The following is a 66,763-nucleotide window of genomic DNA, read 5'->3' as shown; positions in this document are numbered from 1 at the left end:
GAGTTGTACAAACGGTTCAAAAGATATCAAAGTTACATGGGCTCCACAGTTACGTATTTATTATATCCACAACGTTCATCCATATTTCAAGATCATTCCGGAGCATTATCCAGGCAAAAAAAATCATATCCAAAGAGCAACTGGACCACACCACAAAGAGCAGGAGAAAATTTCGGCATTTCCATGCATATCATGGTCATTTCCATGCATATCACGGTCATTCTCACATATTTCGTGTTGATTCACGGTCATTTCGGCACATTTCATAATCATGTCCCTTCACTTCACAGTCATTTCTGCGTATTTCGCGGTCTAATCGTTTCACCTCACGGTCATTTCCATGCATATCACGGTCATTCTTACATATTCCGTATTGATTCACGGTTATGCCCCTTCACTCCACAGTCATTTCGGCGCATTTCACGGTCCAATCGCCTTCACTTCATGGTCATTTCCATGCATATCACGGTCATTCCCGCATATTCCGTGTTGATTCACGATCCTTTCGGCGCATTTCACGATCATGCCCCTTCACTTCACGGTCATTTTCGCGAATTTCGTGGTCCAATCGCTTCGCCTCACGGTCATTTTCATGCATATCATGGTCATTTCTACATATTCTGTGTTGATTCACGGTCATTTCGGTGCATTTCACGGTATGCCCCTTCACTTCACGGTCATTTCGGCGCATTTCACAGTCCAATCGTCTTCACTTCACGATCATTTTCGCGCATTTCGCGGTCCAATCGCTTCACTTTACGGTCATTCCCATGCATATCACAATTATTCCCGCATATTCTGTGTTGATTCACGGTCCTTTCGACGCATTTCACGGTCATGCCCCTTCACTTCACAGTCATTTCGACGCATTTCACATTCCAATCGCCTTTACTTCACAGTCATTTCCATGCATTTCGCGGTCATGCCCCTTCACTTCACAGAATTCTAGTCTCAGCTAAGCAGTTCCTTTTCCAAAAACCATGTTTTGTTCAGTCATCTTGATATGTCGACAGTTGCCGCAGTTCGATATATCGAAATTAGTCCAAAATTATCCAGAGACAAAATGATGTTTTAAAACAATTTTTCGATTATACAATCGACTTAGGAAATTTCGAAATCAATCGAAAGACACTCGATTATAAAAACAGATTTCACTGAATTTTTTTAAGGAAAAAAGAAAAGTACGCTTCGATGTTATCGAAGTCCAATCGATGACATCGAGCTTAAGTTGTCGATAACATCGAACTCTAGTCGATGATATTTAACTAAGTCATCGTTACAACGGTTCGATACATTGCATATCCATTGATATCATGTATCGATATATCGAGTATAGTTCGATTTATCAAAAATTGTCAGAATATATCCAGAGACAAAATGCGTTTCTAAAAGGAATTATCGATAATATTGATAAGAGTTCGATATATCGACTAAATTACAATATATCGAAAATGTTCCTCAATTGTCCAGAAACACACTGCTCTTCTGAAACGAATTATCGATAATATCGACACTCCGTCAATTTATCGAATCTTTGATATATCGATTAAACTTCGATTTGTACGTCCATATGTATCGAATAGTTTACGATATATCGAATAACACCAAAATCTGTCCAGAAATGAATGCTCATCGAAAATGATTTTTCGATATTATCGATTAATATTTGATATATCGAAGAACTTGTCAATATATATATCGAAGTAGACTCGATTGTAAAAGATTTGAAAATCCATAAAACCTTTGTCCGACCGTTGCCCTCTTTCGATATATTGAGATACCACCCACATGTCTGCACAATTCCGCATTATTCACGCAATTTTTTGCACAAACGTCTATCTGTAAGTGCTATAGTTTATATCCCTGCCTGTTGTCAAATTTGTGGTGCTAAAATCACTATTATATATAACTTGCATAAGTGAAGCTCTCTCAAGGATCAACATTCATGAACAAGCTAAGCTCATAACAAGCAAAGCTCACAAGTACAAGGATCAATCTTGAATGCAAGCTGCTCACAAGACAAGACTCAAGCTGCAAGACTTCATGAAGAGTTCAAGGCAGTTTGTAAAGAACTCAAGACACTTTCAAGATTGAGCTACATCAAGATTTCAAGATTGAGCTACATCAAGACTTCAAGGCTCATACTTCAAGGTCACTAGTTCCTAATGTTTCAATGTCCTTACTTCATGATTGAGGTTTGACTGACCATAGGTTGACCTTAGAAGTAGGTCATTTTGGATACATAAGTCGAATGTTTATTTTACATAAGTTTGGTCTGTTCTTCGACTAGTCCTAGGCCTTCTTCGACTAGTCCTAGAGTTGCTTTGACCAGTCTAAGAAATTCATCGATCAGTCGTGAGTTTGTTACAAAAATCGGATAAATTCATTAGGCTTCGACTAGTCCAGAATCTGTTCGACCAGTCTATTTGTTTTCGATCGCATCTTCGACTAGCCGAAAATCTTCAACTCAAAATCCGATGTTTTTGAGTTCTTGACGATCGAAGGAGACCTACGACGATCGAATGAGACCTTCGACCGATCGTAAAGCGTCCAAAGCTTATCGCGCTGATTTTTCAAATATCATTATTGCTTCGACTGTCGAAGAGCTCCCTAGACGATCGAAGACGCGATCTGTTCACCTATAAATAGTGCACGAATCTCAGAAGAAATCATCGAATTAATTAATCCATTCAAGCCAATCTTCGTCGAACTTCTGAGAGATAATTTTGTGCTCCATCTAAGCTAAGTGTGCTTATTTAATATTCTCTTTCCTTAGCTTTATTTAATTAATTTTGTTTCTGCTATTCCAATCTAATTTGATAAGAGGAATTGTTATTCCCTTTCTTTGGAATCAAAATCAATTAAGGCAAGCCCTATTTGGTTTAATTTAAAAACTATTAGAATTAGAACCATTGTAATTGAGTACTGGACATTGAACTTGGACATTCAATCATCTACTCTGATTTGGTTCTACCGGGCTACTACATCGAAGGAGATAATCAGGTATTTTACATTTAATTATAAATTCCTTTCTGTTTTAGTTTCTTTCAAGATTTGCCAGAAAAATCTTGTTGTATTGGTTATCTGAGGAGAGCCAGGAAAACTCAGAAGTGGGGTTTTTTTAATTGTGTAAGCCCACAGACAAAGACACAATTGTAAAGGTTTTGGGTGAACCTAGGAAAACCTATTTTGTTAGTAAATGCTAATATCTCCTGTGTGAGGATATTAGGAGTGGAGTAGCATTTGTGTGGCTATTGTTTAACAGTTGGTGAACACACAGGCAAACCACTATAATCCCTTGTGTTGTGGTTGAATGATTTATTCTTCTGATCTTTAATTATTCTTTTGTGGGATGTATGTATGGTGGTGAATGTTGTAATTATTTAATTCAAGCTTTGTGAGAATGTTGTAATAGTTTAGAATTTATTTTCTGTTATTCCTTTATCAGCTTGATATTCAATTTCCTTTAAAAGTTGTTCCAGCAAGGTTGCCCTGCCATTTTTATGGTGTATGGCTGTCCCTAGAACAATATATTTGTGATTACAATTTATTTTAATTCAGTTTGTATTTATTTATGTATTCCTCTTCGGTTTGAGATTTGATACAAAGATCTTTGTAGAAATAAGGTTGTCCTACCATAAACTCTGGTTTTTGGTGTAAGGTCGTCCTTAGAACAACATTTGTATCAACCTCTCAAGATCTGAATTTTGAGGTTATTTTACTTTCTTGCATTGTGATTTATTTTGGCTATCATATTCTTTTTAATTCCGCTGTTATAAGTTTTATTTGGCATTGTCCTATTCACCCCCCCCCCCCTCTAGGACATATGACATATAGCCAGGCCTTTTCACTATCCCAGGAGCACCAACAGGTCTAATCTTACCCCATTCATGTTGGGGATTCTCTATGCCGTCAGTCAAAAAGTAAAACTGTGTCTGCCTAGTGGTTTCACTCTAGTTTCGGCACCACCCAAGGTGGTTTGTCAATGAATATGGGATTGACTTTTCTCTGTAGCAATTTTATAGTCTTTATTTGTAGTTCATTTATACAACGATCTATAATTTTCGCCATGCTCTTGAATTCCAGATCTGATGGATGGAAATTGTTTGGGACGACCATGAATCAACATGGAATTGTTTGGGACGACCAGGAAATGCATGAGAATGATCATGGTTTGAAGCGAATTGACCGCGAAATGCATGCAATTGACCGTGAAGTGAAGGGAATTGACCGCGAAATGCCTCGAAACGACCGTAAATCAACACGGAATTGTTTGGGATGACGGGGAAATGCATGGAAATGATCATGGTTTGAAGCGATTTGACCGTGAAATGCATGCAAATGACCGTGAAGTGAAGGGAATTGACTGCGAAATGCCTCGAAACGACCGTGAATCAACACGGAATTGTTTGGGACGACCGTGAAATGCATGGGAATGATCATGGTTTGAAGTAATTTGACTACGAAATGCATGCAAATGACCGTGGAGTGAAGGGAATTGACCGCGAAATGCCTCAAAACGACCGTGAATCAACACGGAATTGTTGGGATGACCGCGAAATGCATGGGAATGATCATGGTTTGAAGCGATTTAACCGTGAAATGCATGCAAATGACCGTGAAGTGAAGGGAATTGACCGCGAAATGCCTCGAAACGACCGTGAATCAACACGGAATTGTTTGGGATGACCGTGAAATGCATGTGAATGATCATGGTTTGAAGCGATTTGACCGTGAATGCATGCAAATGTCCGTGCAACTTAAGAGACTAAAAGAAGCACACTATGAACACAACTTGGATAACATGGAGTGTGTACCGACATGGGTGTGTACTAACAAGATAACCTAAAAAATCAAAACAAAAAATAAAAATAAAAAACACATTAGAAAAAAAAATGAAAAAATTACACTTTGATATATCGAATAGAACACGATATATCGAAACTCTTCGATATAATCGAAACCTAATCGATTAATGGTAGAGTAAGTTATCGATTATATCGAAATCTAGTCGATATAATAGTAGTAAGTCATCCTTACAACCGACCGATATATCGACTATTATTCGATTGATCGAAAATAGTCACACACTGTCCAGCGACAAAATGCTTTTTAAATTGTATTATTGATATAATCGAGTAGATGTCGATATATCGGGGTATCGATATATCGATTAGATTTCGATATATCGGAAATTTTCAGAAATTGTCCAGCATCGAACTGCTTTTTTAGTGCAATTATCGATTATCTCTCCGATATTTCGATATATCGAAGTAAGTATATATCGAGTAAATATCGATATATCGAAAATGTACCACAATGGTCCAACAACTAGAATCTTATTGACTGGGGAAGGATTTCAAGTGGAGGAGGTGGGGCACCATTCGCTGATCGAGAAGCTCGATTTAAATGAAGAAGGGGAAGGAGATGGTGATGGAATCGAGGGTATGTTGTTGTATGGGTCAATTGAGAATGACTGTCTATCATCATCTGGTAAAGAATCTCTATTGATCGAAGTGCTCAAAGAAGGATATGATAATGGACTGGAGGATGTGATATTGCATCAGTCAATAGAGAAATCATCAGGTGAAGGATTTGAAGTGGAAGTGGACCACCATCCACCGATCGAAAGGATTAATCTGCATGAACAAGGGGTATGAGATGATGACAAACGCGAGGATATATCATTTGATGAGTCAATAGAGAGGGCCAGTTTCATCATCTGGTGGAGGATCTGAAGTGAAAGAGGTGGGCCACCATCTTAAAATTGAGGATATTTATTTGCATGAAGGGGGAGAAGGAGATGGTAGGGATTTAGAGGGTGTGTTATTCCATGGGTCGATAGAGAACGAACTACTATCATCATCTCAAAAAGTATTTGAAGCGGAGGGAAGCCACCATCCACTAATCAAGGGTCTTGATTTACACGAAGGGGCAGAAGGAAATGGTAATGCACTGGAGGGTATGTTACTCCATGGATTCATAGATAAAGGGCCGCCATCATCTTTTGGTGAAGGATTCCAAGTGGCGGAGGTTTCCTACCATCTGCCTACCAAGGAACCCGGTTTACATACAGATGGGGGTACAAGAGATGTCAATGGGCGAGAGAGTGCATCATTCAATACATCAAATGGGAAATGATCCCAACCGTTGCCTAGTACAGGAAGTGAAGTTTCGGTAGATGTTGATACTATGTACGAGGAACTTCTGCAACCACAAAGGGTGTGGTAGCACAGCCAAGGAAATGTTCCCAATCTGACCAACAAAGGCATTGGATGACAAGAGGTAGTCGATCATAGACAATTTCGATTTCTTTCAAGTGTGGGAAGGTTGGACACTCGAAGTGCACGGAACTGTCGGAATTGACCGTGAAATGCATGGAATTGTCCATGAAGTGAAGGGAGTTGACCGTGAAATGCATGGAATTGTCCGTGAAGTGGAAGGAATTGACGGTGAAATGCATGGAAATGACCGTGAAGTGAAGGGAATTGACGGTGAAATGCATGGAAATGACCGTGAAGTGAAGTGGAATCGTCGGAATTGACCATACATTGCATGGAAATGAGCGTGAAATGAAGGGAATTGACCGTGAAATGCATGGAATTGTCTGTGAAGTGAAGGGAATTGACCGTGAAATGCATGGAAATGACCGTGAAGTGAAGCGGAATCGCCAGAAATGACCATGAATGCAAGAAAATGACCGTAAAGTGAAGGGAATTGACTGTGAAATGCATCGAATTGTCCGTGAAGTGAAGGGAATTGACTGTGAAATGCATGGAAATGACCGTGAAGTGAAGAGGAATCGCCTTCATTGATCGTTCCATGCATGAAAATGACCGTGAAGTGAAGGGAATTGATTGTGAAATGCATCGAATTGACCGTGAAATGCATGCAAATGATCGTGAAGTGAAGGGAATTGACCGTGAAGTGAAGGGAATTGACCGTGAAATGCCTTGAAATGACCGTGAATCAACACGGAATAGTTTGGGATGACCGTGAAATGCATGGTAATGATCATGAATTGAAGCGAATTGACCGTGAAATGCATGCAAATGATCGTGAAGTGAAGGGAATTGACCGTGAAATGCCTCGAAATGACCTGAATCAACACGAAATAGTTTGGGATGATCGTGAAATGCATGGGAATGATCATGAATTGAAGTGACTTGACCGTGAAATGCATGCAAATGATCGTGAAGTGAAGGGAATTGACCGTGAAATGCCTCGAAATGACCGTGAATCAACACGGAATAGTTTGGGATGACCGTGAAATGCATGGGAATGATCATGAATTGAAGCGAATTGACCGTGAAATGCATGCAAATGACCATGAAGTGAAGGGAATTGACCGTGAAATGCCTCGAAATGACCGTGAATCAACACGGAATAGTTTGGGATGACCGTGAAATGCATGGGAATGATCATGAATTGAAGCGAATTGACTGTGAAATGCATGCAAATGATCGTGAAGTGAAGGGGCATGACCGTGAAATGCCTCGAAATGACCGTGAATCAACACGGAATAGTTTGGGATGACTGTGAAATGCATGGGAATGATCATGAATTGAAGCGAATTGACCGTGAAATGCATGCAAATGACCGTGAAGTGAAGGGAATTGACCGTGAAATGCATGGAAATGACCGTGAATCAAAACGGAATCGTTGGGATTGACCATGAAATGCATGGAATTGATCGTGAAGTAAATGAAATGAATGAAATTGACCGCGAACTGATTGAAACTGACCATGGAGTGAATGAAATGGATTTTCGACCATAAATCTAATGGAATCTTGAAAAATAACTAGGTTAGTTGGCTAAAGTAGCTTCTTCTATCCCAAAATCATATAGGGTGCGTCAAGTAACTAATTTTGGTTTAGGAGATATTCTTATTAAATGAATAAAGAAATAAATGAAAATTAGAGGGAAATTTTTTTTTATATGCTTATATATACATATTTATATAAATATGTATTAGAGAAAATTGTAGGTAGAATAAATTTATCCAAGTAAAAAAATAAATAAAAAAAAATAAAAAAAATTTCATAAACTGGCACAGACTACAGTTATGGCTACGGTTATAATCCGTAGCTATTGGTCATTTCGCCTTCGATACATATCGAATACTCTTCGATATGTATCGAAAATTGCAGGATTTTTGAGGCAAACTCGCTGGACAGTTCTGGACCTTTTTCGATTAATCGAAAGACCTTCGATACATATAAAAGGACATATCGAAGCGGCAAGAGCTACAGTATGGCTACGGTTATAATCCGTAGCTATAGAAAACACCGTAGTCATAAGTTCCTGGCCTATTTATTTATTATTATTTTATTTTTTACTTTTGTAATCCCCACCGCTTTTTGTGGGTCCTATGATGAGGTATGTGTTATATCCAAACCGTCCATATATTGGACGAACTCGTATTAAGGCTTGAGACAAAAAATAAGACAGATCTAGCTATCAAGTGGACCACACTAAAGGTTGTGGAGGATTGAACGTCTAAACGTCTACCATTGAAAACCTTTTAGGGGTCACAGAAGTTTTGGATCATTATGAAATTTTTTTTCCCTCTTCATCCAGGCTTTTGTGACCTTATGAATAGATTGGATGGAAAATAAATGTTATGGTGGGCCCTACAAAATTTTTAACGGCTCTTTGTGGTATGGTCCAGCTGATCTTTGGATATGATTTTTTTTTTTTTTTGGATAATGCTCCGAAATGATCTCGAAATATGGATGAACGTTGTGGATATAATAAATACGTAACTGTGGGGCCCATGTAACTTTGATATGTTTTGAACCGTTCATACAACTTGGAGTTCGAGGAGTGTCAGCGCTCGTCTTCGAGCACCACCGATCCGCTTAACGGAACAAGCAGGGGCATTTTCGACCTTTGGCAAGCCATCCGTACAGCTGGGGCATATTCTCGCAAGGGAAAATGAGGTGGGCTTAGTCTCCTAAATGGGCCATAAATGGGGCGTACAGTCGTAAATTTCTCAACCAAAAATAAAGCAGATCGGAAGCTCTAGTGCACCACACCAAAGTAAAAGGTGAAGATTGAACGTCCATCATTAAAAATTTCTTATGGGCCACAAAAGCTTTGTATCAAGGCTGATATTTTTTTTTTTCCCTTCATCCATGTCATTATCCCCATTGTTTCCTATGGTGGGCCAAAAAGGTTTCAACCGTGGGTGTCATTATCCCCATTGTTTCCTATGGTGTGGTGCACTTGAGCTTCAGGTCTCTTTCATTTTTTTTGTTCGTACCTTAAAATGATGGGGGAAACGGATGGATGGCATGGATATAAAACATATATATCACGTTGGGCCCCACAGCGCCCAACACATCAACACACGAATGGTGGGGGTGGCGTTGGCAACACCACCAATCGGCGTCCATCTTTCTGTGGATGGACTAGTCACAGTGTCCCAGCGTTTTAGGATCAATCGGACCATGGGCCCCACTTGCAAAAAGCTCAAAATTCAACGTGCAGCCAACAACTAGACAGTTGAAAAGCAAATTCAACGACGGTCTACCCTCATCTAAAATAAGTCAGATTTTATCACCAGGATCAATCTGGGAGGCCGGGGAAATACCAACTTCGGTGAGGTCGTGACCGTGGGGCCCACCCTGATGTGTATGTGGCATATCCATGCCGTCTATACGTTTTTCCAGATCATTCTATGACATTAACCAAAAAATTGAAATAGATCCAAATCTCAAGTAGACCACATCACAGGAAACAGTGCTTATTAAACTCCCACTGTTAAAAACTTCCTAGGGCCCAACGTTACGTTTATCTTCCATCCAACCTCTGGATAAGATCACACAAACTTGGATGAGGGGAAAAATCAAATATCAGCTTGGTCAAGAAATTTGTGCTCATACGAAGTTTTTAAGGGTGGGCATTCACTCACCACTGTTTCCTGCGGTGTGGTCCATCTGAGATTTTAATGTATTTCATTTTTAACATTTTGCACTAAAATCATCTAGAAAACGGATGGACGGTGTGGATATGCAACACACATCAAGGTAGGCCCTACGGTCTCAGCCCCACCGGATCCGCCTTCCTCGATGGCACAGATTCGGCGACCCACGCGCGGAATCGGAGGCGGCTAAAAGGCGGGCTGCTGCCAATTCGAATGCGCAACTCACGTGTCCTACCGTATTCTGCACAAAAACAGTTTCTGGTTTGGCTGGGAATATGTTGTGCGTTTGCTGCAGTTTACTAACTCGGCAACTCATCGGCCGTCCACATGACATACGTGTGCGCCAATCCAGACTGCCTGAACCATGGGCCCGACAATCACGCTGATGGATGATTTTTAACCATCCGATTTTATCTCCCGAGTCTTTATTGCCGGACATTTTGTCACCCATTCAATGGCCACAAGTTGAATGGTCAGGATCCAGCGTTAAGTGCAGCTCCTAAGATAGGCTCCGTTCAGAGAGGGCCCCACAACTTGGACTGCCTGGATTGATGGAGATGTACCACGTGTAGGTACCCACTCATGTCTTAGTGGTAGGCTATGTAAGTTTCAACGCCGAGGTGGGCGTGTGTAAGAAAAAAAGTGGGCAATGGTTCACTGATCCATACCGTTCAATTGTTGACAACAGCTTTTATCAATTTTTCACGTAATACTTAATGAGTAAAACTATCTTTTCTACACGTGCAGGAGACTATTGAACTGAGTTGGTGTCCTAAAAAAGGTTAGGTACGAACAGAACTTTGATAGTAACTAGATTCGTGCCGTGAAAAAAAAAAAACATTTCACGCTCCCCCAATACAATCACTGATCTTCAAGTCCCGCACGTGGCACACGTGACACATGATCGTTGTTTAACATAAATCATGCGAGACAATATATTAATGTTTCCAAGATAACTTGTCTAAATATAACTTAGATGGCTGCCAAACGGTCCATCAACTATACAATCTAACTATATCAAGATCCGTTAAAGGGTCTATGTTACTCAAAACTCGAGGCATGCTTGTTCAGGATTGAAGGATGTTGTGTATGGTACACGCACGGAGGATGTAGTATTATGCACAATGGGTGTGGTACATGATAATTAATTCCGAACCACTGATCACTTTCATCCTATTGTCGCATGGATTAACCGCACCCTTAAATTTTACTAGATAGAAAGAGCATAACTCCCTCTTTTTTAAAATTTAATGGAGATCACTCAACTATCTCTAGGCAATAGCTCTAAGGACCATCATATCAAGCATATTTTTAAGGAACGTTTCCATACACAATGGAACACGACGAACTAATGATCCCAACCATGAAACATTTGAACCGAAAACAGTAATAAATTGTGGATTGGAGAGTAGGGCTATCAATAATTAAATGGGCTCACAAATACTTGATGAACCTAAGCCGATTTTAATGGTTTAAGTCTATAGACACCCTAACCTAGACCAATAGGCTATCAAGCCCAATACCAACCCATGGACCAAGCCCATTCAAAATCTAAAGCCCCAACACCCTAGCACTGAAAGAACTAGAGCCACAACACACTTGGGGGACCTTAACTGCCAAAACAGTGGACTCCCTGCGGCTTGGGCAACACCCTAGCAAGAGAGGTGCAGAGTGCGTGTGGATCTTCTGGGTTAAAGGGCAAGCATGTGGAAAAATGAAAAGACCCTGATGCCCCTCCCTCGAGCCAAAACTACAACCTATGCCATCTAATCTTATCGTTGATCTTGTCATGTGACAGTCTCAAATTCGGGCCATTTAAACTTTGGTCTTGTCAAGAATTATGTAACACCATGGGTTTTCAAGGGCCGTGTGGAACTCGGCCACCAAATTCTCGAGTGTCGCTTGTATCCTAATTATGGTAATTTGTATATAAATCAGTTTAAATGAGCAATATAAGAATCAGATGGAACATAAATCGCAACCACAACTAATTTACTGAAAGAAATGTAGCTAAGAAACACAAGTCTACAAGAACATCAAACGGGTTGCACAAGGCGTCGCCCAAAAAAATTTATAAAATAAATATCCAAAAGAAATAGTGTGCTAGATCTACAGCTCAATAACCTAAAATCAACCCACATAGTCTACGGTGATCCGCCCATAAGCTGGAAGTAGGAAGCTCCTCTTCCTCATCCGTGCTCACACCGCTTGGCTCGTCGAGCTCCGCCTCACCTGCATCTAGTAAAGGGTCTGGTTGGTGTTTTAAAACACCATCCCAAAGTGAGAGTGAGTAGCTAACTCAGTGGGTGTCATTAGCCATAAGTTACATCAATAACAATTTTATGATGAATTTAATGAAAAGCATAAATTCATAAATCACTAACTAGTCTTTGTTAATGCTTGTACATGAGTTATGTATAATGCATGACCTCACCCACAACACTCCCTCGAGCGACTTCGTCTCACGGTCGCACATGACCAACACTTCCTCATTGCAACATCAACTGCCGAGTCGCCAAATCCTAGCTAATGCGATACATGAATAATGTTAGCCGAGTATGTAGTTAATTTCGTTCATCCAACAGGTTGGAGAAATTGATACACCCCGACGATATCAATACCCTCATCCATTTGTGAGGGCCGGACCCCTCAACACGCGAGGCCAGGACCCCACGATCCTTGATCCCATCGGGCTCCCCACCCCCGATTGCAAGCACGTGGGGAGTGCTGGAAAGCGAGATCGCTCGCAGTCACTACGGGGAGGCTCGTCGCCCCAGCGTAGGCCGACAGCTCGGATACAGTGTCTCATTCCACCATGCCTGGCTCATGAGACTATGGATCAGTTTCCAACTTTTGTCAGTAGGCATCAATGGATGAGGGGTGTTTCAGGTTCCAAACAGGTGTGAGCAAACATTTTTAACAAACATAGTTGGTCAGGACCGCCCAAGTTCAGGCAAACACGCAACACATGACATCGGGTACAAGTAACCCACATAGTCCTCCTACCGTCACCCTTTCGTGTCCGCCCAAATCAGTCGGACTAGTCATAAGATGGTCCAACCAACGGAACCATCTTCACAAATCTCAGTTCCCTGACCAACCCAGAAAGTGGGTTGTATTCAATAACACGTCTGGCAATTAAGAGATCATCTTCTAGTACAGGTAGAATCATGTGTACAATATATCAAGCATAAAATTTCAGGATATTAAGATAAATGCAACTGCTCTTAATAGCATAAGTCAAACGTGTGTGCGTGTGGTGCTGGATTACCTAAGAGACTAAGGACAACACACCACTCATAATACAAAAATACAACAAAAAATAATACAATCATACATGTTATAGGAAAAATCATGCAAGAATCAAATACGAGATGATCATACAACACCAATTTCATGCTCAAACATGTTGAAAACTAAACAAATAACAATTTATCGTTATATGGATGTTGGTGGACCTAATATATAGGTTTCTAGCTAGGTTTTTTCCCAAATCACTCATGCACATCACTTTAGCGTTCCAAAACCATTAAATTTATCCCAAAATTGGTACTTGACCACCTAGGATAATGGTTCATACCTTGTGACGTTTTGCCCCACTCAGGGCGCTCATTGGGTTAGAAAATTGGGAAAAATAGTTCCTATACCAATTTAGAAGCAATTATGTAAGATTCATGCAATTCATTTTAAAAAAAACTTAGGTTGGGAAGTAAGATTTGTTTCTTACCTTCCAATCATAAATAAGGCGGATTCGGATGAAGAAAATGATCGATGCTGGGGCTTTGATTTGAGGAAACCGATGAAGGGAAGCACTAAAGCCTCCCCCACTCCTACTCTCTCTTCCTCTCTTCTTATTTCTCTTCCTCTTTCTCTCTTTCTCTCCTTTGCAAATGCAATTTCGTATGGGGAGAGGGGGTGCCCAAATGAAGCCCTTATATAGTATCAGGTATGGTGTAAATGGCCCCAAGGGTTAGGTTTTTACTACACTAGCCCTATAGACAGTCTTTCTAACCTCTAAGGCCCATTATGGGGCGTACATATCGGTATACACCATAGGATAGTTAACTCTAATGATGATCTACGTATGGACATGATCGGCCCGCCATTTGGATGCACCAATCGACATATATGATTAAGAGTTTGTTCAATGGTCACCAATGGTCGATCGGGGCCGCGGCTATACGGATATGAGAAGGGAAATATCCTTACTCCACATGTGAAGTTTGGTCGTAAACTGACGGTCTGAAATCCTCAACTTTGCATAAGAGTGGACGACCCAATTCACTTAAGTTTCAGCTTCTTCCTTTAGGGTATTTGCACTTCTCATTCACTCGTCTTTTGGCTCAAGTTGAGCGGTTCTGAACACTACCCAAGTTCGACTCCCGTAATGGACGTCGAGCCCAGTAAGACGGACATTATTCTATAATTTTAGAACTAGTGACCCACTAACGAGCGGTCTAGAGCTTGTTCGGAAAATCGGGGCATTTGTTGAATGAATTAAGTATTGAGATTTCTCGTAGACAATGATTAAGGTTTGGATTAACTATATTCATAGTGTGGCCTATTCATAACTAGTGAAAGCGGAGATTTGGTCATGAACCATCGTTTTTGGGCTAAAAGAGTAATTGGGTTGATTTGGTCTATTAGTCAAGATCCGGGCTTTATCTTACTCGTGTTCGGTTAGATCTTTAATTTAGTTATGATTGTCTTGATTAGTTAGCGATAGGTCGGTTAGATTTGGGCCCTATGTAAGTAAATCATGCGGCTAAACTTGATGTTCAAATGATCGGGCGGATTCATTGGCTTCCTACGGTTGATTGATCGAACTTGTGCGGTTCTTTACTGGTACCACCCGTGTATAAACTATCATTGAGTGTTAATGGTCCGTAAGTGATAATATAAGTTAATTACATAAAAAAATTAAGGATTTTTGAAAATCCAAAACAGTGAAAATCCAGGACGTTACCTAAGGGTAGTGAGTAAAGATTTTATTATTTCATTTGCCTAAGTTTTATTTATTTAACGTTCATACACGTGTTAAGGTAATTTAATGGCGTGTCTTATTGTAGTCTACCCCCCCTTAAAAGTTTCCACCTATGAGGTTAAAAAAAAGATGTCAAAATCATTATTATCGCACTATGTGTTTGACAATTAAGTTTACCTAAGGTATATTATGCTCTTCATGATCAAGCTAATACGGAAAAACGGTTGTGGTAGGCTCAAATCCGATACACCGATTGTCCGCCTGACTAAGGCAAACAACTCATTGTATCCCTTCTTAATCCTGATGAATCTTGATGTTCTGCTCGGTCAAATCAATTAGTCCATTGGTAGTCGCCCATGATTGAAAATTGGGTCAAGCCGCGAATGCTTCGCAGGTGTATACTTCCGTAATTCCGTAGTCCGATCAATATAAATGTTTAGGGAATATCCATCATTGAAAAGTTCAAATCTAGTTCTCATTTTAATTCTTGTCTATCTTAGTAATTAATAAATCTCTCACTATGCCTATGGTCAAATGATTATCCTAGATGGTGTCTAATGACATAAAATTTTGTATCTATATTGTCATTTCGATCTTATGGCTAGTGGGCTATGAGTAAACTGCACTTCAGTTTCATTAGTCTTAAGAGAGAAGGAATGATCGAACGTTCTAAGGTATTCTAGAGGTTTGGAGTTCTAATAATGCTAATAAGGAAGTAAGAAAGGAAAGATGAAGAATATTATCTTCTTAATATTGTTTAAAACTCGAATCCATAAGAGAATAGGAAAACTCAATTTATTTTACTGTATTCCGCTTGTAACATAAGCTTACAGAGTATTAAACTACGAAACTCAATCCCACTTAAGGGTCCTAACTTAATTACACCAAAACAACTTAAACAAATATATATATATATATATATATATATATATATAATTAAATTTAATCAAGGAATGATTCCTAGCACAATTATAAATAATTCCTAAATAGACACCTAATGATAAACTTTAATATAAAATGACATGACTAGTCTATTGGAAGTTGCAGAAATTTTTGTTTTCAACCCTTCTATTATTTGTAACATATTCGTCACATTTGGTTACTATATTATTTTTATAAATTTTATAGGAATCCATCATTAAATTTACCTTTATTTCACAAAATTTTATTTCATTTAAAGTTCTATAAAAATTATAAAAATTCGGGAAATACTAGTTGTCCAAAACCAACGATTTTCCATTTGTCTATAAAATACCATTACTTCTTGTAACGTTCTTCATACTTAAAGTAACTAAATTATTATTATTTTTTTTTAAATTTTTATCATGATTCATAAATAAGTTTAATCTCATATTACAAAAAAATTTATCTCATTTTGAATTGTAAAAAAGATAAATTATTAAAATTCCAGAAGTGACAGTTGTCTGAACTAATGATTCATCATTAAGTTTTAAAATGTCCATGTTTATTGTAACGTTTTTTATACTTTTAATACTTGAATTATTTTTTTTTGAAAAAATTATAATGATTCATCATTAAGTTTAAATCCATTTCACAAAATTTCATCTCATTTAGAGTTATAGATAAATTATTAAAATTCTAAAAGTAACCACTGTCTGAAACTGATAATTTTTGGACAGTTGTCAAATCATTCTAAATCTAACAAAATTATAATTTTTCTTTTATTTTTATATGAAACTAGACTTATTAAGCTTCAATCTAACTTTTGAATCACCTAAATCAGAGTTGTATCGAGGGAGATATGATTTTTCAAAGTTGATGCAATTGAAGTTACAAATGGGGCCACCATTGACTACCCGGGCGGGGGCCACGCGAGTCTCTGGTCCCCTAGGCGGGGGCCATGTCCCATTCTAGCTCCTCAGGTAGGGGCCTCGCTGAAATCTAGCTCCCCGGGCGAGGGCACCTTGTGACGTGTATATCTCACAAGCTAGAATGAGTCATTCGATGTGCCATATATGAATTTGGGGTAGGAGAAGCTACTCTATTCAAATAACATAGTTATTTCACAAGATTCCATCAGGTTAATGGTCAAAAGTCCATTTTACTTATATTTTTACTATTTATAGTAAATTTTTGTCTAATTATAGTTCTTCATCCTTGAGCTTTATGATTTGTGTCTAAAATAAAGTTACATAGAAAAATTAGAAGAATAAAGTGGTGGAATATGAGATTTTTGAAGAAGATGTGTTGGGAGGGGAGATTCTAAAGGTTAATGGGCCTGGGAGGAAATAAGATTTGAAAGATTAGCTTAGAGAGGAGACTTCTCGTGGAAAAAGAATGGATTTGGAAGTGAGAGTTGACGGAGTTCCTTTTTGGATTCAAGCGGCCGTTCACTTGGTGGACTAGATAGGTCAGAAGTCTCTCAAGCTTAAGGCGGAGACGACTCAGCTTGTTAAAACCGAAATGGGAGTATGTCCTACCTCGGATCGGATTATTGGACATGCAATGCACGTGTCTGGGGCAACGCGTGCTACTTCAGCCGCTTGACTCTTTGACATTGGGTCGTATTGCTTCCAATATTCGAATTCGCAACTATAATTGATTTAGATCATTGCTTATGACCTAGGTCCATTCTATACCTAAACCTTAAGCTAAGACTCCAGTGTTCAGATGAGCCGGATGGCTTGGTCCTAGGGTCCTATAAGTGTTACTAAGTTCGATCGCTCCCTCCCACATCAGCGAATGCATTATGGCGAGTTCATAATCCATAGCCCAATTTAATCTAAACTATTGCTCTGACACCATTTGTAACACCCCGGGTTTTCAGGGGCCGTGTAGGAATTCGGCCTCCAAATTCTTGGGTGTCGCTTGTACCCTAATTATGGTAATTTGTACATAAATCAGTTTAAATGAGCAATATATGAATCGGCTGGAACATATACCACAACCACAACTAATATACTGAAAGAAATGCGGCTAAGAAACACAAGTCTACAGGAACATTAAACGGGTCGCACAAGGCATCGCCCAAAAAAATTTATAAAATACATATCTAAAAGAAATGGTGCATTAGATCTACAGCTCAACAACCCAAAATCAACCTACACAGTCTACGGTGATCCGTCCATAAGCTGGAAGTAGGAAGCTCCTCTTCCTCATCCGTGCTCACACCGCATGGCTCGTCGAGCTCCGCCTCACCTGCATCTAGTAAAGGGTCTGGTTGGTGTTTTAAAACACCGTCCCAGAGTGGGAGTGAGTAGTTAACTCGGTGGGTGCATTAGCCATAAGTTACATCAAATAACAATTTCATGATGAATTTAATGAAAAACATGAATTCATAAATCACTAACTAGTCTTTGTTAATGCTTATGCATGAGTTATGTATGATGCACGACCTCACCCACAACACTCCCTCGAGCGACTTCATCTCACGGTCGCGCATGACCAACACTCCCTCATTATGACCTCAACTGCCGAGTTGCCAAATCCTAGCTAATGTAATGCATGAATAATGTTAACTGAGTATTTAGTTAATTTTGTTTATCCAACAGGTTGAGAAAACTGGTACACCCCGACGATATCAATGCCCTCATCTATTTGTGAGGGCCAGACCCCTCAATACGCAAGGCCAAGACCCCGCGATCCTTGATCTCATCAGAATTCCCACCTCCAATTGCAAGCACGTGGGGAGTGCTGGAAAGCGGGATCGCTCGCGGTCACTATGGGGAGGTTCGTCACCCCAGCGTAGGCTGACAGTTCGGACACAGTATCCCATTCCACCATGCCCGGCTCACGAGATTATGAATTATTTTTCAACTGTTGTCAGTGGGCGAGGGGTGTTCCAGGTTCTAAACAGGCATGAGCAAACATGGTTAACAAACATAGTTGGTCAGTCGATGGACTAGACCGCCTAAGTTTAGGCGAACACACAACACACGACATCCGGTACAAACAACCTATCTAGTCCTGCTACCGTCACCCGTCCGCATCCGTCCAAATTAGTCGAACTAGTCATAAAACAGTCAAACCAACGGAACCATCTTCGCAAATCTCAGTTCCCTAACCAACCCAGAAAGTAGGTTGTATTCAATAACACGTCCAACAATTAAGAGATCATCTTCTAGTATAGGTGGAATCATGCGTACAGTATATCAAGCGTAGAATTTTAGGATATTAAGATAACTGCAACTAGTCTTAATAGCATAAGTCAAACATGTGTGCATGTGGTGTTAGATTACCTAAGAGATCAAGGACAACACACCACTCATGGTACAAGAATACAATAAGAAATAATACAATCATACATGTTATAAGGAAAATAATGCAAGAAATGATCATGTAACACCAATTTCATACTTAAACATGTTGAAAACTAAACAAATAGCAATTCATTGTTGTGTAGATATTGGTGGACCTAATATGTAGGTTTCTGGCTAGGTTTTTCCCCAAATCACGCATGCACATCATTATAGCATTCCAAAATCATTAAATTTATCCTAAAATTAGTACTTGACCACGTAAGGACAATGGTTTGCACCTTGTGACGTTTTGCCCCACTCATGGTGATCCTTGGGTTAGAAAATTGGAGAAAATGGTTCCTATATCAATTTAGAAGCAATTAGGTAAGATTCATGCAATTCATTTTGAAAAAACCTAAGTTAGGAAGTGAGATTTGTTTCTTACTTCCAATCGCAAATGAGGCAGATTCGACGGAGGAAAATGATTGATGCTAGGGCTTTGATTGCAGGAAACCGATGAAGGGAAGCACTAAAGCCTCTCCCACTCCTACTTTCTATTCTTCTCTTCTTCTCTCTCTATTTCTTTCATTTGAAAATGCAATTTCATATAGGGAACGGGGGTGCCCAAATGAAGCCCTTATATAGTGTCATGTTTAGTGTAAATGGCCCCAAGGGCTAAGTTTTTACTATACTAGCCCTATGGGAGAGTCTTTCTAACCTTTAGGGCCCACTATGAGGTGTACATATCGGTAAACACCGTAAGATAGTTAGCTCTGATGGTGATCTACATATGGACATGATCGACCCGCCATTTGGATGCGCCGATCGACAGATATGATTAAGAGTCTATTTAATGGTCACCGATAGTCGATCGGGGTCGCTGCTATACGGATATGAGCAGGGAAATATCTTTACTCCACGTGTGAAGTTTTGTTATAAATCGACGGTTTGAAATCCTCAACTTTGCATAAGAGTGGATGACCCAATTCACTTAAGTTTCAGTTTCTTCCTTTAGGGTATTTGCACTTCTCATGCACTTGTCATTTGGCTCAAGTTGAGCGGTTTTGAACACTACCCAAGTCCAACTCCCACGATGGACGTCGACCCAGTAAGACGAACATTATTCTATAGTTTTGGAACTAGTGACCCACTAACGAGCGGTCTAGAGCTTGTTCGGAAAATCGAGGCATTTTTGGAATGAATTAGGTATTGAGATTTCTCGTGGACAATAATTAAGGTTTGGATTAACTATGTTCATAGTGTAGCTTATTTATAACTAGTGAAAGTGGAGATTTGGTCATGATTACTCTAAACCGTCGATTTTAAGCTAAAAGAGTAACTGGGTTGATTTGGCCTATTAGTCAAGATTCGGGCCTTATCTGACTTGGTTTCGGTTAGATCTTTAATTTAGTTATAATTGTCTTGATTAGTTAGCGATGTGTCATTTAGATTTGGGCCCTATGTGAGTAAATCATGCGGCTAAACTTGATGTTCAAGTGATCGGGCAGATTCATTGGCTTTCTACGGTTGATTGATCGGACTTGTGCGGTTCTTTACCGGTATCACCCGTGTATAAACTATCATTGAGCGTTAATGGTTCGTAAGTGATAATATAGTTAATTATGATAAAAAAATTTAAGGATTTTTTGAAATCTAACATAGTGAAAATCCAGGACGTTACAAATTACAAGAAAACCGGGTTTCCCTCTTCATTCAAAAGACATCTTCCTATCCCAAGAAACCCTTAAGCATTTCTTTATCTTTTCATTTTCATCCTTCTGCCAAGGAGAAGTGAGAGTGGAAAGAAAGAAATCCAACCCAAGTCTAGTCCAGTCCAACAAGGTCTTTAGCATATGTGCCACCAAGACCCCAATATGAGCCACTTGACTTGATCCTTGCCACACAGGCGTCCAACCTACCATCTAATTTTCAGTCTGTTTCATTTATCCATGTACAAGTATCGTGCAACATCATTTCCCTTCTAAACCCCTTGCTTGCCTTATCCATTGCATTGCATTCATAGTATCGTGCACTCAATCATTTCAAACATATGATCTGAGGTTTGTTGAGATAATCAAATCATGCCCATCAAAAACTTGAATTGATTGGTGATCGCTTCAGCAAGTGAGAGAGTCAATGTGGAATATTTATCTAGCCTAGGGTATAGCTTGTCACAAGTGTCACGTCTAACATGACATCGCACACACATAACATCGTGTACATATGGCCTTGCACACACAACACTACATACATAGCACTTGGCACCTAATTTGTTCAAGCGTATACATTGTGAATTGTCGAGATAATCGGTTCATGCCCATAAAAAACATGGATTGATTGGTTATCACTTCAACGAGTGGGAGAGTGAATGTGGATTTATTTAACTTAGGATGCAACTTGTCATAGGCATTACATCTAACACAATATTTCATACACTTACGCATCATCAATATACGAGAGCTTACTATAATCATTAATCATTCATTTTATTTTATGAAGTAGAGACTATACACTTGTATAGGCAAAGAGGGTGCTTAACACATTTCCTCTTTGTAACCGTGGTCTTTACCTTGAATCTTTGATCGCAAATCAAGGAATTATTTTAAGAGAGAGAATATTCAAATTATCTATTTCATAACATTTTTGTAGGGTCTACTCGGTTGTAAAACTAAAGTAACTGGCTAGTGGCGACTCCGATCAAATATAATACCCCACACTTCAATCATATCACACACGCCTATAAAAAAAAGGCACCACATAAGTGTGGCCTGCCACAACATGCAAATTCAACGTCCAACAGGTCAAATTCCTAGGCCTTTTTTGAACTTTAGTTAGTTTGGGTCCACTATTTTGGAGCCGCTAAAAAAATAATCTATGGGCTTAAGTTAAGTGCACCTTTTTGGACTTAGTTAAAATAAAGTTGGTTAGGATTATCAAGTCATTTAATTTTAGTGTAATATTATATATATGTATTAATTATCTTGGCAATATTTTGAGGTCAAATGAGTATGTACATTCATTTATTTTCTAATAGTGGATGGGGTGCTTTGTTAACTAAAAAATAGTATGATTGACTAGGAATTGCGGTTCGCCGATGGAGTTTGAATCTATGGTTACTTCTATACCATAAAATCACAATTAAATAGGGAATCGACAACCCCTAACCGAAATAACTCTTTGTATTGATATAGGCCATTAAACTTTTGGTTTGGTCCAAGTATGGTAGGTGAAAAAGTAGCCAACCCATTAACTTAATAACTAGACCTAAGTCCTCCACCGTAATTTTCACACCCGACCCAAAATGTGACCCATTTATCACATTGATTAGGTCTGGGTTAGAGTTAGCTAAAGCAGTTACAATTGAATTTTCACACAAATAATGGCCTATGTCATTTAATTAACAATGGCGGTCAATTCTAATGGTATAAATAAAAAAATTAGTGGTCTAAATTCAATAGATAAAATCAAAATATCATAATAGTTCAATTAGTTATTATTATTGTATTTTATATATTTTGCACAATCTAGATTATCACAAGTACTAATTGAGAAACTTTTTTGTTTTTGGAAAAAATGATGGTCAACTGTCGCTATAGTTTAGCACAGAAGGAAAAAAAAAAAAAGTCCAAACACATGGTTAACTATTTTTCTTAAGCCTTAATCAAGTTTTCAGGAGTCCAATTTAGATCTATTTCAAAATGTGCTGTGTTGAGTTGATTCAAAGAGGATCTAAAACCCGACCTATTCAATAATTTATGTTAAAAATTGGGATCTAAGCTCATCTCATGGATCTAAATTTTGGACCTAGACTCACTAGTTTTTTAGCCAGGTCCAGTAACCCATTGGGTTGACTTGACCCTTTTGTTTCGACGTGAGCTCATCCCAGATCTAACCAGAAACTTAACTAAAAGCTGAGTACCCGAACTCAATTGGATCTAGTTGCATATAGGTCCTGAAGACGAGACCCGGATCCGACCATCCGGGTCCGGAGCTATAGTACCCGACCCATTGACACCCGGAGCTCCTCGGTAAAAAAATGTGGCAAACACATACCCTAAGCAACGACAGGTTTGGTTTTGTGCGTTGCCTCCAAAAATCATATTAATTTCCGCAATCCCTCTCTTCCCTCCTCCGCCCTTCCCCCAAATCTCACGTCTCTCTCTCTCTCTCTCTCTCTCTCTCTCTCTCTCTCTCTCTCTGTCTCCTCTTCTCTTATGTCAGGCGTCGGAGGCGTTGGCGGTTCGACCCAATCGCACCCTCTCTTCCATCCGTCGCAGATCCTTCGACCCTTAAAACGCCAATTCCCCTTCTCTTCTCCCAAATCTCCCGCCCCCTCCCCATCCATCGACGAAGGAAAGGACACGATCCTCTCTGTAAGTTATGCCGTCCCGTAATTTGATTTCTTTAGATCCTATTTCGTCTTCACATCGATTTCTTTTCAGATCTAGAATCATCTTCTTTTTTTAATCTAATCATCACGATTTCTTTAGTTTGAATTGGGTATTTATGGTTTTTTGCCTAGGAAACATAAGATTATCACGCCTTGATTTTGTATGAGTGCGGCCTGTAGTGCGTTGAGCTGATGGGCGCCAATTTGGATTTGGGATTCCCCGGAAAATTCATGGATTGGGAGGCTGTATTATCCTTCAGACCTTGTGTTTTCAGGATACCGATCAAAGGGTTAGGGTTGTTCCTTAAGGGGGGTGCTGTCCATGGCAGAGTCCATCAGATCACCAGACTAGATCACTGACTTGGCCCTCACCTGCATGAATTCAAGGCTAGAGGATACTGTCGCATCCTCAGCTTGAGAATCATGTTAACTCCTCCTTGACCTGACCCGAGGATATGCACAACACACATGGATCATGATTTCGTACAAGTGGGGCCAGTGGTTCAGTGGTGGAGACCATTGATCTCTTGGATTCCTCAGTTGATGGGCCACGTCCGGAAAATCTCCCAGTTTGGGATATCATTGTCACTGATATTGGGCCATCTTTCAGTTGAAATCTTGACTGTTGCTTTGTGTATGTTCTCAGCCATCAATTTGCAGGTCATGAATTTAAATGATCATGACTGTGAGGAGATTCTCATGATGTGGCTCATCCATCATGGGGCCAAACTATGGGTGCCACTGGCATAAACTGATAATCTGAGTATACCGTGCATATCCTCAGGTCCAAGAATTGTGTAATTCCTCATCCTTGGACATAGGAGGATATGAGAAACTAAGTCTGGATTCATTTGAAGGTTCTTCACAATTGTTTGTTCTTTCATTCTTTCTTTTCTAATTCTTTTATATAATCACTGGCTCCTTTGCTATCAGCTGCAATCTGCATTGGCTGCTTGTCCCTTTTCTTTTTGTGCACAAGTGTGAGTTGCCTTGCTGGTTTAATCATTCCTATCCATTTTTTTTTTCTGGGTTTCTTTTTCTGCTGGTAAAATTAATTCTTTTACTTTCTAATTTGTGAAAATAATCTAGAACTTTTAATTCTTTGACAATTACTCAATGAACAAGGATCTTGACGAGGTTCACCCATAGAATTGGTTGATTCTAATAAACAAATTGGCCAAAGAGCACGATGAGAAGGAAAAAGATGGTTGGATGGTATCTATGAAATTAACAACAATGAGCAAGAACATTATTATTATTATTATTTTTTGAAGGTAATTGGAATTTTATCAAAGAAAGAGCAAAAAGAAACTACAGAAAGGATGATGAGAAACCATCCAACTAATACAAAGGGAGGAATATGCAAGCATGAACAATCACAAGAAGTATATGATGAAAATGTAGCCCCAAAGGCCCATTTTTGCAGATCTTACGGCTCGTTCGGTGGGCCCCATATGTTGAACTATGCTTATAGATCTTTAAGGGAAGGGTATATCCTTTGTGCGAGTCTAGCTCGATTATCTAAGGTTTTTATTTTGTAACGTTAAGTCATTTTTTGATTTTCTATTTTGAGGGATTTGAGTCATATGGATGTCATCACAAAGAGGGATTGCCGATAGATTGACCTATGCTAAAAAATTCTCTCTGGCACCAAAAAACTGATGTAGGGACATGTGATGGCCTAACCTTAGACGCATGTATAATCAGGTTGAAGAGATTCAAATAATAAAATTAATCAATTAACTGTTTTCAATCAAGGGGATTAAGCAAATCTCAACACAGAGATGAAATCATTCCATCAGGATCATGCCCCTTAGCATAAAATTATGTAAACAGTAAAAAAGGGAGGACCTAGGATATAAAGATATTTCAGATCTAACAGCTAGTCTACAATTAAGTTTGGATCCGATTCTCCTGACTAGTCATCCCTCCTTTCTGTTCAAAATAAAAGGAAATATACAGAGACTAACGAAAGAGATGAAAAAGAGATGGGTTCGAGATAAAAGAGATTACGGATTCTAGGGTATCAAAGAAAAAAAAGACAGTTGATTCATACCTTTTCCTGCACATCGAAGATCTAGAAAGAAGAAAAATCTTAAATCGAGGTGAAATCCTCAACACCTGAGCCAGTCCTAAAACCCTAATATCTTTGATAAAAGAGGAAGAAAGCATATGAATTCTCATTCATTCACTAATAAAATAGGGCTTCTCATAGTGTATACATAAGCCACGAGAAAAAAAAAAAAAGTGCACTAAAGCTCCTGAAAACAAGAAAAGAACAAAAAAAAGCCTAAAACTAAAACACCCGCGTGATAGGGTGTGAAATCCGCCCCATAGGCCTGCGGTCAAGCTGCTCTTGCACTCGTAGCGTGTCAGAAAATGGGTCCGATATACTTGGCGTCTATCCATATCAACTCCTCCACTCCGTACTTTGTCGGCGACACCTCCTCCTCTGGTACACTCTAAAGGGTGTACCACTGATATTCGCATCATCTTCCTTCCCTTTCTAGCAAGTGCCGTATGGAAAACAAGTCCTCAATCTAATGAGGCATGTCCCAATTGACTTTTAGAAAAGCAAAAAAGCTTTGGCATACTTTCTTAGAGAAAGTATAGTATAAGAAGAGATGATCATCATTTTCCTTGTTTTGTAAACATATAATGCAATTGTTGGGGATGATCATATGCCTTTTCTTTAGATTAGTTATGGGTAGAATCCTAGTTTTCCCACGAGCCACCCGAAAGCCACCATTCGATGTGCGTCCTAGGTACCTCCAAACATGCTGAATCAGTTCCCTGTCTTGCTGCTTCTGAGGGTCCCAAATGCTTTGTGTAGAATGAACTTACTGTGAACATACTGAATTTGCTTGAATTCCATACTCGTTTATCCCTTAGATGATAAATTTCCCTTGTTGCGATCTCCACCATACGTACATACTCATTGATCTCCTCATTTGGAAAGTCTCTTCTAAACATGGGATTCCACACCCCCTGATCCTCCACCCTCGCAAGGCATTGGGCCATCGAAGAATTTCTCTCACGCACTACCTTGTATAAACATGGAAAACAAGACCGAGGAGCCTCTCTCCGCACCACCTATCTTCCCAAAATCTAATGCGAGATTCGTCTCCATGGACGAATGGAATTGTCCAGCTCTCTTTTGCTTGTCTTTTGCTTCCTACCTGAACTTCTTCCAAAATTTCTCTTAAGCTGCTTTAACCTTTCTTCAATCATTTTGAAGAATGTGATCACATCATCAGTACTCCCTTGAATCATAAGTCACCCCCTTGAATACGGCCATTCCCACCCTTTTAATGCACTCCTTTATCTATTGAATGTCTCTGTTTTAAGGGCTGAGTGTTTCTGACTTATGTTTGGATTGGCTCAAGGTGGATAAATCTTGACTAGTTCATATTTGAGAGGCGGATCTTGATTGTTGCTTGTCAATCACTTGAGAAGTCTGCACAATAGCATTTACTGTCACCCTTTCTATTTTTGCTGTTAATGCTTCAAGGCTTGCAGCCACAGGCATCCTGTATAGCTTTGTGTCCTATTACCTTCTCAATTCCATCAAGCCTGGGTTGGTTTGTGCCTCAATTAATGGATGAATCTTGTCTACACTTTCTCTATATATAGGTCTCATCCATACTCTGCACGTGTGGCTACAATCTATCATAGAGAGCATTCCATGGATGTAATACTTGCAGGTTGTTTTTCTTGTATCACCTATGGTTGAATATATATTTGATGGACATGCTTGTGCACCTAGGGCTGTAGGCAATATGATCTTTGAATCTAGTGTAGTCACATATTGAGAAATTCATCTTAGTTTGCTAACTTAAGACTCCATAATTTCCTCCCATTCCATGACATTGCTTCATTCTTTCATTTTTATGAGGTGTGAATTTTGTGAAATGTAATTCAAGAATTACATGTACAGCGCCATTCTTTACCCAAACTACTGCATGAATGCTGTTATTTTTCTGAAGCTGTTCTCGCTGATGGATCCCACTTCTAATTTCCTTTGCTAATATATGTTGTACACGATATACTTTTTGGCAGTTAAAGCTAGCAAGTGAAACAGAATATCGTCAAGCTGAGAATGGTGAATCAGCAACTAGCCAAGGATACAAAGAAGCAGTTAACAGTCCCGTACCTGTACCTGTCTCAGGCACAGGTGGCAAGCGTCGCAGTAGAGCAAAAATGTCAAAACACAAACCCTCTGGGCCTCAAAATCCTGAATCAAATGCTGGTGAATCCTTTCTATCCAATCATATGCATCCACATTACGTGCATGAATATCTTATACTATTTCTCTTGACATGTTTGGTTTCTGATAGATAGCATGTTAATCAATTGATGATTGCTTCGATCTTGGCTGCAGGCCCTTCTACCGTTTTGAATTCTGCTAGTAGCTGTCGTTATGATAGTTCTTTAAGTAAGTCACCAGATATCATTGAAGACTCTTGCGTTCTATGTTGATTATTTCTCTTTCACTCTTCTCATGTAGCTTGCAAGGGAGGCTGACTATGATTTAATATTTCTGAACAGGTTTGTTGACAAAGAAATTCATTAATTTGATACAGCAGGCTGAGGATGGCACCCTTGATTTGAATGAAGCTGCAGATGTTTTGGATGTAGGCATTCTTGTTATTATTATTTGGTCCTGTTTATACCTCAATTGTGCGCATCTGGGCATTAACTATAGTTGGACCTTTACCTTTAAAAAAGAAGAAGAAGCTTTTGTAGGATCTTTATGTAGTGAGGTCAACTGTCTTTGGATGAAAATCTTTCTTGTTGCTATGACAGGTCCAGAAGAGGAGAATATATGATATAACAAATGTTCTTGAAGGAGTCGGCCTGATAGAGAAGACACTGAAGAACAGGATATGTTGGAAGTAATTGCACAAACTCTTTGTTAATTGCTATTTCATATTTCCAATTTCAATATGCCTTGCTAATCAGGACATGTGAAAACTAGGGGACTCGGTATGTCAAGGCCGATGGAGCTGGACCATCATCTTTCTAGGTTGAAGGTACACACTTTTACTAAAATGGAAATAGCTGATGAGGCTTCCATTTTCTTCTTTTGCTGGATTGTAACCTTAGCCCTGTTCCTGCTGTGATTATTTTTAGCCTATCTTGCTTTTCTCACTATTGCTATGCTCATTCAGATAATGGTGTTGGTTATTTCCCAAATGGGTATGAACATGAAGTGTAAATGCGTTACATGTTTGGTTAATCTTTATGTTGAAAGTATGCTTAGCAGGCTTGATTTTGCCACAATATGGTTTTGCCTCAGCTGCGTCTTTTGATCTTACAAGGTAACATGACATATTCCATTATGAGGTTCTTGGTTGGAAGAGATAGAAAAAGATGCGAGAAATGAAAGGGGATTGGAGAGCTTAATCTCTCTCTACGCTTAAACTCTTATTTATAAAGAAACACTAAATACATCTTATGGTATGGTACTCTGCAGGAGCACCTAATACAAACGCCCCCCCTTCCAAAAAAAACACACACACACACACACACACACTCTCTCTCTCTCTCTCTCTCTCTCTCTTGTTAAGATGATAGGGATTGCAGGCTTTGGTTAGAGAATCAGCCAATTAATTATTTGACTGGACAAACAGAGTATACAACAACTTGGACGAAATATTCTCTCACGAAATGATAGTCAACCGCTATATGTTTGGTTCTTTCATGGAATGCCATATCAGAGGAGATTTGTATTGTAGCTTGGTTGTCACAATGCAATGGACATGAGTAGAGAGACTAATCCCATTTTCTGGAGAAGAGAACGATGCCATATAATATCACATGGTGCATGAGCCATTGAATGATACTTTGCCTCAATGGAGGAATATGCCACCACAATATGCTTCTTATTCTTTCAAGACACCAGATTCCCACAATGAACATACAAATAGCTGTTTTGGTCATTAGAGGAACTGACCCAATTAGCATCATAGTACTTGTTGAGATTCAGGTGACTATGATTTAAACACACTAAACCCTTTCTTTGGGTTGCCTTCAAGCATCAAAGAATTTGATAAACAACTTCAAGATGGTGAGAAAATGGAGCATTCATGAATTGACTAGTCACCATGGTATCCAAAAACAGTAATGTAATGCCGGCGATGGTGGGTATCTTTACCCGTTATGGGAAAAAATTGTCCATAAAGCCACCATGGGGCGGTAACAAATTTTTTTATATATAAAAATTTGTTGCAATGGCAACGACAGTGGTCATTACGGCCACCGTTACTGTTGAATACCTTGGTAGTCACATTGATAGCATAAGCAATTTTGGGATGATTTATTGTTAAGTAAATGATCTTCCCCACTAGACGATATTACATGCCTGAATTTGGAAGGACTTCCAACTCCCTATTGTGAAGGCCTGAAGGTAGTGATTGAATTTGGTAGGAGTATCTTGTAGGTAGAGCATCCGGCATGCTAACATTTGTAAGAAGGGCAAGAACATATTTCCTTTGAGAAATAAAATCTCTTTGTCCGACCTAGTAACCTCAATTCCGAGGAAGTATTTCAGAGGCCCAAAGTTCTCAACATAAAATGTACTTACCAAAAATGATTAAATCCCATTTATTTCAAGATCACTATTGCTTGTGAGATAGCTCCTTAGAAATGTGATATGAGAAATAGCCATATTGAACTTCTCAAACCATGCTCTAAACGATTGCTTTATTCCATAGATTGCGTTTTCCAACTTACTTTCCCTCTCTTTCTTGGTGGGTGAAATCAATGGGACAAAGATATAGTTCTTCTTGTAGCTCTCCATGATGACACACATTGTTCACACTAGGTGATGATGAGGCTAGTTGTGGATTGTATGCACAAAAAGGAGAAACCTTGCAAAATTTAACTTTGCTACTGGAGCAAATGTTTCTTAATTGTTTGTGCCGTATTGTTAACTAGACCCCTTTTGATGCAGGTCCAATGATCTAACTTAGAATGATGTGCTGAAACTAAATAACAGATTAATTAACGCAATCAAAACACAAAATAAACTACTCTATCTCAAAGTTTAAGAGTTCAAGTAAGAAAACATGTTCCAGTTCAAAGCCAAAACAATCCCGCAATGCAAATCTAACAAAATATGAATGGATTAAGATCTATGGAAGGTAGAACTTCCATCTAACATATGAATTATTCTTAATTCAAGGGAATTCACTTGATTGTAAGGTTTTGGCTAAACTAGGCTTAGGTTTAATTTAGGAAGTAGGAAATTGGGATTTGGATTAAGGTTTTGGGATTATGGAAGCTAAGGTTTGTGAATTAGGGTTTTGGTTAATGGTCAAGAGGAAGAGAGAAACGATGGAGACAAAGCAAGAGGGCCACAGAACAAGGGGGTCATCCATACGGACAGCCATACACGTGTGTTTGTATGGCCGTACAGATAGGGACTTGGGCCGAGGTTGTTGGGTTGAGGTTTGAATGGGTTAGGGTTTAGTTGGATTGAGGTTTTGATGGATTAGGGTTTGATTGGATTGAGGTTTTGAGGAAAACCAAAAGGAAAATAAAGGAAGAGAGAAATAGAGAGAGATTGAGGGAAACGAAGAGAAAAAGAGAAGATAGTACCTTAAAGAAGAGAATAAGAGAGAGAAGATGGAATCACTCTATCGCTTCACACCACTCCAATCACAAGAGAGAATTTTTGTTCAATGCATACTCTGGCCCGTTCTTCCACTTGACGAGATATTTATGGTAACTTGTCTGGTAGAGACCACTTGTTCATCTAAGATTCTTTTATCTCCTCTTTTGATAGGTATGGATGGTAAGGGAGGTAAAGGCTGGAAAGGTTGATTTGGTAAGAGCCATGGGTCATGGAATGGATTGGAATCTAGGTTACTGTGTGGGTTGAGAGAAAGGCTAGCGGATGGAGATACTGGACTCTTAAAAGACACAAGATCTTCCACATTGAATGTAAAACTAATGCCTATATCAGGTGGAAGATCTACGATATATGCATTAGGTCCTTGTCTTTTCAATATTTTGTGTAGTCCTACACTACGGGCTTGTAATGTTTTTATGGTCCCTTACGGAAACTGTTCTGGCCTTATCCGAACCATCACATATTCTCCTACTTGAAATTCCTTAAACCTGCGATGAGAGTCGGCAAATTTTTTGCACTTTTCTTTCCTCATGATAATCCATTCAATATGAAGCTCCCAAACAAGAAAATCCTGTAGGGAGGTGCAGAGAATACATACTTTGTCGCCTTTAAATAAAAACTCATCGATCAGGACAAACACATTATCACTTCTCGATTGGTCATTCAAAAGTGATGTGTACACTTTCCCAAAATCTTGGCACACAGAATACTCTCCTTTTAATTGTTCAAACCCAATGACTTCCATGCTCATGGATTGGAGTAATGCCATTCTACAACTAAGGGCATCGACAGTTTTATTCTCAACCTCGGCCTTGTGTTTTAGAACAAAAGTGTACTCCTGAAGAAACTCAACCCACTTGACATGCCTTGGGTTTAATTTCTTTGGGGAGTTGAGCTATTGCAAGGCCTCATGGTCAGAAAATAAGACGAACTCTTGCGGTAGTAAATAATGTTGCTAATGTCGCAACGATTGGACTATCGTGCAAAATTCCTTGTCATAGGTAGAATATCGTTGCTTCGCTTCATTCAACTTTTCACTAATATAGGCAACAGTACCCTTCTTGACTAAGCACTCCACCTATACCTACTCTAGATACATCATACGCAATCTCGAACACTTCAGAAAAATTAGGAGGACGCATGATAGGAGCCTCAATTATCTTGCCTTTATCTCCTTAAATGCCTTGGAGGTAAACTCTCCCCTTTTAATGTAATCTGTGATCTTAAAGTGTTGAATTTGATACTTAGAAGTACTGAAAAATCTGTTTGGCAAGGCTCCGAAATGAGGGCCCCACACGACCATCATGGGTTGGACATGTGGCGCCATCACCCTCTAAGGTTAGGTGAGCCCTACATATGCCACACGTGTGGTCACTAATCGTAGACCAATCATGGATAAAAACACATGCACATGATCATTAAAGCAACAAGAAGCAACTGTCAGAAGATAATCAATTGAGATCCATGGTCCGATCCAATTGAATCTCCATGATCAAGTGCCCCACAGACCAATATGAGCTAATGGATGATTCTAAAATGTGCACATTGGGCTAGGGAAATTTGGGACTAATCCGACTTTAGATCTGATAGATTTAATAGAAACAGTTCGTTTCCAAGCAACTTTTAACAATGGATGGCCCTAGATTTCTATGAAGGATACTTAGTGTCCATTCTGACCTGTCCAATCCCTCGTGCACATTTTAAAGAGGGATATTGACCAACGTAGCCTTGTGGTATAGCCAAACGCTCAAAAAATCGGGACCTTTTAAAAAATGCCATAGCTAGCCCCCTTACACCTTTAAAAAAAATTTGGGATGAAATTGCCCCTGCTTGGAGGTTAGTGCCCATGCAGACCTTCATCTTCTCCCTTTGTTGTTTTCCTAGGACTCTTATTCTTCCTTTTCAAGCATGTCTTCTGGGGACTCACCACCACCCCCTTTGACTGCATTTTTCGGCGTAGGGTCATCATCATTAACTTCTCCGGCGTATGGGCACCACCAACAACTTCTATAGCCCTAAAAATGAGTGTTGTTTTTTGCTCTGACAACCACATTTCTTAGAGATGGAACCCACTGGTAGGTGGAAGACATTTTGAATCATTTTTTTTTCTTAGAATAACATTTTCTTAGAAATGTAAGCCACTTTCGGTTGTGGATAGAGAGGAATGGCCGTAGTTGTTGTCATGGGGAGAAGTGATTGTCGGAAGGTATTTAAAGTGGAGATGGATGGTTGTGGTTGTAATGTGGAAGACAATGGAGGAGATAGAATTTAGATTTTATAATGCATTGCCTTGGAAGACAATGAACATATATCATTTGTTAAGGGTCGAGGTTGTCACATGTTAAGAGTTGAGGTCGTCAGGGTCTGGGTCGTGGTTGCCATGTGTTAAGGGTCGATGTTGTCATGTGTTAAGGGTTGTGGGGGCCATCGTGGGATATGTGTCGAATCCACTCCGTCTATTGGATTCATAATTTAATTTAACGTCATGGGCCAAAGAATGAGTTACATCAAAAAATTCTATGCCCCGGAGAAGTTTTCAATGGTAGGTTTTTAATTTCACTGCTTTCTGTGGTGTGGTCCACTTGAGCCTTTGATATGCCTCATTTTTAAGCTCATGCCCTAAAATGATCTTTCAAAATGGATGGGCGGCGTGGATAAAATACATATATCACATTGGGACCCACGGGACCATCCATCTCCGACCAGGTCCTGCTACCCAATCCATGTCAAGTCCCATCACTCTAACGTGTATTTCAAGCAAAAGCCTTTTGTAGGAACTAGGAAGTTCTTGCCACCGGAAGCTATGTTGGGCCGACCATGAAGTTTGTGGGAAATCCACTCCATCCATCTGTTTTAGAAGATCATGTTAAGACATGAGACCAAAAATTAGACAAATCTGAAACTCAAGTGGGCCACACGACTGGAAACAATGGAGAGGGGTTGCCATTCAAACCTTTCTAGGCTCCACTATGATGTTTATGTGCAATCGTAACCATTCATAAAGTGGCCCAAATGCTCATAAGATCCTTATAATGGAGATGAACTAAAAGAATAAAAGTATCAGCCTGATCCAAAGCTTCTGCAGCCCCATGAATGTATCAACAATGGATCTCCACTGTTTTTTGTTGTGTGGCCCACTTGAGCTTTGGATCTGCCTCATTTTTTTGGCTCATGTCATAAAATGATTTGGCAAAACATGTGAACGGTGTGGATTTCTCACAAATACCATAGTGGGCCCCACAATGTTTACCCCATCCGAATCCCTCCCGCCATCACACTTTGGGCTTAACACAAAAGGTATTCAGGGGCAATTTTGTCCCATTTTTTTGAAAAAGCTATTAGGGGGCTATCCCCTGAAAATTTTTAAAGTCATGGTTTTTGGGGCGTTTGGCATTCAAAATCCCTTTTAAAGAACACTTGGATAAAATTCCATCCCAATCTAATCACTAGATCTTGAGATATGCCCCACCCAATGTAGGCTATCGCTTGGTCAACAAAGAGTCGATCTTGGCCATCCAATTACTTTGTGGTCTGAACTTTGATTAGGTTAAATGACCCATGTTTTGAAGCTGACGTCAGGGACTGCATTCCCATCAACCTATATGTCCCAAAGGGGGGCATTAGATTGGCCAAAAGTGGGCCACAGGTTATTTGATGTCACTTATGATTGTGGGATGGATGCACCTAGATTGCCCAATGTGTTCCAGTTAGATCTCGACCATCCGATGTCCGTTTGGGTCGTGTGACCACTCGTTACAAAGATATTGACGGGTGCTACTAGATGTGCGCTTAACAATTTAGTTTATATCACAATAAGTGGTTAAAAGTGGGCCGTAATCCAGTTGTCAAGCAATATTCAACAAGGACATGCGCAGGACGTTTGCACGTCCAAAATCAAGTGGGCCCCATGCAATTTTAAGGGAGCCAGGGGTGTCGGGTCCACCCCACATTAGATCTAGACATGGTCCGCACGACCCACGCATAACATGTCCCAGGTAGTCCCTATAAAACAGTTACATGGGCCCACATGGTGACACACGATCACATGCACAACGATTGGCTGGATTAGCATTAACTCAAGTGGGTCCCACAACATATTTTTGAAAAATCTACGACAAACATAAATTAAGAAACCATAATATCCTAATAGAAATAAAATACACTATCTCAATAGGGAATATCGTAATTGATTGAAGAGAGAATCATGGAAAACAAGTTGGAATAGGAAATTTCCAAATGATTTGCGTGGGGGGAAAGGGGTGTTGTATGGCATGCGTTGCATAACCTTGGATTTGTATGGACCAAGGTATTCAAAAATGGTTACGTAACAGCTGTAACGGCCGTTATGTAATGGTAATGGCCATAACTGTTACGCGTTACGTGGCTGAAACGGTCGTAATGGTTGTAACCAGTGTTCGCAATATTGATACTATCGGCCGATATTATTGGTATCCCACTCTAACAATATGATACTCGTTAGAAGAAACTAGGAAAATTATTATGTGTAAATATTCCGTAAAAATCGGAAAAAAGAAGGAAACTTTCAACATGGTGGATTTCCGTACCTGTAGAAGAGATTGCCCTGATTGGAAGCTGCATTTGGTGGGCCATTTGAATTGAAACTCACCATTCTTAGGTTAGTGTAAAGAAAATCTTTGATTCCTTTTTTTTTTTTAATTTCTTTCTTCGAATAGATTATCACTTGAAAATGGAAGTGATTTCGGAAGAAAATGTGAAAAAATCCAGAGAAATCTGGAGATCTGGGAGAGAATTCAAGGTTTTAGGGTTCCGAGAGGCTGAAACCTCCCTGCTTTCAAAAATGGCTTCCGAGCCCTTTTTGATCGGGCACGACTAGATGCGGATTTCATGCGAAAGCCTTCTGCGCATGAAGTTCCTACGTTGGGATGCTAGGTGGGGCCCACCGTGATGTTTGTGAGAAGTCCGCCACATCCATCTGTTTTGCGAGCTCATTTTAGGACGTTACCGAAAATGAGGTGGATCCAAAACTTAGGTGGGCCGCACGAGAGGAAACACCAGGGATTCGGTGACCATTGTTGAAACATTTTTATGGCCACCGAAGTTTCATATCAAGATAAATTTTTCGTGTTTTCACTTCATCCCAATGGGAATGACCTCATAAACAGTTTGGATGGTATATAAACATCAAGGTGGAGCCCAGGAAAGTTTCAATGGTAGTCGGTAGGAAACTCTTTCCCTAGTTTTCCCTCTCATATGGCCCACTTGAGTTTTGGATCCACCTCATTTTCGGTCGCATGTCCTAAAATGAGATCGCAAAATGGATGGATAGGGTGGATTTCTGACAAACATCACAGTAGGCCCCACCTAGTATCCCAATGCAGGAACCTCTTGCAAAAGCCTTTCCAGGAAATCCACGTCCGGTGCGGATTGGTAGCCCTAGAGACAGATGGTCCTGTTAGGGGCTCTGTAGGGCCCACCATGATATATGTGTTTTATCCACACCGTCCATCCATTTTGATAGGTCATTTTAGGGCATGAGCCCAAAATGTAGCCAGATATGTGGGCTCAAGTGGACCACACCATAGGAAGTCGTGGTGGGAATGATATCCATCGTTGAAGCTTTCTTGGGGTCCACCGTGATGTTTATTTGCCATCCAATTTGTTCATAAGGTCTAACAGACCTGGATGAAGGGAAAACATAAATATTAGCTTAATCCAAAACTTTTTTAGCCCCCATTTTTAATTTTTTTTTTTAAAGTGGTGGCCATTCAATGACCACTTTTTCATGTGGTGTGGTCCACCTAAGATTTGGATTTATCTCTTTTTTGGCCCATACCCTAAAATGATATGTCAAAATGAATTAATGGTGTAAATACACCATATTATGTCGAGGTGCCCCCACGGTCAACGTCCCACCATATTACGTACCATTGAAACTAATGGAATTACCAGCATATCTCAACGTTATTTTATTACGGGAACTCTATGGGCTCCACACTAATGTATGTGCTATATCCACTCGTCCCATTCGTTTCTTCATATCATTTTAGCCTATGAGCCTAAAAATGGGGCAAAGCCAAAGCTCAAGTGGACCACACAAAAGAAAACAATGGTTTCAATGGTGGCATCATTATTCCCACTATTTCCCATGATGTGGTCCACTTGATCTCTGGATTTGCCCCATTTTTTGGCTCATGCTTTAAAATTATCTGAAAAAATGAATGACGGTATGGATATAATGCATGGGGCCCACACAATCTGTCTCATTTTTTGAGCCAAGACCTATAAAATAAGTAAAGATGTTTAGGTGAGACCTGGACTCACCCAAGATGGTGTGGTCTGTGCGGCCCTAAACGCGGGGCCCACCTTAATGTATGTATTTTGTATCCACGCCGTTCATCCGTTTTTCCAAATAATTTTAGTGTATTATCCAAAAAATGGAGCACAACCAATTATCAAGTCGACCATACCAAAGGAAAAAGTGGTGATTGACTATTAATGGGCCACAAAAGCTCTGGATCAATCATATATTTGTTTTTTTTTTCCCTTTCATCCAGCCTTATGTGAACTTATCGACAGATTGGATGGTAAATAACACTACAAAACATTAAGGTGAGACCTAAGAAGGTTTTAATGATATGGCCTTCAATCAATATTGTTTCCTATGGCATGATCCACTAGATAATTGGATTTGCTTCATTTTTGGGATGGTGTCGTAAATTAAGGTGGCAAAACAGATGGACGGTGTGAATATATATGTCTTAACACATTTATAAATGTTATGCATTATATTTGAATATAGTTGTCTTAGTTTAATAAGACAACGCATAACGTAGGACCCCCAAAGGAAACCTGTTGTGTGCACTTTTTTTTAGATGTTACGATTTAAAAGTGTGTATTAAGCTCTTTTTTAACGATACCTGAAGTTTCATTGAAAAATTCAATCATTTTCCTAATGTTTCCTCATGTTTCTCAAAAAGTGCGGTAAATTATGTGATACAAACGATATATCCCATGCGATAACCAATATGTATCTGTATCCCAAGGGTGCAATACATTGTGTGATATTGATATTCCGAACACTGGCCGTAACGACCGTTATAGAAAAAACAGCCTGTAACGGATCGTAATGGTCAAGAAACATGTTTTTCCGAAAAAATAAAATAAAAAATGCCGTTATGGCCGTTATGGCCCGTATCGTAACATCTAGGCCATGTGGGCATAATATTCTCCTACCATTCTCTTCTCAATGCTTGCAAAACCCTATGGTTACATACTTCGTCTTTCTGTCTGACAACCATGACCCATGTATACATATGGATGGTGTGGAACTTGTGATGCAAGATCTCATATAAACACCATTATCCCTGTGAATTGAGGCCAACCATGGTTACATACTTCGTCTTTCTGTCTGACAACCATGACCCATGTATACATATGGATGGTGTGGAACTTGTGATGCAAGATCTCATATAAACACCATTATCTCGGTGAATTGAGGCCAACCATGATGGACCTCGAGGTATTTATAACATGCATGATGATTCTCTTATCAAAACTATGAATGCATATGACCAATCTCATATAAACAACGAGAACCATTCGATATATGGAACCTTCCATCATGGCTCATCCACACAATTCAAAATCATCAAACGAAAGGACAATATCCATAATACATCACGTGTAAAAATCATAGAAAACAGACTACTCAAAACATGATTATCCAAACCATCCAAAATTTGGATCCAAAGGAATGATGCGAGAAAAGGAAATAGTTTTGAAAACTTGGAAGGGCAATGCTGTCATTTTGAATTATTGGTAGGGATATTTTCATGAAAATTAATACAAAGGTTTTAAGGAAATTTACTTGCCGCATTCAGTGATAAGTGGAGGGCCAATAGCTGGAAAAAAAAACATGAATTTTCAGTGATAATAAATATTAAGTGCTTAATTCTTTGTATTTACCAAACGGTTTAAAAGTCACTGAAAATCGGAAATTTCAGTGACAAGTGCTAAAATTAAGTTTTATCAAACGGCCTAAAAATTCAATACTTTAAGATTTCAACACTTAATTTTCAAATTACCAAACGACAACTTAGTAATCAATTGCTTTTTTGGGTCTGGGTAGGTCCAAGCCTGGGTCAGGTCCATTTTAAGATATCCAAATGAGACCCATTTAAAAAGAAGATTGGGGTTGGGTCGGGTCAAGTTGATTTTGAGATTTGACGGGGCATTTTTTTTGAGAGGTTCCTAGACCCAACCATTTTGCTATCGGTTTGAACTTTTGGACCCAGACCACCCCCCAATGGTTCCTAGTTATGGATCCGTATTTGTTCATTGTTGGGTTGGGTCCAATGACTCTTTAGGCTGTTTGGATGTACTTGATCAAATGCATCACTTCACAAGGCTTACCACCAAAGTCTTTAAAATTTGGGGCTCCTGCCTTTTTCAGAGAGCAATACAGATGTGGTACTTAGTCTTTTGCTTAACCTCGCCCTCTCATGGAATTCCTTCAAAGTTAATGGACAAGGCCAAACTTGGAAATCTTCCAACGAGCTTGGAAAAATCTATGAATGAAATCATATGGACCTGGGGCCTTGATAACATTCTCAGTTCCAACTGGTAAGCTGGATTTTCTTTTTTACCTGTGCTCTTCCAGTCTTGTTTTGGAAGCTTGCCCATTTCAATCACAGCTCGTTGTTGTTACAGAACATTACTTCTGCGGAACACTGTAGTGATGTAGGACAATTAACCACTTGCTCTAAAAGCTCGAACTGTTAGAGTATGGCGAATTAATCCCTTTATCTCATTGCCCAGGCCCCACGTCTCATGGGTTAGGCCCTCGGTCGAACCCCCCTCGTGGGCCCCAAATCACATGGGTACCGCCTCACACGAGCCACCCGAGTCACACGGGTGGGGCCCGCATCTCACGAGCCACCTGCCTCACACAGGCCGCCCACCCCGAGTGTGCCCCTGCATCTCACAAGCCACCCCACTCGAGCCCGGTGTGAAAATGCCCCCGCATTAATCACCCCTGGTGAGGAGTCTCGAACACGAGACCTCCCGCTCTGATACCAATTTGATGTAGGACAATTAACCACTTACTCTAAAAGCTCGAACTGTTAGAGTATGGCGAATTAATCCCTTTATTTCATTGCCCAGGCCCCATGTTTCATGGGTTAGGCCCTCGGTTGAACCCCCCTCGTGGGCCCCAAATCACATGCGTACCTCCTCACATGAGCCACCCGAGTCACACGGGTGAGGCCCGCATCTCACGAGCTACCTGCCTCACACAGGCCGCCCACCCCGAGTGTGCCCCTGCATCTCACAGGCCACCCCACTTGAGCCTAGTGTGAAAATGCCCCCGCATTACCTAGCCTATTCTAACAGTTTCCACCATAACCAGATTTATAAATTTTGTGGTTGTCACTTACATAGAATGCCCTGTCCTACCAATGTACACTTTCCACACTAGTTATTTTTACATATTGTAGGACATGACTATCAAGATTCAAACCAAGAATTCTCATGATTCACACGGCAATGGTTTACAACTGGCTGCCTACCTAACATTATTAATCCTCCTTGACGTGAATTTTTTTTTTTTTTTTCAATTGAAAAAATAATCTTATCTCATTTTAATTAATATCAATTATGTATTAGATATTATAATTTATAAAAATTGTCGGTATATTTTTAATCCCTACCAAAAAAAAACAAAAAACTCAAATACATAATTACAATTAAATCAAAAGACTTTTGTTGAATACATGTTTTGTTTATGGTAGCTGCTGTTTCATTGCTTTCTTTACAGGCCGATGTCGACAACCTCTTTTTTGAAGAATGCAGGATTGATGAAAGGATAAGGTTTGTTTTGTTAAAAGTGGATATTTATTAATTGTCTTTTCCAGTTCACCTTTCTAGGAGCTGACTGACATTTCTTTGCTTCTGCAGAGAAATGCAAGAGAATCTGAGGGCCCTAAATGAAGATGAAAACAATCGGAAGTAGATTCCTTTCTCAAGTGCTATTTTGGCTTTTAGTTCTATGTTCAAACACCCACCCCCTCCCCTCCAAAATCTTTTCTTTTGCTTGACTTTCTCATGTTTGTGGACTATTTAGATGGCTCTATGTGACCAAGGAAGATATCAAGAGCCTCCCTGGCTTTCAGGTTTGGTCCATTGGAGCCCTGTTATTTCAGAAAGACCCAAGTTTCATGAGTTTTGCAAGCAATGCTTGTGCATGGGTCAGTACGCCCCTTGCATGCTCCTATGTATGCCCTTTTCAAAGCATTTGTGGAGAGATGCATGTTGCGTACAACCCCCATACATGCAGGCCTTGCTTGCAAACTCAAAATGTATCCATCATTGTTTGATATTCTGTGATGACTCTTGATATCTAACTCGTCTTATGCTTGCTTTGACGGTAGAACGAAACAGTTGTTGCCATAAAAGCTCCTCATGGAACCACTATTGAAGTCCCGGATCCTGATGAGGTGGGTATGCAGTGGATGGATAATGAGTTTAATTTTCCTGGAAGTATTTAGATGGTTCTGATTGTGCAGTATCTTTGTGGATAGGGTGTTGATTTTCCACATCGGCGGTACCAACTCCTCCTAAGAAGCACCATGGGACCGATAGGTTGCTACCTGCTCAGGTATTCCCTACTAAAGGTCCATGCCAAATCCCTCTGAGAGTACATACAGTGCTCGGTCTGTGAGGTTGTACAGTTTCTTCAGGTTTCCAATTTATACAAGTGATGCCCATGATTTGATGGTCCAAGCTATTGATATGATGGGGCCCACTGCGGATGATACATGCCCCAAATTTCCCGTGATTGGAAGTTTCTAGACTTAAATCTTTGGCTCTTTTCTTTTTTTTGGTTAAATGTGGACTGTGGCCACACTTTTTCTGAACCCTGTTTTCTGAATAGACATTGAAGGGTAAGATCATATCGACTTTTTGGATCACTGAATGTTTGAACCAGAAGGACCCATTTTAACAAACTGAACCCACTGCGGATGATCCAAGCTCCAAAATTTCCCTAGATTGGAAGTTCCTAGACTTCAGATCTTCAGCCTTAAGGACCCATTTTTGCAAACTGAAAACTCGATGGTGCTGTACAAACTCTGGCTGTGGTACAAACTGAAAACTCGACTGTGCTGTACAGTCTGGTTGATCATTATATAACTACCTCTTTTCTAGTTTAAGCATATAATTTTCGTGCCATGCACTTAAACAAGTTGGTATCCACATGCGTTGTTTTAAGGGCCATAAATCCTAAAACAATCATTTTTTTTTTTTTTTTTGGGAATTTGGGATTTTTGTAGGAGTCAAAGCATAGATGCAGCTCCATCTCATTCAATAATATCCCCCCCTTTACTCCTAAATTATTGTTGTCTGCTGCTTTCTTCTAATAAGTTGCAACTGTTTATTACTTACAGCGGCAAACATGAAGAGAGGATTGGGGATTTGAACAACGGCCCACATCCTGCAGTGACAGGTTTGTCTGTTGAGAATACTAGTAGTAGCAATGTTGAGGGAAGATCGCTGCCAACGATCGGAGATGCGGTCGCATTATCTGACACAGGACAGCTCCGAGGAGACCCGAAACTTTGTTCAGAAGATCCAGTCAGCTCACAGGACTCAGAGGGTGGAATTTTGAATATCGTTCCATCAGATGGTGATGTGAGTACCCGTATAAATGTGGATTCAAAGCGGGTGGTAGAAAGGAGCTTCTTTACTGATAATCATCTTTGCATTGTTTGCAGGTTGGTGCTGATTACTGGCTTGTATCAGATGTTGGAGTCAGCATGACAGATATGTGGAAAACGTAGTGTATCCTTAGATTCAAAAACGATTTAAGCGCATTCTTATCACAATCTTCATTTTTGTTCCAAATGATCTTATTATGCAATCAATGTTTCTTCCTTAATTCTCCTTGGCAGATGAGCAATTGCCTCTCCATATAAAATGAGCTTGAAATGATGATAGGTGCAGTGCTCCTGCAACCTTGGACTCTTATCAGCTGAAAGGCGGAGATGGATTGTCAATCTGCATGGGCCCTGTTTGGACAAATGATGCATTTCTTTCTAATCAGAGGCTTAAGAGGATGAAGAATCCAAAGGATGGTGGAGCAGGGGCTGCTGCATTGCTTCAACTGTAAATTTTGTAAGTATATAGCAATCACTAGTGATAAAAAGGTAATAAATGGTTTCAAATTGGTTCCAGTGATCTTTGTGGATTTTTGCAGCTTGGCTTCTCTTTTGCTTTTCTTAGTTATATTTTTTGAGCTGACTCTTTTCTTATAAGGCCACTGATGGGTGGCCACGAGTCCGCTCATCCTGATTTTGTGTGATTGCCCATCGTGGTTTCTCACCAATGCAACGGTCCTGATCACCTTAAACACTACATGCTATGGAATAGCTGAGTGCAAGATTTTTTGTATTGAAAGCCTACCATGAGAAGAGATTTAAGAACGATGAGACTGGAATATATTCCATTTTGAGAGCTTTTCTGGGCATCCTTGTTGGTAGATGGCAACCCCTAATGGAGTCACCTGCCCACATGTGGCAGAAGGCTGTAGAGGGAGAGGCGGTCGCCCTCTTCTCCCCTTCCTACCTCCCTACTCTCTCTCTCTCTCTCTCTCTCTCTCTCTGAGTGCTTACTCTCTGCAGACTCTGCAAATGCGCCTCTGCCTTGGGCCTCTCCCGTCTTATCTAGTGGACTGCCTGCCCGTCCCTCCATTTAGTGGACTGTGCATACCCACACCTCCATCTAGTGGGCCTTGCATTTGCCCTCGGGTGGATTGGTGCATTTGCTCTCTTATACTAAGAGATAAGAGAATGAAGAGATGAAACATATAACGTGGGGCTTGATCACTTGCATTTGCATGTGGTTGATTTGAGCAGGCCATTGGTTCTCGTATTTTGGCTTCATGACTCAATCATGTAACTGTGTTGGCCAATCAACAATAACAACAATTATAATGTCTCGAGTCCGACTGATAGGACCGCAAAGTACAGTCCAACCGGTGAATTACATCCAACGTGGACCGCAAAGTACCATCTGACCAGCCGATAATATTCCAACTTATTAAGCGCATGTGACATCCAACCCCTCTAAATGGTTGATCCCAACACGAGGATTATCTAGTCAAGAAATCATTCCTATGTACTTACTGTGTTACATTATATAAAACAATTTGTATTTATTAATAAATTGCAAAAAAAGAAGTGCAGTGCACTCGAAGAGTAGCTATTTTTTATTTTTTATAACAGGTAATGTATTGGACAGTTAGATTTCATACACACATGAAAGGTTGGAAGTTATTGGCCGGGTGGACAATAACTTATGGTCGAACCGGTTGGACTTGACCTGCTCTATAACAACAACAACAATAATGCCATGCTGTCAGTATGTGTTCAACAGCCGTATCAGATCGATGATTGACAAAATTCCACCGAGAGATTGCTGATGCACCTTTCGTAGTCTCGTGTGGAAAGGTTATACTACAAGGTAATATTTAGCAGATGTCATATTATTTATTTTTGTGGTATATAAGTGCCACTACAACACACGAGCTTATAGTAGTGTTACGTTAGTATGTTATGAAATTGTCGAGATTTGTTATATGCGATGTATTGTGAGTGTCGCCCGACAATGGCCATGAAAAGATTTTTTATTTTCCTTTTAATTATTTTCTGCTACGCCCAATTGGGTTCTTATATCAATTGGCTTGTGTGATGTTATTTTGGGCTTTTAGGATCACTCGTGATGATTGCAAATGAATATTATTAAAGTTTAGTGTCTCTAATGCATCTCTCAATTGACTAATACAATATTCTCTTACCTAATGTAGCAACAAGAAATGGTTTTCGAATAAATTGTGGTTGATATTTTAAAAGGGGAAATTTGATAGGAATAATTTTGATAATTTGGCGTAGATCTATTAGGATTTTATTGGACGAAGAAAATGTGTTATACAAGCTGAAAACTAAGGAGAAAGCTGGAGATTGTAAATGAGGATGTTAACAAAAATATAGAAAATGGAAGAAAAACAACAGATGCATAAAGATTTTATTCTCATGTATGAAAATTTTGAGGCTACCAAGGATATGTGTCCTGTGCCAAAATAACAGATGCTAAGATTAGGACGATTCAAATGGAATTCGATACATATAGAATGCCGCATCAAGGGGTCCAGCTCCATGGCTTAGTGGTAGACAGACTCCATTTCAACAATGAGATTAGGGATCGAGCACCCATGTGGTGTGAGTGTGTGCAAAACAAAAAAGCTCCATTAAAAAAAGGATATTGCATCAAGGATCATATTAGAAAAGATGAAACAAATGATTGACGGATTTATGCAATGTAGGCTGCAATCTTAATAGAAAATTAGAAAATCATTGCAATGTTTTGATCTCTGCAAGATTTTTGGTCCCACATCAAAGACATTTTAAAACATAATGAAACATTCAATACTTTAAAAGATTTAGCTCATAATTTGAAACATGAAGTTGAATTCAATACTATTTAGTTTATAAACAATGCGGTTTTTGTTGTTGAAAGTTAAAAGAAAGATATCCAACAAAAGAAAAGGTTTAGGATATCAAATAGACAATGCCCTCAATAATCAATTTAATCCACCTTATCGTCCACCCATTTCTCGTCGTTTCTATTCATATCCATCTCATTACCAAAAAAAAAACATGTATATAGAGTCTATGCATCCAATGAAAGATAATAAAAAAAGACCGAAACAAAAACAACAGGGAGATAGGTTTTGTTTTGTATGTGGAAAACAAGACCATTGGTTAAGACTTGCCTTGAATATAAAAGATATTTTTTTCCTCACCCATTAGTTGTGTTTGCACAAAAATATTGATAGCTAACCTTGAATGAATTGTGGATTTATGGGCAATAAGGCATGTAACAAAATACGGAAGGTTTTGTAGACTTTCACCATCCCATTCAAAAGCTACAAGCTATACATGAGAAATAATATATCGGAGGACACGATTGGAATTAGACATTCTTTGTTACTTAAGGACATCCTTTTGCTCTTGGTATGCCCAATGCTAGTGTTGTATGCAAATCTACTAAGTTGCATGAAAAATTCTGACATATAAGAAATAATCAAACAATTACAAAATTCTGACATATAAGAAATAATCAAACTATTGCGTTAGTGCATGATGAATTACTAGGAACATTGACAAAGTAGAATTTCCCTTTTGTGAATATTGTGTCAAAAAAAGTGTTCTCTCAAGTAGTTGATGTAAAACATAATGATATATTTGGAATCCTAAATGTGTGGGCTCAAAATGACTACTACTATTTTATAAATTTTATTGATGACTACTCATGATACATAATAGTATATGTAATATACAAAAAGTTAGGAACACTAAACCGTTTTCAGAAATACAAATCAGAAGTAGAGGATCAACTAGATCAAAGTGTAAAGAATTGATAGTGGTGGAGATTACATATTAGACATCTTCAAATCATATTGTGAAAATGTTGGCATTGCTCGACAATATATTATGTCTTATGCTAAGCAAAATTGTGTAGCTGAGGAAAAATAAGACTTTGCTAGATATGGTTAAATATGATGGCTCACGTAATCCTATCAACCATGTGATGAAGAGATGCTCTGTTTACAATTGCTTATGTTAAATATGGTAGATAAAATTTGTTCAAAATTTGTTCCCAAAACACATTTTGAATTGTGGACGGGTAGGAGACTGTCATTGGGTATCTTACGTCCATAAGGTTCGATGGTTATGTTTTAATTTCTACTTCAAATATTAGATAAAAGAACAATTGAGTGCACTTTTTATTTGGTATTAAGGAATATGTGTTAGCTTTTGAAGGCCATGGAAGATGAATTGAAATTGAATTTCAAGATATAATATTTTTAGAAGATAGATATTCTACTAAAAAGAAGTCTATAATAGAAATAAAAGTCTAGAGATGTTGAATGTAGTTTAAGGAAGTGAGAGCTGTAGTCTAAAAGTGATAATCAGGGTATTCCTATGTTTTTCGAAACCAATGGGAGTGTGTCGATCAGTTGCACCGTAGTTTGCGAGGTAGACTTCCTAGAGGTGAATCATATTCATGTATTATGGTAGATGGAGATAAACCCGATTTGTTTCAGGGCACACTAACATCCTCAAATTTTGAAGATTGAATTCTTGTAATGAATGAAAAAATTGATTCGATGAAGAAAAATTATATTTGAAAGTTAGATGTCGATCTTCCAATCAACTGTAAAGCAATTGTAAATAGTGGGTTTTCAAAATTAATAGGAAGATAGATGGTTTAATTGATAAGCATAAAGCTCCTTTAGTAGCAAATTGCTCTACACAAACAGAAAGTATTAATTATTAAGAATCTTTCTCACTAGTGTCTAGATTTACATCAAATCACATGATTTTGATAATTGTGCAATACATTGATTTAAAAGTCTATTAGATGGATCTAAAAGCTGCTTTCTTGAATGGAGACTTATATGAAGACATTTATATGAAGCAACCCGTTGGATATAATTAAGAAAGGTTGGGCAAACAAGATCTGTAAGATTTTAAATTTTATTTATGGGTTAAAACAATCTTTGAGGCAGTTGTACGTGAGATTTCATGATGTGATTACTTTCTTTGAATTTTTTATGCATGAAGAAAACAATTGTATATCCGTGAAGTGATTTGGGGAGTACTTTTTAATTTGTCTCTATACGTCGATGATAATTTTATTAGCAAGCAATGATATGATAATGTTACTTTTGACAAATGAATGATTATTTTCGAATTTTGAAACGAAGGGCTTTAGTGAGACAAATTTTATATTGGGCACGAAAATAACGAGAGATCACTTGAAGAAAATTTTAAGCTTATCATGAGTATCCTATATTGAAAAGATTCTAAAACAATTCAAAATACACAATTCCAAGCTAGTTGAAACTCCGATCAACAAATACTCTCAATTAAATGGAAGTGTGTCTTTAGTCAAATATTGAGAAGCAGTCTATGTCATCCATGCTGTATGCCATTGTAATTGGTATCTTATATATGCCATGTTATGTACTAAGGCAGATATATATTATGTTGTGGGTCTTACGAGTCTACATTAAATTAACTTAGGCCAGGCACATTGGCAAGTAGTGAAGAATTTTTTTTGCTACTTATGAGGAACAAAGGACTACATATGCTGTCAATGTATTAAGCTAAAGGTGTGGGCTTATTCTGATACATATTTGTAGACACCCTACCCAAAACGAGAATAAAATATTTTTCGAGTTTTTGCTTGGCTTCGGTTAACTCAGAAATCATCAAAAATCCAAATGGGTCGAACGGTGAGCATCCTTGGCATGTCTCATGAATATCTCATTGACCGTATTGGCAAATCTGGAACCCGACAAAACAAATCCCAATCAAATATCCCAACTCCTCCGAAACCTTGATTGGCTTGAATGTTTTGATAATCTGTCACCTATTGACTCGGAGAAGCCTTGAAAATCCAAGCGAGTCGAATAGGGAAGGTCTATGACACTTTATGAAGATACTTAACCGATTGACAAATTTGGAACTCGACAGAGCACGATCACGACTGATTACTTGAGCTACTTGAAACCTTGACCACACCTAGTTTCAATAAATTTGCACCTATCGATTCTAAGAATTGTTGAATATGCAGACAATTTAAATATGAAGGATCCTTCACATCTCCAGAAGACAACCATCGGATCTAATCGACTGCCATCAAGAATATGGAAAAATAAAAATTAACCGATCGCCTATACCTTTTGAATCTTCAAAAACCTCTTGCATGCAGTGACATGTGGCGGGAAGAGAGTGAATTTAAACAACTCTCATACAAAGGTTAGCAATTGAACTTTTTTTTTTTTTTTTGCTGACATCATAGGGTTACCAATGCCAGCAACGGTCCCTAAAACGGTTTTTAAGAAAAAAACATTAAAAAATCAACACTGACCGCTGTATGGGAGGCCTTTACAATTTATATAAAGGGCTTTGCACAGAGCCTTTTGGGGACAGTCTCACAATCTGGACGATCTAGAGGGTGCAAAGCAAGGTGGGATTGGATAGTGTGTAGAGAGAGCCTGATGGGGTCAGACAACCCATTCGAGGTGCTGAGGCGTCCTGAATATTTTTGACAATGTTGAGCTGCAGCGCCGCCTAGGAGACTAAAAACCTACTGAACAATCCACAAAAGTCAAGAGTATGATTGGAATCGGGGACATCTGACTATCCATTTTATAGAAAAAGGGTGTATGGTCTCCCCTTTTTCTTGCCACATTTCAATCAACTTAGGTTTCAATGTACTCCACGCATCCCCAATATATCTACAATATCAACCTACGTCACTTCTTTTGTCCTTTCTTTACACGCTTCATCTTCACATTCCCCTACCTGAGGCTTTGAGTTCCCTGATGTGAGTTTAAGATTGTAGCCCATCTCATCTACTACATTCTCCTTGTATCTTTTCTTTTCTTTTGCCCACCCGATACCTTGAGTTTCATGATGTAAGGCTAGGGTAGCTTATCTCATTTATTGCATTCCTCACATCTTTTATTTTCTTTCACCTACCCAAATTCATTTGGCTATGCGAAGTCAAGGCTAAATAGTTCATTAGTTTTGCTTGCCAGGCCCCTCACTGGTTATGTGAAGCACGGCAAGATAATGCTAAACTTTTACTGAAATTCTGTAAAAGTCATAAAATCCCATGAAGTAGAGACTGGACGTTGTGCGGGCAGAAGAGGGTGCCTAACCACTTCCTCTTCTGTCATCGAGACCCTTACTTAGAATGTACGATTGTAGAACAATCGCATCCACCACTCTAATAAAGGGATCTAACGGTCCTTTGATTAGTTAGTGTTTCTATGGATTCTAGCTGGCCGTATATTATAAACCTTTTATGGCTAGTGGTAACTCCAAAATTAACATACCAATCTATATTTGAGTCACACCCCATTGCACAACACAACCAAGGAAACAAAAGAACATGATACTCGCTCTAGTGGACTGTCTCAATTGAGGCTCAACTAGTGGTTCTTAAGGGGGTTAGTCTCCCTATTATTCTCATTCAACATCACTTATGGGGACATCATCACCAACCATCTCTTCTTGGCCTTGCGCATCTCCCCATCATCATGCACCGTGGGAGGATAAACTAGATCTACATCAAAAAGATCATCAACACTAGGCTGTGGCTTTTTTAACTTTGTTTTTTTTTTTTTTTTTTAAATTATTATTATTTATTTATTTTTAAAGTCATCATTGTTTGGTCTTTAAGAAAGACCGCATCCTTGCTTCTGATCATATTCTTATTAATTGGATCCCATAACCCGTAGCCAAAATTTTCATTCGCATAGCCTAGGAAGATGCATTATTTTGCCTTATCATCGAGGTTGGACCACTTATCTTCAGGAACATGCACAAATGCTTGGCAACTAAACACCTAAAGGTCCATATCATCACAAGAAATATCTTTTTCGGTCCATACCATTTCTGTAGCATTTCCGTTCAGAGGAGCTGAATGAGATAAATTAAGTAATAAGCGGTTCACATAGCATCTCTTCAAAATGATCTTAGCAATTTAGCTTCTGAAAGCATAGACCTGATTCTTTCCACAATAATGCAATTCATCATTTCTTCTACAATATTGTGCTCTAGAGTCTTGGGAACGGATTCCTCATTTCGAATTCTATAACCTTTGCAATACTGCTCAAGTGACTTAATATATTTGCCACAATTATTTATGCGTATACACTTTAACAATTTACATGTTTTCTTTTCCATAATAGCATGAAAATACTCGAACACATCCAAGACTTGTTCACCTCAACCTTGCATAACTGCACTTGAGTCATTATAAAGTGCAACATCTCTTGCCTCTTGCCACCACAAGAGAACATTTTGCAAGCATTCATTGTCCACTGCCAAAATGATTGTTAAAGCATTCTTTATCTAATCTTCCTGTAAAAATTAAATTAAGGTGAAGATCGTATACATGCCTCGCACCATTGAGAACCAACATTCAACCAACGTTGGTCTCAGCATGCACATCACCAATCCCCACAATTTTTGAAGAGTCACTATCACCCATCTCGACAACACTAAAGTCCTTTGACTCGTAAGATTGAAGAAGTCTATATGAAGAGTAGCGTGATATGAAGCACTGTTGTCAACGACCCAATCCGTGTCTTAACATGTGAAATTGAGACATACTTGTTCACACCCTGAGAAGATAATAATATCACAATCTGAAGCAACCACATTTGTGACATTCTCTTCTTGTTTTTCCTTCTTTTTTATTTTTTCTTCTCCTTTTTGGACTTTCAACACTCATTTTGGTAGTTGCTTAATTTGCCTCAATTATAACAATTAACATCTTTTATTGACTTAGATTTACGCATTGACTTCTCGCAGTAGTGAGGTTTTCCACTTTTGCTTCTCTCACAATTTTTCGTGATAAGTGTTTTCGATTGAGTGGAACCTAATATTTTTTTCTTGTTTACTCATTCAATAAGTTTCTCGTTACTTGACTCATGGTAACAAATCCATCTAGTGCAGAGTTACTTAAAGACATCACTGAGGTCTGCCAACAGTCGGATAAAGAACAGAGTAGTAACAAAGCTTGCAACTCATCATCTAGCATAATCTTTATAAAAGAGAGCTGATTCATAATACTTTGAATTTCATTCAAGTGCTCCGCAATTGAGCTTTCATCTTTATATTTCAAATTCACAAGCTTCCTAATTAAAAAAACATTGTTGCCCGTAGTCTTTTTTTCATACAACCATTCCAATTTCTTTCAAAGTAATTGTGCCGAAGTTTTCATAGATACATGATGAATATCATCTAACCATTGCCGAATGAACTTAACGGTTTTCCAATCTAGTTTCTTCCACCCATCATCGGTCATTTCTTTCAGTTTGGCGCCATCACCTTAAACGAGTGCATGCAAGTCCTTGCAATACAATAAATATTTTATCTTGAATTTCCAAATCATCTAATTATTTCCATTCAAACTAACCATTTGACTTATGCTTGCCTGCATGATTTATATATTAAATAATCAGAACCGAATCCGGATCCTTGAAACCACTTGTTGGAAAACCACACAACTTTCCCTTCCATGTGCAAATCAATGGGATTAACAATACAAGAGATTTAACGAATAAAATTCACTTCTAACACAAACAAGCAATACCTTTAGGATACAAGAGACCAATATTTTTTACGTGGAAAACCTTCCAATGTGAAGAGAAAAACCATGGGATCTAGTCTGACACAAATCTACTATAATATAAGTAATGAAAGTATAATCATTAAGAAACCTCTCTTGTTTACTCAAACTACATTGTCCAAAGGTGGATTATAAGCAAAAATCGAAGAAAGTAATTTCTCACTTACTAAAAATTGTAAAAGCTCCCAACACAATCCTTGGAGAAAACAATCGAAGAAACTAGCAATATGGATGGATCCTCACGAGCCCGATGTGAAGATTTTGATGATTTAAGACTCTTGTTCTCCTCTTCTACAAAACTCCCTCTCCCTTCTTCTTTTCCTCCAACAAAGAAAACCCCCGATGTTGCTAAAAAAAAAAAAAAAATCTCTTAACAAAATAGCCCATTTTCTCTCTTTTTAATTAGCTTGGTCAAAAGATTAAAATACCCCATTACTGCCACAGGACAAAAGACTACTTAAGCCACACATGTAGGTCCACCTCCACATGAGGAAGGACCCAACAGCTGGTTACTATGTGTAACTGTGTTAATCAATCTAAAATAATAAAAATAATAATAAAATATAATGCCACATTGTCCGCATGCGCCCAGAATCCCCATCCATGGTAAGGTCCCTCATATAAACAGTTTGGATCATGACTCCAGATCCAGCGGACGTCTCCATGTATTCCACAGGAATCTCTCATAACGAGCTGTGGCAAAAACAGGACATTATATCCTCCCATTTTGCAAGAAAAAATTAATTTTATGTAATTTTGCTTTAACAAAATATTATTATTATTATTATTTGGGAGTGCTCCTGTTTGGTTGTCCAAAGTATAACAGTATGGATCAATTCCATGAAATTGCAAATCACAATCAAAGCAGAGAATTTAGATCTGTTTAGGTAAGGGATCCTAGATCAGGATTAAGCCTAATCCTGATTTTGGTAGGTCCCATGCCCTCTACGACAGATCCTGAGCATGTGTTAGGGCATCGGTCTCGCCAAAAATCTGGATTAGACTTAATACCACACGTTAAATGGTAGAGACTCAAAATCAAGCCTTCTTTGCTACATTAAATTTTGAGGGCCACAACCATCCTCCTTTTCTAATTGGTTTTTTTTGTCCGTTGATTGGATTGTTAGGATGATCTCATCCAAGTGATTCTTGCAAGACAATAATGATTTCACCTTTCGAATCAGGTGCGGCCCTGACCGTAGGGCCTACCTTGATGTATGTATTGTATATCCACGCCGTCCATCTGTTTTGCTTGCTCATTTTAGGGCATAAGCCTCAAGATGAAAAAACAGATCCCAGGTGGACCACACCATAGGCGCAATGATGATTGAATGCCCACCACCATTAAGAGCTTATTAGGATGCACCCTAATGCTCAACGTCTATGTTTATTTTGCATCCAACCTGTTGATGAATAACGCAGACCTGGATGAAAGGATAAAACAAACATCAGCTTGATCCAAAACTTTTGTAGCCCACAAAAAGCTTTTAACGGTAAATCACCACTGTTTCATGAGGTGTGGTCCACCTGCGATATTGAGCTGCTTCAATTTTGGGCTCGTGCCCTAAAATCAGCTGGCAAAATGGATGGACGACGTGGGTATACAATATATAAATGAAGGTGGTGGGGGCCACGGTTAGGGCCGCACCTAGACTGCTACCTACCATACTATATCATCCAATGTAAGGCCAGAAATCCAAAGGTGGGCGTTTTTTCCGCCATCACTTCTTGGCCACATCAGTGGAGCATCAGTTTACAAGCGAGCGGATGAAACACAAGCTCGGGCCACTACACATCAGGTGGGCCCACCTGAACGTAAGATATGGTCGGCAAGCCCAAATGATGGGCAGCTCAGATCTTCCACACGTGGACGCAGCGCACATGTAAACATAAGGAAGCCAGAACGTTGAGGCCACCCATCACAGGCATGCACACATGCGATATCTGTCAAACTAAACAACCGGAACTTTAGACCAGAGCATATGTCCGAATATGATGTGCGTCTCAGATTGAGAAGGGGCTTGACCAACGGTCCACATGCACCGTCCGATCCATCGGGTACGGACTGTCCAACATCTACCTTTAATCTTCGGTTGAACTCACACCCATGGCAGTAGGCAGGAAATCTCAAAGACGCATGCCATGCTCACACGTGCTCTGGTGCTAGACTGTGTGCATAGAAAAGACAAGCAAAAGCTATAAAGATAAAAGGATAAGGAAAGGCCCCTGCAACCACCCAAACCAAAATAGCAAGGAACAATGGAAGCCCACATCCTACCTTTCATCTCTCCAAACTCAGCTTTCTTCCTCCGCCACAAGCCTCCCTTCCCAACCCAAACCAGCCTCCCTCCCACCCTCACCAAACGCTGCCGTGTTCGAGCAGTCAATACAAACGCTGGCAATGAGGGGAACCAAACCCCATCGCCATCACCATCACCATCGCCGTTGCCGCCGCCAGCATCAGCAGCAGAAACTGTTGAGATTCGCTTCCGACGAGGATTGAGAAAGCGGGCAAAGCAGCAACAGGATGGTATTGACGGCACCAGCCTCAGCTCTAAACCCCCCTCTCCTCCCAAGGACTGGGATTCAATGACCATCTCTGAGAAAGCAGTGGAGCTTTACATGGGAGAGAAAGGTCTTCTCTTCTGGCTCAACAAGTTCGCCTATGCGTCCATCTTCATCATTATCGGCGCATGGATCCTCTTTCGCTTTGTGGGCCCCACCATTGGGCTCTACCAACTGGACGCCCCACCACTACCCCCCACTAGCATGCTCAAAGGTCCATGAAACACCTCAAAGTTGAAAGAATGGCAACAGAATAACCATATATCAACAGCATCAACTACCTAAATTTATCCAACAGTCTTCGTTGTCTTCTCTTTCTTGTTTACTTACATTTGGGGGATTTTGGAAAAGGCAATTCAAACCAATCATGTTTTCCACCACTAACAAAGCTAAAATGAGAGAGAGAGAGAGAGAGAGAGAGAGAGAGAGAGAGAGATTTACTACTAACGGTTTGTTGCTGGTGCTGTTGCCGCTCTAGTTTTCCTCAACTTTCTACGCATCACACCAATGGCTTCCTCCATGACCACTTCTTGTGGGGGAGGATTCGGACTCCCATTTACCACAGCGGCCGTCGTTTCGACCTGCATCGCTTCTCCCTCGCTTGGCGCTACTGCGGATGGACTGGCTGTGGTAGTTTCAGTGCTGGCTTGGCCAGGAGCTGTGGTTTGTGCTTGGGGAGCTGCTGATGGAGGTACAGGAGTGGGGTCGGCTTCCTGACTTGGCTCCCATTGCTGGACTGTAGCTGGGTTTGAGGGTTGACGTGACAGTGGCTGTTCGGGCTGGGTCTGCTGTGTGGCAGGTTGGCGAGTAGGTGCAGTTGGTGGTGGCGGACGAACCCCAGCTTTCTGCTGTTGCTGTAATATCAATTCATAGCGTTAGTTACATTTTCAAGTTGGATGTAATTGGGCATACATACAAGATTCCCCATGTTATTTTGTGAAATTGAGGTGTTGTTTTTAATCATGATATATGCTGCTAACCAGTTGTAGTGATGGGTGAATGTGGACGGAGGTGAAAGGAGATATCGAGCATTGGTGAAATTTACCAGCTGTAATGATTCAATTAACTGGGGATTGAATTGAACCTTACCCATAACAAACTCAATTCTAACTACAAGGGAGAAAAGGATAATGATAATCGTCTTACACAGCTTCCGTCAAACCCACACTAGTAAGGACTAAGGACAGACAGGAGCTGAACAGAGGTGATTCTATACTCTGGAGATCCAAACCTGAAGGTTGATAATCTAGAGCTATCACAAGAAACACAGATCTTCAGGAATTCTACACAAGTGACACTTGGTGGGAAAGAGAGCGGTTGCATGTGAAAGTCCACATACAATGTTGTATGTGAACAGATCCCTGCGCTGCTGCTTTTTATTGCAGTGAATCCGAGAAAAATGTGTTAACTCTAGAAAATAATCAACAAGTATCACCACCTCCAATGAATTGGGCCCAGGCAGGAGCAGGAAGTAAATCAGATCAGATGCAAAACCAGATCCAGCCCAATTAGTTATTGGTCTAAAACATGAGGTTCCTCATGTTCCGACCAACACAAAAGGCTCAAGGGACCGAATGACAACAGGGGCCCTTGAACAGATTTTGCTTTGCAGAGAATGGTGAAAGGATCTGAGGAAACTGCCTCTGCAATGCAACCTAGACAAAGGAAGACAGATGCAAAGAGAAATTCTACAACATCTTAAGTGAAAGATCATATATACAACCAAATTAAAACCTAAAAAACAAAAGTTGAGGCTTAGTACGCACAATAGGTAAGGTGAACATATGAACAACAAGGCCATCTTGGATTGTACATGTATTCCCAACAATCGTCTCTCTCTCTCTCTCTCTCTCTCTCTCTCTCTCTCTCTCTCTCTTTCCATCCCTGCCTTGTTCTTATCTGTTGCCTATGAATGTGGGGATGGGTCGTCTCGATGATAGAGCATGGGTACATGCCTACTAGATGAAGATGATTATGCGATGGCTCATGATGCAAATGCATGCCCGTTCTTTAATGCCTATGAATGCTTTGGAGGTAGTAGTAGCTTGCTGGTATTTGCGCTGTTGTCATCTGCAGAGGGAAAAGGTGACGGGCTGCTAGTCCATACCTGCGCATAAGAAACCAGGTTTGGTCCTCCCTGCCTCATCACCATGACCGTAGCAGGTGAGGTGTAAGCTGGTAGCTGGGTTCTGACTTGTGTACTGTTACTGCAAAGTGTTTTCCTCGGTTCTACCTGTCACCAAGCACTTGACTGACCCATAATGGATGAGTGAGTGGGACTAATTCCAACTGGATGAATGGGGAATAACTGCATATCGAAATCTAACTATTTATTGCATGTCTAGTCACCTGATGAGAGACTGACATATTCATCCTCTAACCGATCAATGACTATCTGGGCCAACGCTCATTAACACATTCTGTCCGTGAAAATGCTCAAGATGTCTCCAATTTGCTGCTACCTGAGAAAAGATTGGATGATTTGACTGGTGGAACAATGTCATACCAGCCTTTCAATCATACCCAAAAATAGAGGTTCCAGTTTTCGGAGGAGATTGCTTCCTTCTTGAAGGTTGGTTGGGAATGAGAGATCCCAATTCGATTCCTTCCTGTCTTAGCTTCCCCTCGTTCAATTCCATATCCTGTTAGAGTCCTACCACTACCCTGCCGACACACACCTTCCTGGCACAGATACGTATTGAGTCCCATCAGTCGAGGTGGCAGCAGTTATTTACCTGATGCCATTAGACATAGATGCAGTTGCAGGGGCTGCAGCAAATCAAGATTGAGTAAAAGATTGAAACCTTGCACTTTATCCAGGAGCAATAGCAATAGACCCATTTCATTAACCTTTTGAGTGGCATCCCTTCCTGCTTGTTAAGCCATTAAAAAGCCCTCACCTAAGATCCCTCTCAACTCTAGATACAAAGCTAGTGGGAATTCCAGTACCACTTGTTTAAACAGCATCCTGACCAGCGTGAAAGCCGGATCACGGGATTGACTTAGCAGCTTCAGCTGCTGCTCCAGTAAGCACCCATAAAAGTAGATACCACTATCATCTTTCCCTTGTTCGACTCTCGCTGGAATTGTGGTGGTTCTCTCAGAGAGGAAAGAATGGGAGGCATTGGAGTAAGGACTGACAAACCACTTGTGTTTGGTTAGCTACTTGACTCGGGGTTCTTTCTCATAAGCGGTACACCTACATCCTGCTCTCTCTCTCTCTCTCTCTCTCTCTCTCTCTCTCTCCACTTACATACAGTCGTTTTAGGTGAGATAATAATAGTCGATCCCATTTAGACAACTGATGAAATACATATAAGCTTTATTTTATGATTAAACTCAACCAAAGCAAGTGTCTAAACTGTGCTATTTCATTCATAGTAGCCATATAGCTCAATGGTGCTAATTGTCCAATCAGCAATAACGAGTCATAACCCTCGATGATCATTCACCTCCCCCTACAACACTTCTATATCCTCCAAACTACCTTGAGAGAGAGAGAGAGAGAGCAGGCAGGACCCACATCATACTGAATAGGCTGAAGAGCCTCTGCCAAACCGACCAATCTACTAGTAATGGATTCAAGGTGTTCCATAACGTTAATGGTGCCGTAATGGCCACAGCCATTACTTTTACGATACAGGTCGTAATGGTCATTACGGCCTTATTTGTTTTCTGTTTATTTTTTCGAAGAAAAATCTATTTCGGGACCGTCACGAGTCATTTTCTATAACAGCCATTACAGCTGTTTCAGCCCCATAAAACGTAACGGTTACCACCGTTACCATCATGTAACGGCCATTACGTAACCGTTTTGGCATACTACCAAATAGGCTAAAGAACCTTTGCCAAACTGACTAATATACTAGCAATGGATAAACATTTAATCCTAATGAAGTGCTAGTGACGAAAAAAATCCCCAAACAACGGCATAACCCATTCCATACCAAATAACCTGAAAATCTGCTCCACAACTTCTACACAAAGGAACTGTGCAAGAACAAGTACTTCATCCGATGACAAATCAGAATTCGGATGTTCTGATGTCGCAAGTAAGCAAGTAAAACGATACAGAGAATCAACTTGAGTAAAGATATCTCCTGACGATATAGGAGAAACAATGGGACATCTTTTTTTAATCCAAAGTGAATGATCTCCCTTCGTTCGTGCAGAAGTTATATCAACATGTTTGGTTGATCCCAAAACAAAAGCCAAGCCAAGTCCTAAATGCCCAAGCATGTATATCACACACGCGTGCACACACATGCACAGGCGCGCAGAGAGAGAGAGAGAGAGGGGATAAAAGCCCCTCATCTCTCGATCATTCTCTTTATAAATACAGGGAGGTATGCCCCTCATCTCTTGATCATTCTCTTTATAAATACGGGGAGGTATCCCTCGGTAAGTGCATCTAAAAAATCCTAAGATAGATGATCTAAACCATTGAATGTAGTTATATGTAAAGGGCCCTAATCGTCCACCCCATAGATGATCTAAACCATTGAATGTAGTTATATGTAAAGGGTCCTAATCCACCAAATCATGCTTGATTTGTGTTCGATTATGACCTATTTGGTCAACTTTCAGCATGTCAAGATGAAATTGTCCTGGCCCATTCCTTGCCCCTCGGAAAGCTTTCACTTCGATGACTTGACCTTATGAAGAGGGGAATGATGTTGGTCCACCACCTTTTGGTTGGGTGTAATTCCACTCAAGACATTTGGATGAGAGTTTGGTGTATGTCTCTTTTGCCTCATCAGTCATTAGTCTCAGCATCCTTATAATACTTGCTTAAAGTCGGGTATTACAAAGCCTCGTGTTCTTACTTCTGCTACTACATCCTTTGATATTCCCTTAGAGACGTGTACTGTGCATGTTTGCATGGTTATTTGAAAGGTTTTTTTTCTGCAGCAGGCATGATTTGACCATTTAATGCCTATACTCTCTCTGTGGGTTTTTTTTTCCCCGCAGCTTGGTCAACTCCTCTATCTCTTTATTTGTCATTCTTTTATTAGGACTATTCTATTATTGTTATACGTTGATTGTATCTTGGTGGTTACTAGCAGCTGCGTTCCTCTTTTGGACTGGTTTATTGCACAGCTTGGCCAGGAATTTGCTATGAAGGATTTCAATGTTCTTTATTATTTTCTAGGAATCGAAACTTGTGACTACGTGGCTTGATCTAGTGCAAAAGCAGAGTATTGGTCCACGACCTCGAGTTTTATTCATCGAGATATTGGGTGTACCAAATCCAATCTTTCATGCTCATACAAAGCATATAGAACTGGAGACTACCATTTTGTCTTTTGGTTACTCACTTTGTTTGCTCTTATCAACAGCTTGCTAATGGTCGTATACTCGTATTTTATATGACATGATGGGTCAATAAAAATACTCTACACTCCACCTTTGTCATATATTCCATATATCACACTGGATATCATATTCATGGAATATGATTCTCTTTCAAGATGCCTTGATGGTGAAATGGTAGACACGTGAGACTCAAAATCTTGTGCTAAAGAGCGCTAAAGAGCGTGGAGGTTCGAGTCCTCTTCAAGGCATAATATTGAGAATGCTCATTGCTCTTCAAGGCACACGAGTCCGGGATTGAAGGAGATTCTAGTTGTGCCATTTCTCAAGCCACAAAAGCAATCACCCTTGAAAAAAATAAAACACTTGATAAGGTTGTACATAATCACATAATAGCATTATGGCCTGTATCGTGATGAGCGTAGGTGCTTGTAAGAAATTGAGAATACCCCACAGAGCCTATTACTTGGTCTGTGGGTGTGCCTTAGGACTGTCATGTTTTCTATTTATGTGCATTTGTGGCCCACTCGACTGGGGATTGGCCAATCCCCCAAATGTTATTTCCAAGGAAACCAATTTTCTACCTTTTAATTGCAATGAATCCAAACAGGCTGTTAGCGTAAAAGTGTGTTAGTCTATAGAACATTCCACGTCAGTGGCCCACTCGACTGGGGATCGGCCAATCTCCCAAATGTTATTTCCAAGGAAATCAATTTTCTACCTTTTAATTGCAACGAATCTAAACAGGCTGTTAGTGTAAAAGTGTATTAGTCTATAGGAGCAATCATTCTTTGAAGCTTGGCAAGTGTTGCCTAAGTCTTGCCTAAGGCTCTAGCTCTTCCAACCTCTCGCTAGCTTAGCAACCTGCTCAATTAGTATAAACATCTGTATAGTACAACAATGAGTAGGTCAAATGCAGTAATTCGCCACCCTCCGTGGTTCTAAATATTGGTATTGGAAGGCATATTGGGCCCGGCCAAAAAACGATGTGATAATTTTGGTATCAAAACAAATGATTTGAATGGAATTCGACAAATTGAAGCGAAGTGAACCATTACGAGAAAAATTGAAAAGAATGGTAAATCTTCACATTATACTTTTTGATATTTTCATCTTCCTTTTGTTGCATTTCAATGTAATGAGTCAAATTCATCAAATCATGCTTGGTATCTTTCTTTTTTTTTCCTGCTAAGAAGAAGAAGAGGAGACATGAATGAAATTTTGGAAAAAAAAAATTAAGCTTTTATGATATATCGACATGTATTGGCCGATACGGGTTAGCTGTTTCGTATCAGACTGAAACAGCCCCATAGCATGTATTGTCTCAGGCCGATACAGATACAAACGGCAATATCAGCCGATATGGTACTGATATTCATATCTATGCCACCCTCCTATTCTACAAAAAATGATATGATCCACCCTTACATCCAATCTTCCATTCTTTAACCTTTCCTTAATTGTCCACCCATGTACTTCAAAGTGAACACTGACCATCGCTTCAATTTGTCGAATTCCATTCAAATAATTTGTTTTGATACCGAAATAGGTCTCTAGATCTTAGACTAAAATGGACTTTTTAAGCTTCCTCCATGGCTTAAATGGAAAAAAAGAAGAAGAAGAAGAAAAAGAAAAAGAAGAAGAAGATGAAAAAGAAAAGAAGAGACATGAGTGAAATTTTGAAAAAAAAAAAATCAAAATCAAAATTAAGCTTTTATGGGTGTATCGACATGCATTGGCCCCATAATGGCCGATATGAGTTAGCCTTTTCATATCGAACAGATACAAAACCCCACATCATGTATTGTCTCGTGCTGATACGGATACAAATGGCCGTATCAACCGATATTCGGATCTATGCCACCCTCCTATTCTACAAATAGGATATGATCCACTCTTACATCCAATCTTCCATTCAACCTTTTCTTAATTGCCCACCCATGTACTTCAAAGTGAACGCTGACTAGTTTAAAAAGATCGAAAGATTTGTCCATTGCTATCTATGGTGTGGTCCACCTGATGATTGGTTAGGCCTGATTTTCGGGAATCTAATCGTCACAGTTAGGTGCACTTGATGGTTGCCACTTAAAAATACATGTAGCTTATGTTACAGGCTTTAAGAGAGGTGAAACGCTATGTGACACGATATCCTCTATTTAAAACGATCTCTTGCTTTCAACCTAAACATTGGGGGGCCAACCCTTTCAAATGAAAATAATTGAAAGACAAATGATGAGACATGGAGAATGCCTTGGCAACTTAGAAGAAGATGTTAGAAGATGGGAAGGAGGATGAGAAGAGGGAGGAGGAGGAGGAGAAGAACAAGAACCCTGACTTTTAAAGCTCAGCGTCAAAATAATTGAAAGAAAAAATCATCCCCGATCAATGGTTAGACCAAGGTAAAAAAGAATCAGAAAAAAATTAGCAAGGAAGCATGCACAACAAGACCTACTTATCCCGATCAATGGGTACCTGTGCGGGGCGAGGCTTTGGTGACTGGGAAGCAACATACTGCAGAATTTCAAAAACCCTTGTCTGGCCATAGCTTGCAGCCCTCTGCCAATACAGAACTGCAATGTCTCCTGCCCTGGTCCTTAATTCCAGCAAGTTACGATCAATTTCTGTCTCATGCTTTGCAACATATGGCCTCAAGAAGGAATCATAGACGTATGCCGTGCCCTAGAACAATTCAAATGGACATCAACAAAACCAAGTGACATTTTAAGACAACACAGTAACGTTACAAGTTCAAAATGCAAAACTCACCCTTGTTTTAGGATACCACAGATACACAAAGAATGCCAACTTGGCTTCACTGTACATAGGCAACCTACACAAGAAAGTATGCCACAGTTAAAACAGGAGAAATTCACCCAATGGAAAACAATGGCAGCTGGATGTCTCAATTTAAGTTTCCTTACCATGAAACGAAGGTATCACCAACCCTCTCGAAAACTGTCAACACTGCAACTAAAATCCTAGAAAATTCAGAAGAAATGCTTTCATCAGGAAAAGAATTTCAAATTGTCATTGAACAATGGATAGAATCATTCCTCTACATAGCACTCCACAGGTGACAGCACCTACCAGTATTGGCACCAAAACCGCAGTTGTTCAATCTCAGGCTTGTTCATTTCCACAGTTTTAAAGCATTCATAAGCCGGATAGGCATAGCCGAGAACCATCCTGCAAACAGACAGAGAGACTCGCTCAACCATGGGGGAAAAATATTTCTCTGCATTTATATAAGAAGGAAAATGCAACATAATTTCAGTTAGAAACATACACAAGGCCCCTTGTAAGAAATGATCCCATCATTTTGGATACCAAGGACTTTAGCAGTCACTTCCCAGATTGCCTTACTGAAAAATAGTAAGTGAAATGGTGTGTGTCAGTCTACTGATGGCACGGAAATGCTAAGAGATTGTATGCTTCTTTGTTAGTACGAGATGGAAAAGTATCAGGCAACAGAAAATGAAATCAATGCCAAAACAAGAAAAACAGAAAAGAAAAGGGAAAAGACAGTATGCAGTGTGCACTGAGTGCATATCTGCCACTATCCAATCGTGGCAAGCAGAAAGCAAAACACGGATTTCAATGGTGCATTTGAACATTCACATTTTGAAATGTTTGCTAGATTCCCAGCAACCATCTTTTGATGGTGGGAGATAAATGTGCGCATGGACTCTTGATGCGCACTGTGGATGTTGAAATCTTCCTAGAAAATGGAAAACCTAAGATAGATATTTACAAATTTGCAAATATAATCAGATTCTTCTTCGATCCGACGGATATCAATGCAATATAATCAGGAAAAAAAAAAAAAACACAACCCGCAAATAAATTAGGGCAAGACGGCAAGCAAAAAATCACAAAACGACATTGAAATACACAAAAATAAAGTCGCATACGAAGCAGATTTCTACAAAATCAACCCTTCCCGCATTCGGCAGCAACTCGAAGAACACGCAAATTCCTCGCGTAAACAGTCGAAAGAAGATGAGATCGACGAGCATTGAACAGAAACCAAAAACATACAAGAAACAGACCTTTTTATTTTTAAAAAGGTCACGAGAAATAGACACTTTCAACACAATAAACACTAAAACCTTCGCATTCTGCAATCCGAACAGGAACAGCACAAACTCCTCACAGAAAACGTCGACAGAAGAATAAATCTACAGAAAAATACTACAAAAGGAAAAAATCGGGAATCTGAAAATGCAACGGAGGAATCGAATCGCTAGGGCGTAGCGATTTAGAAAGACGGATTTGAAGAGATTTATTAGAGGAAATGGTGAGAGATTGGATTTTACCTGTTCGATGAAAATCCAAGAGAGAGAGAGAGACAACGAGAGAGAAATGAGAAAATAGAGGGGTTTATATAGAGGACAGAAGGTTGGGAAGGGAGGAAGCGTCGCGGCCGTACAGCGCCGAGAAACCGAATCGACGTCGGAGGCAGGAGAGAAGATGTGGCTTCCTCGTTTTGAATTTCATTTCGCGACTACTTCCTACTCGCATCTCTCGCGAGTAATTCTTTCCACATGATTTGCTCGCGAGTGATGGAACTCGCATCTCACACGATGAAACATCGCAACCGTGTGAAATATCTAAGCCTTTATCGGGTGGTTCTTGCTATTGATGTCGTTTTTTTCCTACCTCTCATGATGATCAGATGATCATATGGGCCAACGCATACAAAAGAAATGAACGGTTGTGAGAAATTGACAAACGGTTCATATTAGTATTTTTTTTTGGACCATACACTAATCGGATTAATCTGATATTTGAGGAAAACAAGATAAACGGTGGGACCCACATGATGAACGGATTGGATCTTCGGGTGTGGGCGATATTAGCACATGATAGAAGCGAGTGCCAAAGTTTGCAGTGTACACTACCGTTCGGTGCACTTCTTACTCATCGGCGAATGTACACGTGGCAATCGTGTACGGCGATCGCTACATGTGGATGTAATGTAGCCAGGAGACAATCCTAGCCGTTGGCGGTGCATTACTCTGTTAATTGTCAACTTTTATACCTCCCATCTATTGATGGGAAAGGCCCACTCAACACTGTCTCTATCCACCGTCGATCTCATGGTTTACTATATAGATGCTAGGGATGGGCGCGTAACAATCTCTATCATTGCTCGCGCTCGCGCGAGTAGCAAATGTCTTCTGTTCGACGCTCCCTCTGTCTGTCTTTCTGACGTGGAGCGAGCCAAAAAAATATTCGGTAATCTGGCTTTGTAGCTCAACTAAAGTGGTGGTTTCAAGATTAATAAGGTTGGTACGTGTGTGGATAGGGTTCGGGATAGAGGCACGTGCCAAAACAGATCTATTTTTTAAAGGAAAAGGGCAGCTGTTTGCGTTAACCACCGGTTTATTCAGATGGTTGTGGCTAATGCACCAATACACTTGCCACTCGATGTCAATCCAGACCGTCCAAAGTATAGCGCCAGACTTAGATTGGCTAGAGAATGAAAATTAGCCGTTCGTACAACTGATGGCCATCTAATGCACGGCTAAAATTTAACTTGGTTAGGGATCCAAGTTCCAAGAAGCAAAATCGGTTGGCTAAGATTGTTCGGTTAATATGATTTTTGGACAAAATCAAAATGTGTCCGTGATTGAATTGATTGCGTACATGTATGCCACGTGTAAGTTGGATGATCACCACCGTATGGATATGGTGATGGATAACACATAGATTAATCTTAGCCCATTTTCCTATTCTAATTTGGGGTTTGGTAAGTATTGGTGGTCATGCATGGGCCATGATCCAAAACTCACAATCGTTTAAGATATCGAAACTGTTGATCTGGTGGTCTACCACATTCATGTGCCATGGCCCAAAAATCACAATGATTGAACAATTCTAGCCGTCCGACTCAGCCTGCTAAATGTAGACGGTTGTTCTTTTGCTCCTCCACCTTTTAAACTGTCCACTTGTATGCAAGTGATGAAATGGTCCACCAGATCAATGAATTTGATCAACCCAGGGTGGAGATGCTAGATATGGGCAGGCGACCAGTTTTAACAAAATTAGGGTTGTAACATCTTTAGTGTGTGTTACCTTTACGGCAGGACCCACCTTGATGATGTGTCGTATATCCACACCGTCCATCCTTTTTTCCCAGCCCGTTATAGTACGTGGTGCTAAAATTAAGCAGATCCAAAACTCAAGTGGACCACACCACACGAAACAGTGGTGTTTGGACGTCCACCATTAAAAACTATCAAGGGCCCACTAATCATGTACGTAATGTTAATTTTCCATCCAAGCCGTTGATAAGGTTCAACAGGCCTGGATGAAGGGAAAATACAAAGATCAGCTTGATAGAAAACTTTGCGGACTACCAAAAAACATTAATGGTCATTCACCACTTTTCTCTTGGTGTGGTCCACCAGAGACTTTTATCGTCTTATGTTTTTGTATAACGTTCTATAATGATATCAAATAACGGATGGACGGTTTGGATATATGAAAAATTCA

General features: G+C 39.7%; 3 protein-coding genes across 3 annotated transcripts; 2 read left to right on the top strand and 1 right to left on the bottom strand.

The window, feature by feature from the left end:
* The first annotated feature begins 23,227 nt into the window (after positions 1-23,227).
* Positions 23,228-43,351, top strand: LOC131243459 (transcription factor E2FB-like). Its single transcript, XM_058242832.1, has 14 exons — positions 23,228-23,485; positions 27,562-27,751; positions 27,884-27,937; positions 28,051-28,136; positions 28,309-28,397; positions 28,481-28,535; positions 40,935-40,987; positions 41,075-41,125; positions 41,241-41,289; positions 41,548-41,613; positions 41,698-41,774; positions 42,562-42,805; positions 42,889-42,955; positions 43,066-43,351. Exons 1-13 carry the CDS (start codon positions 23,327-23,329, stop codon positions 42,952-42,954), a joined length of 1,239 nt encoding a protein of 412 aa, XP_058098815.1. The 5' UTR covers positions 23,228-23,326; the 3' UTR covers position 42,955; positions 43,066-43,351.
* Positions 43,352-54,339: 10,988 nt separating this feature from the next.
* Positions 54,340-55,894, top strand: LOC131243458 (uncharacterized). The gene has a single exon (XM_058242831.1). The coding sequence runs from the start codon at positions 54,647-54,649 to the stop codon at positions 55,172-55,174; it is 528 nt and encodes a 175-aa protein (XP_058098814.1). The 5' UTR covers positions 54,340-54,646; the 3' UTR covers positions 55,175-55,894.
* On the bottom strand, positions 55,187-64,755 carry LOC131243456 (putative HVA22-like protein g). Its single transcript, XM_058242830.1, has 7 exons — positions 64,582-64,755; positions 63,552-63,627; positions 63,353-63,451; positions 63,187-63,243; positions 63,032-63,095; positions 62,738-62,944; positions 55,187-55,806 (listed from the first exon to the last, which is right to left on the bottom strand). Exons 2-7 carry the CDS (start codon positions 63,581-63,583, stop codon positions 55,396-55,398), a joined length of 870 nt encoding a protein of 289 aa, XP_058098813.1. The 5' UTR covers positions 63,584-63,627; positions 64,582-64,755; the 3' UTR covers positions 55,187-55,395.
* Positions 64,756-66,763: the final 2,008 nt, after the last annotated feature.

The sequence above is a fragment of the Magnolia sinica genome, chromosome 4, assembly GCF_029962835.1.
Source record: "Magnolia sinica isolate HGM2019 chromosome 4, MsV1, whole genome shotgun sequence".
Classification (NCBI taxonomy): domain Eukaryota; kingdom Viridiplantae; phylum Streptophyta; class Magnoliopsida; order Magnoliales; family Magnoliaceae; genus Magnolia; species Magnolia sinica.
This window is presented reverse-complemented; position numbering and strand designations above follow the sequence as displayed.

What these genes read in the sequence shown, in the direction of transcription:
- LOC131243459 (XM_058242832.1), top strand. Translation starts at nt 23,327, where the DNA reads ATGTCAGGCGTCGGAGGCGTTGGCGGTTCGACCCAATCGCACCCTCTC. An exon ending in AAGAACAGGATATGTTGGAA is followed by an intron (nt 28,398 to 28,480) that starts GTAATTGCACAA and finishes TGTGAAAACTAG; the next exon opens with GGGACTCGGTATGTCAAGGC. An exon ending in ATAGGTTGCTACCTGCTCAG is followed by an intron (nt 41,775 to 42,561) that starts GTATTCCCTACT and finishes TATTACTTACAG; the next exon opens with CGGCAAACATGAAGAGAGGA.
- LOC131243458 (XM_058242831.1), top strand. Translation starts at nt 54,647, where the DNA reads ATGGAAGCCCACATCCTACCTTTCATCTCTCCAAACTCAGCTTTCTTC.
- LOC131243456 (XM_058242830.1), bottom strand. Translation starts at nt 63,583, where the DNA reads ATGATGGGATCATTTCTTACAAGGGGCCTTGT. An exon ending in GGTGATACCTTCGTTTCATG is followed by an intron (nt 63,096 to 63,186) that starts GTAAGGAAACTT and finishes TTTCTTGTGTAG; the next exon opens with GTTGCCTATGTACAGTGAAG. An exon ending in CAAAGCCTCGCCCCGCACAG is followed by an intron (nt 55,807 to 62,737) that starts GTACCCATTGAT and finishes TTGATATTACAG; the next exon opens with CAACAGCAGAAAGCTGGGGT.